Source organism: Hylobates moloch, unplaced genomic scaffold, assembly GCF_009828535.3.
Source record: "Hylobates moloch isolate HMO894 unplaced genomic scaffold, HMol_V3 SCAFFOLD_12, whole genome shotgun sequence".
Taxonomy (NCBI): Eukaryota; Metazoa; Chordata; class Mammalia; order Primates; family Hylobatidae; genus Hylobates; species Hylobates moloch.
The window spans coordinates 101,571,589-101,641,078 of record NW_026652287.1 but is presented as its reverse complement, the minus strand read 5'-3'; the positions used below and the strand labels follow the sequence as shown (position 1 = coordinate 101,641,078).

General features: G+C 51.0%; 5 protein-coding genes and 1 pseudogene across 5 annotated transcripts in view; 3 read left to right on the top strand and 3 right to left on the bottom strand.

Annotated features, from left to right (window-relative positions):
- Positions 1-2,187, bottom strand: part of LOC116479205 (killer cell immunoglobulin-like receptor 3DL1) — a 27,339-nt gene extending 25,152 nt beyond the window's left edge. Inside the window, exons 1-2 of the mRNA XM_058425785.1 lie at positions 2,154-2,187; positions 247-281 (exon numbers count right to left, since the gene is read on the bottom strand). Coding sequence (XP_058281768.1) covers positions 247-281; positions 2,154-2,187 — 69 coding nt within the window. The remainder of the gene's footprint in view (positions 1-246; positions 282-2,153) is intronic.
- A 3,546-nt stretch (positions 2,188-5,733) lies between these two features.
- Positions 5,734-13,638, bottom strand: LAIR2 (leukocyte associated immunoglobulin like receptor 2). The gene is made up of 6 exons (XM_058425784.1): positions 13,633-13,638; positions 13,413-13,464; positions 12,639-12,719; positions 8,173-8,466; positions 7,287-7,337; positions 5,734-5,887 (listed from the first exon to the last, which is right to left on the bottom strand). Exons 1-6 carry the CDS (start codon positions 13,636-13,638, stop codon positions 5,844-5,846), a joined length of 528 nt encoding a protein of 175 aa, XP_058281767.1. The 3' UTR covers positions 5,734-5,843.
- A 15,470-nt stretch (positions 13,639-29,108) lies between these two features.
- On the top strand, positions 29,109-29,610 carry LOC116479204 (large ribosomal subunit protein uL11-like; annotated as a pseudogene).
- A 13,249-nt stretch (positions 29,611-42,859) lies between these two features.
- On the top strand, positions 42,860-50,186 carry CDC42EP5 (CDC42 effector protein 5). Its single transcript, XM_032171173.2, has 3 exons — positions 42,860-43,093; positions 43,537-43,680; positions 49,665-50,186. Exon 3 carries the CDS (start codon positions 49,665-49,667, stop codon positions 50,109-50,111), a length of 447 nt encoding a protein of 148 aa, XP_032027064.1. The 5' UTR covers positions 42,860-43,093; positions 43,537-43,680; the 3' UTR covers positions 50,112-50,186.
- Positions 50,187-51,323: 1,137 nt separating this feature from the next.
- On the top strand, positions 51,324-53,060 carry LENG9 (leukocyte receptor cluster member 9). Its single transcript, XM_032171145.2, has one exon. It carries the CDS (start codon positions 51,571-51,573, stop codon positions 53,008-53,010), a length of 1,440 nt encoding a protein of 479 aa, XP_032027036.1. The 5' UTR covers positions 51,324-51,570; the 3' UTR covers positions 53,011-53,060.
- A 17-nt stretch (positions 53,061-53,077) lies between these two features.
- LENG8 (leukocyte receptor cluster member 8) lies at positions 53,078-66,162 on the bottom strand. Its single transcript, XM_032171120.2, has 16 exons — positions 66,021-66,162; positions 63,931-64,023; positions 63,050-63,224; positions 62,563-62,664; positions 61,651-61,761; positions 60,646-60,898; positions 60,236-60,377; positions 59,761-59,964; positions 59,083-59,361; positions 58,864-59,004; positions 58,408-58,693; positions 57,484-57,585; positions 57,330-57,398; positions 57,100-57,229; positions 56,812-57,019; positions 53,078-54,332 (listed from the first exon to the last, which is right to left on the bottom strand). The coding sequence occupies exons 2-16, from the start codon at positions 63,966-63,968 to the stop codon at positions 54,170-54,172; spliced, it is 2,403 nt and encodes an 800-aa protein (XP_032027011.1). The 5' UTR covers positions 63,969-64,023; positions 66,021-66,162; the 3' UTR covers positions 53,078-54,169.
- Positions 66,163-69,490: the final 3,328 nt, after the last annotated feature.

Here is a 69,490-nt window from a genome sequence, read left to right as displayed (position 1 = left end):
TTTTTCCAAAAACATCGCCTTAACATTGGCATCCTCTTTTTCCAATTTACCCTAATGCCTGTATATTGTCCCGAAAAAAATATTATTTATTAGATTTTTCCAGGAAGACTCTATTTCAGAGTCCCAAGATGGGGACTCAGCATATGCAAATTATCAACTAAGAGACAATGGAGAAAGCTGTGTGGCCTCCGGGACGCTGGCCGTGGTGCTGAAACTACAGAAAGGCGCCAGCATCCCAGTCAGTACCGTAAACAGTAACCGCAAGAACCACTCTCCTTGGACTGCATCCAGACAGGGGAAATAGGAAGGGTGTCTAGATATAGGGCCAGATATATTGGGAACATTCAGAATAGGAGTCAGAATTTAGCAAGAGGTGGAGAAGCTCAAGGTGTAGATCATGTTCATATGAACTATGGAATCTTGACATCTGGATAAGGCCATTTTTTTTTTCTACTGTACACCACAGTGGGCAGAGAGGAAGCAAAAAGGGAATCACTCTGGCCTTGCCTTAGTAATAGCAAATAGTGTCCTTATTTTTTTTTTTTTTGAGATGGAGTCTCGCTCTGTCACCCAGGCTGGAGTGCAATGGCATGATCTCGGCTCACTGCAACCTCCGCCTCCCTGGTTCAAGTGATTTTCCTGCCTCAGCCTCCTGAGTAGATGGGATTGCAGGCTCATGCCACCATGCCTGGCTAATTTTTGTATTTTTAGTAAAGACAGGGTTTCACCATGTTAGTCAAGCTGGTCTCAAACTCCTGACCTTGTGATCCTCCCGCCTCAGCCTCCCAAAGTGCTGGGATTACAGGCATGAGCCACCGCTCCTGTCTGAAAATAGTGTCTTATTTCAATGCACTGTGTGTATGATAAGATTGTACTCATATTGGGACTTTGCTACTTGCTCTACAAATACTATATCATTACTTTTTATTGTAATAAAGTACACAAACATAGAACTAACCATTGACTATGTAAAAGTGTACCAATCAGTGGAATTTAATGCATTCATGATCTTCTTCAACCATCACCTCTATTTAGTTCCAAATTATCTACAACACCTTAAAAAAAAAAAGCCACACACTTTGGAGAAAACAGAGCCAATACAGTGTGTGTGTGTGTGTGTGTGTGTATCCCTCTCTCACTGGAACAAGATGCTCTCAGCTAGATTGGAGAAGATCAACTCTTTCTGAAACCCTGGATTACTCTAGTGGTTGTTTTGCTGAGAGTGGTTTGTGCAGAGGTTGGGCAGCAGAACTTCTTGGACTTCAGAGTCTACACACACCCAGTTAGGTCTTGAATGGTGGTGAATACTCATCTGAGACCCTGATTAGTCTCTCTTGTCAATACACAGCACAAAACATGTAACTAAGAAAGGGTGGTCTCCTAGCCCCCATCCGTAATGAGTCTTCCCATCATCTCCTTCTGTATAGTCAGGAAGTCTGCACCTCCCTCCCAAGCCACTGAGGAACTGGGGGCTTTCTGCATTTCCTTGTCTTTTTAGAGCTTCTCTTGTAGCCCTAAAGACCTCTACATTTCAGGGAATTCTCATGCTTCTCATATCTTCTGTCTCTTAGGGCACAGTCCTTCCAGGTAGTTAAAAGCATCTGTCAGATTCCGAAATCCCAAGTCACCTGCTCACAGGATGGAGGGAGCTGAGGACTCTGCTCTGTCCTGGGGTTCCTGAGGCCTGCAGTGATGTTCCATGCAAAGGGCCATCCCCAAAAGGATAGGATGGACCAAGAATTAGGAACATGCAGAGAAGGACTTGAGACTTTTTAGGGTCACAGGTGAGAGTGACTGGCAGAGGCCATGGGTAGAGGAGGTCTCCCAGCAGAGCTGGGGTCCTAGGGGAAGGCACTCCCTTCTGGTTCTTGGGGTCAGCAAGGTGTGGTCTGATAGAGATGGGGGGCAGGTTCACACTGTTGGCTGTGGTGTCCTCCTGGGATCAGGTGGGCTAAGCCTCTCCAAGGGCACAGACCTGTGGGCTTCCTCAGATCTCACTCTCAAGCCCAGGAGAGACCCAGCCCCAGTGGTCACATTTCTTCAAGAAGAAGAGAATGAAGCTCTCGGGTCTGTGATCCCTCCAGGAAGCAAGGCCCATGAGCTTTGTGATTCTTGATCTAAACTCTCCTCCCCAACACCTGCCCAGGCTCTACATTCTTCCTTCACATAGACACTCTCCTTGACCATGCTCGACTCAGGCTCCTCTGAGCTCTTTTCCAATGAGCCCTGACCTCTGGGCTTCCATGTTTATCTCTGCTTTGCCCAATTTTAGTAAGAATTGCAACTCTTTTCTAATTCTTACTTAAGAAAGAATCCTGCAGAGTCAGTTTAACTCTAGAAATCTGATCACCCTTAATCAGATGGTTCACAGGTAAGAACCCTCATTCTCCATCAGCCTCAGGTGATGTCTGGCCGCCTTGGCCTGCCTTCAGCAAGAATCCTGCTGGGTCGGTTTAGCCAGACTCTTCTTAACCCCTGAGACTTCTCTTAGCAATTTTCCACCTACTAAACCCGCTCGCCCTGCTCCAAAGCTACAAATTCCCACTTTTCCTGTTCTACTCAGAGTTGAGCCCAGTCTCTCTCCTACGCTGTGTGATTCCATCATCATGGTCCCTGTACCTACAGCAATAGTCCTGAATAACGTCCTCCTTACTGTGCCTCAACAAGTGGCACTGGATTTTTTTTTTCTTCAACACCCTGCCCAGCTGGTCCAACAGTCTGAGAAAGGGAAGTCCAGACACCTGGCCTCTGCTCTGGACAGAAGCCGAGAAGTGGTCTGCAGACCAGGGTGCCATGATTGCCACTCTGGGCATCTTTCACACGCTCAGGGTAGCTCAGTTCCATGGTGGGAACCACTGTCCTTAGGAAAAGCTGTTTTCTTTCTGTGTGAAAGTAACCACCCAAATCCCCAAGGAAACAGGAAGAAAAGGTCGGCAACGAAATGCCTACTAAAATTCTCCAGATTTTGGCTGGGCACAGTGGCTCTCGCCTGTAATCCCAGCACTTTGGGAGGCCAAGGCCGGCAGACCACGAGGTCAAGAGATTGAGACCATCCTGGCCAACATGGTGAAACCCCGCCTCTACTAAAAATATAAAAATTAGCCAGGCATGGTGGTGCATGCCTGTAATCCCAGCTACTAGGGAGGCTGAGGCAGGAGAATCACTTGAACCCAGGAGGTGGGGGAGGGAGAGAGCCAAGATCACACCACTACACTCCAGCCTGGGCGACAGAGTGAAAGTTTGTCTCAATAATAATAAATAATAATAATAACAATAATAATAATAATAATAGTCCTGCAGCACAGGGATCCTTATCCCCTTCTTCCACCACGGGGGTCCTGAGTGTTGGGATCCTCTGCACAGGGACACAGCCGGCCATTGGCAGAGCAGGAATCTGATCAACCCCAAAGCCTGACCTCTTTCTCCTTCCCCAAGAAGCACACACCAGGCTCATGCTCCACAGCCCCCATCACTCACGCTCATTGTGACTGTTGTCCGACGGCCTCTGCGTGGGTCCTGGGAGGGAGGAATGAGAAGGAGGAGGAGTTAGAGTCCTGAGCTGGACAGAGAAGGCTCTGAGTCCTCCCACGTCCACTGTGGGGATCTCCCTTCACTCCCCAGGACCCTGACCGCTCCCTCTAGACCAGCACCATCCAGCAGAGTCTTCTGTGGTGATGCAAACTTTCTACATCTACTGTCCAGTATAAGAGCCACACATAGCTATTGATATTTAAATTTATCCAAAGTTGAATGGCATGAGAAGCTGGCTGCACTGTCTGCACCTCCAGGGCTCAGTGACCCCACGTGCCTGATGCCATCCCTGCTGGACGGTGCAGATACAGTGCGTTTCCTGGGCATGAAGCTGTGGTAGACATCGCTGCTCTCTGCCCTCTGCGGATCTAGGCAGAGACCAACCACCCGCAAGAAGAGGAAGGGAGACCTTCCCTCCCTGACCTCCTTCTGGGTTCCCACCAGAGGGCAAGAATGCAAATCAAAACCACAGTGAGATACCATCTCACACCAGTTAGAATGGCCATCATTAAAAAGTCAGGAAACAACAGGTGCTGGAGAGGATGTGGAGAAATAGGAACACTTTTACACTGTTGGTGGGACTGTAAACTAGTTCAACCATTGTGGAAGTCAGTGTGGCGATTCCTCAGGGATCTCGAACTAGAAATACCATTTGACCCAGCCATCCCATTACTGGGTATATACCCAAAGGACTATAAATCATGCTGCTATAAAGACACATGCACACATATGTTTATTGCGGCACTATTCACAATAGCAAAGAGTTGGAACCAACCCAAATGTCCAACAACGACAGACTGGATTAAGAAAATGTGGCACATATACACCATGGAATACTATGCAGCCATAAAATATGATGTGTTCCTGTTCTTTGTAGGGACATGGATGAAACTGGAAAACATCATTCTCAGTAAACTATCACAAGGACAAAAAACCAAACACTGCATGTTCTCACTCATAGGTGGGAATTGAACAATGAGAACTCATGGACACAGGAAGGGGAACATCACACTCCGGGGACTGTTGTGGGGTGGGGGGAGGGGGGAGGGACAGCATTAGGAGATATACCTAATGCTAAATGACGAGTTAATGGGTGCAGCAAAACAACATGGCACACGGATACATAAGTAACAAACCTGCACATTGTGCACATGTACCCTAAAACCTAAAGTATAATAATAAAAAAAAAAATTTTAAAAAAAGTTAAAATACAAAAAAAAAAAAAAAAGAATTTTATCTGCCCTCGCGGCAACCCTCTGACGGTGATGTAACCCGCCCTCCTGTGAGAAGAATCCAAGTCCCGATGTGTTCCTGTTTCCTGAAGCCCTGCAGCTAGCGGGCGAGTGTGTGCGGCACCGCCCAGGCTCCCTGCGCAGCGCAATGCACGTCCGCCCGTCATCTCCTCCAACATTCACCCTCCTCTGCACAGTGCACGCCACTACCCAATTCCCAGGTGGCTAAATGGGGTCCTGTGGGGCTCCCCCAAACCCAGGGTCCGAGCCAAGCGTCCCTTTTCCAGGAACAGCGTCCCTCCCCTCCCCCACTGCCGAGGCAGCATCTTCAATATCCTTCAAGAAAGGCAGACATTCTGTCTTGGAGTGTCCTTCCCTTGTGCCACGGTCCAAGGTCCAAGGTCCAGGACACTGCCCATTATTCTACACCATGACTTCCTGGGCTTGGTCTTCATAACATTTGCCACCATTTAAAATTACATATGTATTATATATGTGCAATATTACAATTTTTATATTATTTATAGTTATACGTATCATGTATTATGCAAACGTATAATATATAACAAATATATATTTTTAATTATGTAATCTTGATGCATAAATTATAATTTAATGTATAGAATGTTAATTGTATGAGTTATGCTTATATGTTGCATATATTCACTATAATATGTAATGTATATGTATATTACATATAAACATAATTAAATATAAAATTTTTCTATTATAATTGTAATCTATAAATAATAGATAATATATATTTGTTTGTACCTGTTTATTAATTATAACACCTGAAATTTATTGTACTATATATTGTAAATATATCTTTCATATAATATAATTATAGCGATATGTGGTGATACGTTAACATTTTTATTATATAATTATGTTCCTTATATATGTAATACATTATGTGAACATATTTAATATAATTGAAATGATAGATCTGAAATTCTCCATTGTGAATCGTATCTTTTTATTTGTAAATGCATGTATAGGCATCTGTGCATTTCTATTGCTCATTCTAATTATTTCTCCCCATTGAAGTTCACAAGACGGAAGGCCATTTCTCCTCATTCATGGTGCATCAAATCCGGAGGCTTCAGTGCCCGGCACAGTCCCTGTGAGGACAAAATACTTCCTCAGTATTAATAGGAGCATCCCTCCTTTCGGGTTGTCTAATCAGCACTGATGGCAGCGCCGTGTGTACCTGAACTCACATCTGCCCTAAACGATTCTACCAGGACAGCTCTTTTATTGCCTCTGTTTCACATGAGGAATTTGGGACACAGGAGGTTTGGGTGAGTCACCGTCAGGCATAGAGCCAGGAAGTGGCAGAACCACCGGGATTTGAACCATGAACCCAGCAATCTGGCTGCAGGAGGGTCTGTCCTCGCCACCTTTATATGTCACTGCATGAAGATGAGAGAGGAGAGAGGGAAGGAGAAGACGAGAGGGAGAGAAACAGAGGCAAGATATTCCCGCAGGCGGAAGGCTGGTAAAACCCAGACGCTGGACTTGAACCAGGTCTGCGGGACTCAGGGGCATGTCCCGCTGTGCCCCGGCAGCCCAGGAGCCTCTGAGGGGGTCCGGATGGAGCACGGCTTCGCTCCTCCCACCTCCCCATGTGGCTTCAGCCCCTGCTCCCACCTGCCTGAGCTCACAGCCCGAGCCTCACAGGCCGTCACTGGGTCTAGGTCCAAGGACGACTACTCTGGTGATGGAAACCCAGGTGGGGAAGGGTCCACGGACGGCTTATGACCCCGTGTCCTCCCCTGGGAGGTTCTGGTCACAGATCACGGGGGAGAGATGGACAACTTGAGACCCAGGGACTTGAGGCAGCTTCACTCCCATCACACAGAGTCCAGGGCAGAGCCAGATGGAGGGGAAGCCTCATGGCTTCATCCTGCTCACCGTTCACAGCTACGTCCCCTCCCTGTGGCGCCCTCCTCCTCTTAGGGGACCTCACTCCACTGTTCAGGCCTCCCCCGGAGACCACAGAGCCAATAGAGCATCCCCGTCCCTCTCCGCGTGTCCCAGGTTGGAAGGTGAGTTCTAAGTCCCTCCGTCAGGTGCAGAGCGGGGTGAAAGGTGAGGCCACGCCCACAAGGGGGCAGCCTGGAGCTCGGTCAAGCCCGGAAGTCTGGGGTGGGGCTGCCCGGGTGGGTGGCCCCTGCCCCTTCATAGCCTTGTGCCTTTAAGCAAGAAACTTTAATCTATGTTTTGCATATTGGAGAGGAGGAGGAGTTAGAGGATCAGACTAGTGCCTCCCCCATTAAGTGGCGCCTGCATTAAGTGCTGTCCACAGTTCCTGGCATGGAACGAGGCTGCAATCACGGTACCACCGTTGCTATGGTCTCTATGAGCATTAGCGACCTCCCAGAGCTGAGCGGGTGACAGTCCCTTCCCGTGGCCTCCCTAGACCTTGACTCCAAGCCCAGGACAGAGGGCTGGACCCGGAGCTGCATCCGCAGCACAGATCCCCCTGTAATCCCTCCCGCTGAGGACCCTGCTACCGACCAGCTGAGGAGCCGGGCTCTGTGTCGGGGGAGTCCGTATCTCCAGAGGTTTCTGTAAACAGCGGCAGGAGAAGGATTTAGAACCTGTCCCAGCCAACCTGCCCTCCTCCACCCTGAGCCCCCATCCAAAGGCCGCATGGCCATCACGCAATCCCAGACAACGTCCCGAGACTCCTGAGAAAACGGGGCAGGGGACAGGAGGCACTGCTTGCCCCGTTCTCCCTGGGGCTGGTCACTCCCTCTGCTCCTCCCACCACAAGCACTGCTTGACCTCAGGGGACCGTTGAGGTCCTGGGGGGACATGAAGGTGGGTTGGAGCCTCTCCAGTGGACTTGGACTCCAGGACATCTCGGGCTGAGCACACACAGGGGTGCGTGTGGTCACAAACCAAAGGCTTTCCCAAAGCACTGTCCCGCCCTGGTCAGGGACCAGGATGGACCCTGTGTTCTGCCCAGTGGGAGACGAACCACACCAGGAGAAGCACATTACCTGGGGCAGATTCTGGCTCAGAGGAAAGGAATAACAAGTGGGACCATCCATCCTGTGTGGAAAGACACTCAACCCCTTGTAGGGGGTTGCCCCCTAATCTCTGGGAACCCCCTCCCCACCCAGCCAAGCAGGGCCAGCTCTGAGCCCACCCAATGCTGGGGCTGAGTGTCCAGGCCATCCGTGGCGTCCAGAGGAGACCAGGGCTCCAGGGACCTAAGCAGGTGTGAGGCAGAGGGAACCTGTGTGCAGAGGGAGAAGGGGAGGGGAGGGCTTGGGGGTCAGGAGGAGGGCAAGGGTGGCCACAGAGAGAGGACAGCAGCCGGGACAGGGTCCAGGGACCTGGGGACAAGCTCGAGGGTCGAGCTGAGACTTGGGCAGGGCCCAGGTGACGTCCTCACCTTTCACCCGCAGCTCCAGGTAGTCACTGTGCTCAGACCATCCGGGGAGCTTATAATAGATGCAGCGATAACTCCCAGCACTGTCTTCACTTACTGAGTCAATGTGGAATCTGGCCTCTGACTCAGATGGACCAAGTTGAAACACATTATAACTATCTTTGTACTTGGTTCTATCCTCCCTCTCCAGGCGGAATACGTAAACCCCAACCGGGCCCCGGCACTGGAAGGTCACAGGCCTCCCCGGGGGGATCACAGTGCCTGGCTCAGCCGAGATGGAGGGTCTGGGCAGGGCCCCTAGAAGGGAAGCAGAGAAGGATCTCAGCATCCACGATAGGAAGTCACCATGCCACACATGTCATTTTAGCATCACACTTCAGGGTTTTTAGCAATTTTATAGAGTTATGCAGCCACGACCACAGCCCAACCTTAGAAGTTCCCACGCCTCCTGCACCTTCTACGTGCATGTGATCCTCATCGCTGCAGAGTTCTTTTCCCAGTTGACAGTAAGGACCCTGAGACTCGCTCACAATTTGGGTCTTGCTCAGCGTCACGTGGGAAGTGTCGGAGCAGCCTGGGGCCCTTCATGTCTGCTGCAGAGCCCAGGGCCACTTTCCAGAGGGACGGAGGGTGGGAGGGAGGCACAGGATGGGGATGACAGGGTCATTCGTGAAGGACAAGGGGCAGGGAAGCGAGGGCTCTGGAGATGGCTCGTGCTGGGGCCTGAAGGGCACTGGCCTGTCCCCGGGTGGGACTGAGTGTGGGACGAGGGTTCCCAGGCTCCTGTGACGGTCCGATGGGGTGAGGGTGAAGCCCCCAGCCCTGATCTGCTCACAGCGGATGCCCAGCCCGTGACAGATCCCCGCTGCTAATGCAGGTCTCTGTGGAGACACCACCTCTGGGTTTTCCTCATAGTTTCTACTTTCTTCTCAGCCTAATTTGCATTTCCTTGTTATTAAAGCTCTTGAAAAACCCCATTTATCTCAACTGGGCTTGGGGTGGAGGAGGAAGGGCGGGTTTGATGCCCTGAAACAGGAAGGTTGTGTCAAAATTAGCAAAATCCCTGAGCAGGGCAGAGAGCTGGCAGGGCTTCAATTCACTCACCGCGACTTCAATCATTCCTTATTATTGACAAATTAAAACTGCATATGTTTAAGGTGCACAACACGATGTTTTGATATGGTATACACTGTGGAATCGCTGAATCAAGCTAATTAATATAACCTCGCTTTGCGTAGTTAATGGTTGTGGTGAGAACATTTAAAATCTGCCCTCTTAGCCATTTTCAAACATACGATACATTGTGATTAACTCTAGTCATTATGTTGCACAATCCTGAACCTACTCTTCCTGTCTAGATGAAATTTTCTATCCTTTGACCAGCATCTCCCCAAACCCACCCATTTGTTCATTTTTCTTTCTTTTAACCGTATCTCAGTTACTTATCAATCCGTTTAAAGACGTTTTTCATGGGCTGCTAATTCCACGAATGTGAGAAACACACACAGGATGCCTGCCCTTTGGAGGCAGACGTCTAGAAGGGAGGACAGATATTGATCGAAGAATTGTCCAAATCTGCAGCTGCGAACTGCAGTAAGTTTCCGTGGGTAAGTGCAGGGATCTAGGGGACAGGTGGGCGGTGGAGCTGACCTCCTCTGCAAAGTCAGGGGAAGCGCTATCTGAGCTGAGAGCTGAGAGAGGAGTAGAAACTACCTGAGCTGAGCAGACAGGGGACACCAGGGCACTCAAAGTGGGAAAATCAGCCAGTGAATGCTGCTCAAAGGAAACAAGGTTTTGGTTAGAGAGGAGAAATCAATTCAAGAGTCATCATGTGCAACACGGTGACTACGGTTAATAACAATGTATTACATTATTGGACATTGCTCATGGAGGTGATTCTAAGCATTCTCACCACAAAAAAGGATGAGCGCAGGAGGAATGCCTACATTCCCTAGCCCGATGTAGCCATTCCATGCTGTGTGCCGAGTCCACAACATCATATTGGACATGACAAATACATGCAATTTTCATCGGTCAATTTTAAACTGAATTAATTAATTTTTAAAAATCAGACAAGGCGCAGTATCTCACACCTGTAATCCCAGTACTTTGGGAGGCCAAGGTGGGCCGATCACCTGAGGTCAGGAGTTCGAGACCAGCCTGATCAACATGGTGAATCCCCGTCTCTACTAAAAATACAAAAATATTAGCCTGGCGTGGTGGCAGGCGCCTGTAATGCCAGCTACCTGGGAGGTGGAGGCAGGGAGAATTGCTTCAACCAGGGAGGCAGAGGTTGCAGTGAGCAAAGACCGAGCCATTGCACTCCAGCCTGGGCAACAAGAATGAAACACCGTCTTAAAAAAAAAAAAAAAATCAGCATGTGAGACGGCCCAGTGTTGAACAGAATATGGAGTGTTTGAGAAAGCGAAAGAACCTGGAGGAATGTAGAGATGGGTGAGCCCAAGGTCGCGGGGACAGGATGTGGCTGGGAAAATGCGCATGTCCAGACCAAAGAGAGGTGCACAGGTCTGATTCCACTGAAGATAAACAGGGGAAGGGCTCTGAGAAAAAAAAATTTCATCTTACAATGAGATATTAAACGAAAATTTTTGAATACAGCTTAAAAACTGTGGAAGGTACAATGGTCATGGTTGTGCTTTTGCAAATCGCCAGTCCCTGGGGTCAGGAAGGGAGCAGGCAGCAGTGGCATGGACAGGCTGAGGCCGGCCTCGGGGAGCCACGGAGGGGACAGGGGCCGTCACCTGGGGGAGATGCAGGAAAAGTTGATGAAGAGAGAGGGAAAGGTGAGAAAAATTTAGAGTGAAATCACCAGGACTGGTGACATGATGCATCTAGGAGAGAAGAGGATGAGTGTTCAGAGTCTGCCCTTTGTGACTGTCATGTTCCCCACCAGGAAGCTGCCGAGTGAAGTGTGGGCTCGTCTGGGGAAAAGAGCCGGGCCCAGCCTTGGTCGTGTTGGGTTTGAATTCTCATTGTGGAAATCGGTGTGTGGAGGTGACACCTGCACTCCCAGGGTGACCGCAGCGCTACTCACAGCCGCCAAGACCTGGAAATAACCTGAGTTATATAACCACCACCAAATGAATGGATGAGGAGAATGTGATGTGTATATGCAATGGAATATTATTCAGCCCTAAAAAAGGAAGGACATTCTGTCATTCGCAACAACATGGATGAACCAGAGGAAGTTATGCTAAGTGAAATAAGCTGGGCACAGAAAGACAAATATCACATGTGGAATCTAAAAAAGTTCATCTCAGCCTGGTGCATTGGCTCATACCTGTAATCCCAGCACTTTGTGTGGCCGAGGTGGGTAGATCACCTGAGGTCAGGAGTTCGAGACCAGCCTGGCCAACATGGTGAAACCCCATCTCTACTAAAAACACAGAAATTAGCCAGGCATGATGGCAGGCGCCTATAATCCCAGCTACTTGGGAGGCTGATTCAGAGGCAGGAGAACTGCTTGAACTCGAGAGGTGGAGGTTGCAGTGAGCTGAGATTGTGCCACTATACCCCAGCCTGGGTGACAGAGTGAGACTCCGTCCCAAAACAAACAAACAAACAAACAAACAAATAAGGTCATCTCACAGAGTTAGAGATTAGAATGATGCTATTAAAGGCTGGAAATGGGGGGCTTGGGAGAGACACTGATCAAATGGTACAAAGTTTTGGTTAAACAGGAGGAGTAAGTTTTTGAGATCTATTGCATAGCAGTCTGACTATAGTGAATAATAACTTATTATATATTTCAAAATTGCTAAAAGTAGGTTTTAAATGTTCTCATCACAATAAGTAGGTGATGTGATTTATATGTTATTTAGCCTTATTTAATCTTTCCACAATGTTTACATACGTTGTAACATCACATTGTACCCCACAAACATATACAGTTATTTGTCGATTAAAAATCAGATTTTTGGCTGGGCGCAGTGGCTCATGCATGTAATCCCAGCACTGTGGGAGGCTGAGGCGGGCGGATCATAAGGTCAGGAGTTCGAGACCAGCCTGGCCAATATGGTGAAACCCCGTCTCTTTTAAAAATACAAAAAAAAAAAAAATTAGCCTGGGGTGGTGGCAGGCACCTGTAATCCCAGCTACTCAGGAGGCTGAGGCAGGAGAATAGCTTGAAACTGGGAGGCAGAGGTTGCTGTGAGCCGAGATTACGCCACTGCATTCTAGACTGGGTGATGGAGCGAGACTCCATCTCAAGAAATAAAAATAAAATAAAATATAAGACTTTTGAAAATAAGAAAAGCAAAATATGACAGGTGGTGAATGAAGGAGAGAAAGGGGTGAGGGTTATGCATTTTACATTTGGAAGAGTTTGCAATCTAGGGTATATTTAAAGGGATCCCTCCAGGCCCTCTAAGAATCGACATCACTCCCACCCAGAACTGCCCTTGGGGTGACAGAGGGGACTGGGAAGACAGGACGAAGATGTGACTCACCCTCCCACGTGTGGATCGTCTGGGCCAGGCAGAGCACTGGAAGAGAAGGTCCAGTGAGAACAATGCCCACCACCCAGTTCCCTTACAGGGCTGCTAACAAAAGGGGGCTCGATGCAGCTGGGGGGCATTCAGCATTTCATAACGACCAAGCCAACCCTCCTCAACAGCACTAGCTCAGTGTAATCCTTCTTGCTGCAAAATAGTTTCAAGATAAATCCCAAAGTCTCCTCTTCCAAAAAGGCTCCTGCCCCCGCTCCCCCCCCCCAGTCCTTTTTTTGGTGGTGTTGTTGGAGACGGAGTCTTGTTCTTGTTTCCCAGGCTAGAGTGCAGTGGAGCCATCTCGGCTCACTGCAACCTCCACCTCCCAGGTTCAAGCAATTCTCCTGCCTCAGCCTCCCAAGTAGCTGGGATTACAGGTGCCCGCCACCACGCCCGGCTAATTTTTGTATTAGTAGAGATGGAGTTTCACCACGTTGGCCAGGCTGGTCTCAAACTCCGGACCTCAGGTGATCCACCCGCCTCAGCCTCCCAAAGTGCTGGGATTACAGGTGTGAGCACCACGCCTGGCCCCCCAGCCCTTCTTGAAGCTGACCTTATCCCCACAGCCGGGCCCCTGTTTTTAGGACAAGGTCATCTCTGATCAGACTTAGGCCCCAGGAGAGCAGCAGGGCAGTCTTGGGGGGAGGAGGACACTTTCCTCCCCAGAATCTTCTGGACTAGAGTCAGGCTTGAGCAGGGAACTTTCCAGTCCTTCCCGCTCCCTCCAGGACTCACCTAGGCCCAGGAGAGCAGTGAGGTGTGGAGACATGGCCCCGGTCCCAGAACTCTGCAGCAGACACAAGCGGACAGGATGTGCTGGCCAGAGGCCTCTAGCCTATGGGGCTTCCACAGCAACTGCCTCACACGAGAGGGAGAGATTTCTGTTCTGTTCTTTCCACCCTTCCCGCTAGTGAGATGAGAGGGAGGGCCTTGGTTCCTGAAAAACATCACTCACCCGCATGATCAGATGACCCTAAACTAGTTACCTGATGTGTCAGCCTCTTTCTAAATCTATGGGACGAGGCAGAATAAAGGTCGTGCAACCAACTGACTTGGATGCCATCCCAACTCCACACGTTAACGACCACCGCTCTTGGGCAAGATGTTACAAAACTAGATGTCGACATGTCCTCTTATTTAAAATGAGAGTCATAGAAATCCTTCCCCAAGTTTTTAATATTGTGATCTCTGCTAGAATCCCAACAAGGCCAGTAACGCGTTAAAAATGATCCTAGAGTGCGCCGGGCGCGGTGGCTCACGCCTGTGATCCCAGCACTTTGGGAGGCCGAAAAATTGTGCACTCACTCTAGAGAACAGTGGGGAGGTTCCTCAAAAAACTAAACATAGAGCTACCATATGGTCCAGCGATCCCACTTCTGGGTCTATATTTAAAAGAAACAAATTCAGTATGCAAAGAGCCGTCTGAACTCCCCTGATCACTGCAGCACTATTCGCAATAGCTAAGACATGAAAATCATCTAAATGTCCATTGACAGAAGAATGGATATAGAAAATGTGGTACATACACACAGGGGAATACTATTCAGCCCTAAACAAGGAAGAAAATTCTGCCATGGGCGACAACACGGATGAACCCTGAGAGCATCACACCAAGCGATGCAGATGCAGAGACCAAGTACTGCATGATGTCACTTACAGGAGATCTACAAAGTCACCAGAGTCACAACATCACAGCAGGGAATGGTGGTCACGGGGGCTGGGAGGAGGGGGAAATTACCAAACAGGCCTAGAGATCTGCTGCACCACATACGACACATCGTCAGCAATAACGTCTTGTTCACTTGAAATTTGTTCAGAGGACAGAGCTCACATTAAGTGTTCTAACAACGATACATAATAACAAATATTATATATAAATAATTATAATTATTACATCTAATCATAATATAATTAATATAATATTGATTATTAGTTAAAACTGTTTATCTACTTTATACACAGTCATTACTTACACGTTTATATATAATAATACAGCAAATACTATACATATGCAAGTTTATATATAATTGTTAATATATATAAACTATTATAATTATACATATACATTTAACAATTTGTGTGTGTGTATGTGTGTGTGTGTGTGTGTATGTGTGTGTGGAGATGGAGTCTCGCTCTGTTGCCCAGGCTGGAGTGCAATGGTGTGATCTTGGCTCACTGCAACCTCCACCTCCCAGGCTCAAGCAATTCTCTTGCCTCAGCCTGCTGAGTAGAGGGGACTACAGGCGCACGCCACCACGGCCGGCTAATTTTTGTATTTTAGTAGAGACGAGGTTTCACCATGTTGACCAGGCTGGTCTTGAACTCCTGACCTCATGTGATCTGCCAGTCTCAGCCTCCCAAAGTGCTGGGATTACAGGCGTGAGCCACCGCGCCCAGCCCCATTAACAATTTTAATTGTTATTATATATATTAGGTATAATACACACACACATTCACACACACACACACACACACACACACACACACTCTCTCTCTCTCTACTAATGAGTTCTCTTCCCCTCCTCCCACAGTGTCATTTGGCTCCAGGAGGGGGCAACGTGGTCCAACAGCACATGCAAAATCCTGAAGGGGTTGAATGGCCGGGAGACGGTGCTTAGAACCTGGCATTGAGGTCTGGGGCCGGATGGGCACTCAGCTGGGTGTGGAATGAGAAGCAGGACCAGGACCAGCAGTGCATTTCGGCATCATGGAGCTGAGGGGGACAGCAGCCCACCCTATCATGGATTCTCATCTCCGCTGCTTCTGAGGACACTGGGGAGCTTGTCTCCAGGTGTAACTGTCACAGACATTGATGAGGGTCTACACCACAGCCGTTGCTCACTTCTTCCTTACTAACCAAAAACCAGTTCTGTTTGAGTGGCTATGCTCCAAGCCCAGGGAGCAAGTAGGAGGGAAATGGAGTTTAGATTAAGGCGATTTTAGCAATCCCATTTTCAGGGTTTGATTCAGAGCAGGGCGTATGACCAGATATGACCAATAATACCTAAAGCAGAACAGAGCAATGTTCCTGGGAATCATATTTATCTCTTAATAACAGAGGGTTTCAAAAAAAAAAAAAAAGCCACCCTAGGTGACAGAGTGAGACTCTGTCTCAAAAATAAAAAGAAAGTTTTTTGCATCAGAGTAGTCCAAACATTTCAAAAACATTGAAACATTCCATTATAATCACTGCGTTGCAGACTAGTCCTCCTCCCGAGACGTGGTGGCTGTAATGATCTCAAGCTGGGATCTTGTGGACAGACAGGGGAACTCAAGCTAAATCCTGGTCCTCAAAGAGTTCTGCACAATGCAGTCCCAGGTACGTTCTTCCAATCTAATCCAACTTTCTGTGAATATGTTAGACTAAGTCCATAAGACAGCAATCCATCGAAAAAATAACAATAAACCAACTAAAACTGCTTAATATAATATATTAAAGACTTTTTTAGGCCGGGCACGGTGGCTCATGCCTGTAATCCCAGCACTTTGGGAGGCCGAGGCGGGCGGATCACGAAGTCAGGAGATCGAGACCATCCTGGCTAACACAGTGAAACCCCGTCCCTACCAAAAATACAAAAAAAAAAATTAGCCGGGCGTGGTGGCGGGCGCCTGTAGTCCCAGCTACTCGGAGAGGCTGAGGCGAGAGAACGGCGGGAACCCGGGAGGCGGAGGTTGCAGTGAGCCGAGATCGCGCCACTGCACTCCAGCCTGAGAGACAGAGCCAGACTCTGTCTCAAAAAATAAATAAATAAATAAAGATTGTTTTAATGCCTCAGAGATATAAAAACTAAGTGAAGGCTGTGCAGTCAAAAGTTAAAGAAAGACGGAATCCCCAGACTCAAGCTGAATACTGAACCTGGTTCTCACCTTGATGATGATGAATTAACTGAGCTTTATTTTCATGATTTTGTAAATCACGGGGAGAAGGATAAAGTGCAGGGGTACAGATTCCAAAAGCTTCCACCTCATCTTAAGAATGATTTCAAATCACTCACCAACTTCTCGTAGTTGCAAGGAATACGACATTTGTTTTGAAACTTAGCCTTGAACACGAGGCCAAAACACAGTGGTTCCTGAGAATGACTTTCCTGCTTCTGACTCTTCTTTCACGTGCAGAATGGTTTCTATGTATTAGATTCTCCTCCCTGCCTCTTTTCACTGTAGGTCTTCATTAGCGATTTTTAATCAGCTTTATCAAGGAATCCTTGGCAGACAAACTGCCTTCATTGAATCTGTGCGATTCAGTGAATTCTGACAGTTGTGAAACCACCAACATATCCAAGATTTTCCTCACTACTCGGAAGATTCCTCCTGCGGACAGAATCGACGTCAAAGGTCACAGAACACGTGGGCAGTTATTCTGGGGTTTTCCGTAAAAGGGGTGATGCAGAGCTGTCATCGTTCCATATTCTCAGAGGGCCCCTCCACCTTTGCATTCCTCTAAGACTTTCATCCCAGCTGGAGAAGGTCTGTGTCCAAGACATGCTACACATTCAGAACATCACAGCTTACTCACTCAAAAATGTTACTTGGCCTGGGCACAGTGGCTCACGCCTGTAATCCCAGCACTTTGGGAGGCCAAGGCGGGTGGATCACGAGGTCAGGAGTTCGAGACCATCCTGGCCAACATGGTGAAACTCCCTGTCTACTAAAAATACAAAAATTAGCCAGGCGTGGTGGCGCACACCTATAATCTCAGCTACACAGGAGGCTGAGGCAGGAGAATCCCTTGAACCTGGGAGGCAGAGGTTGCAGTGAGCCAAGATCATGCCACTGTACTCCAGCCTGGGCAACAGAGCAAGACTCCATCTCAGAAAAAAAAAAAAAAAAAGTTACTTGGTGTCGGATGCACAGGCATGGAGTATTGATTCTCACACTGGACTCAGATACATACACAATATTTGCAACTTAAATCAAATTGAACACCAATTAAATGTCAAGTAGAAAGACAACATCTACAGAAATAAAATGACATAAGATGCAACGTGAAATGTCATTCAAAGAGGAGTTTGCATTAGAATAGTTCAAATATTTCAAAACTATTCCAGCACAACACTGCGCTGCTGACCTATCTTCCTCCTGAGATGTGGTCACCGTGATGATCTCAAGCTTGGACCTCGTGGACAGACTGGGGAACTCAAGCTAAACCCTGGTCCTCACAGTTCTGCACATTGCAATCCTGTGTGATTCCGTCCAATCTAATCCAATCTCAAGGACCCCAGTTCCTGAGCAACCCTGGCTTGGCTCGGCCAAAGGGAAGCGTCTACAGAATCTGAGTCTAGAATGCCTGGAGGTCTGTACTTCTTGCTGTTTTCAGGAGATTCAACTGCAAAGCCCTCCCCAAGTCATCCACGTTGGCTCACGTTTCTGCACCCCACCCTTCCTGCCTGGGAGGACCCTTCTTGTTCAGCCAAAAAAGCAACCTGAGGGTGGGGTGGTAGCAGGGACTCATCCATTTCTCTTTCCATCTTCTGGCCCCGATGGAACCCTGGAAGGAAGACCTCAAGACGATGATCATCTCCACAGGATTCCCGACCTGTCCCTGGCTTTGTCCTGAATATCAGCCTTGGCAGCCTGGCCTGGGCTCCGCTGGTGGATGAACTTGGCTTTCCACGGGTTGCCACCTCCAGCCTGCACTGTGGAGAGACCAGGTCCTCGGAACAGCATTTTAACCTTGTCCTCTCTTCTCTTCCAGGGTTTACCAAGACATAGCAGGTGTCATAGAAGTGAAAAAGCTTCTGCTGTACCAAGGTCAGGAATTGAGCAAAACTGAAAAACACACAGGATGTGGTCTGCCAGGTGCCAGCATCACAGCTCAAATCTTTAACAAGGTCCAACCACAGGCACGGAAATAAACAGCTTCTCCCTGCCCTGTATACGTCTCCGATTTTACCCAGGATGGGGCTGAGGAAGCAACACAAATTCCCAAATTTTACTTTATTTTTTGCATGAGAGCCAAGGCAATATTAGACAAGCCTTAGTCCCTAATTAGTGCCTGACAAGACCCATATCTGTCCCAATCCTTCTATTCAAAGTAGGCACTATTTGCTTTTACCAAATGTGAAACTCATGTCAAAGCCATGCTGTGAGTATTTACACCAGAGAAATCGGCAAATGCTACATGTCAGGGTTGTTTTTTGTTTTTCTTTTTGCTTGTTTTGAAGAGAGCTGATTGTCAAGCCTTTACCACAGGTAAATTTTCAAAGGCCAATTTAAAGAAAAAAAAATTTTTACAGAACATGTAAAAAAAATCAACGTGAAGTCAACATGCTCCAGGGAAATCAGAGGCTTGATGAAGCATGAAATTTCTGTAGTGTATACTCCATCCTGTTTCCCCCTCCTACCTCAGCTACCGTAACCAGCATCTGAAGTCTTACATTCAAATTTTCCTTGCACAGCCGGGTGCGGTGGCTCACGCCTGTAATCCCAGCACTTTAGGAGGCCGAGGCGGGTGGATCACAAGGTCAGGAGATCAAGACCACCCTGGCTAACACAGTGAAACCCCATCTCTACTAAAAATACAGAAAATTAGCCGGGCGTGGTGGCGGGTGCCTGTAGTCATAGCTACTCGGGAGGCTGAGGCAGGAGAATGGCGTGAACCCGAGAGGTGGAGGTTGCAGTGAGCCGAGATCGCCCCACTGCACTCCAGTCTGGGCAACGGAGCGAGACTCCGTCTCAAAAAAAAAAAAAAAAATTTTCCTTGCACTTTTGTATATATAGTGTTATCTCATCAATGTAGCTGTTTGGCATGTGTGTGTATATATATGTAGGCTGTCATCTTTAAAATTTATTTATTTATTTATTTATTCATTTATTTGAGACAGGGTCTCGCTCCGTCACCCAGGCTGGAGTGTATTAGCACAATCTCAGCTCACTGCAGCCTCCACTTCCTGGGGTCCAGAGATCCTCCCACCTCAGCCTCCTGAGTGGCTGGGACCACAAGCACGCACCACCACACTCCGCAAAATTTTGTTTTGTTTGATAGAGATGGGGTTTTGTCTTGTTGCCCAGGCTGGTCTCGAACTCCTGAGCTCAAGCTCACCCACCTCGTCCTCCCGAAGTGCTAGGATTACAGGCGTGAGCCAACACACTTGAGCCATGCTGTCATTTTGTTGTTGTTGTTGTTGTTGTTGTTGCTGTTGTTGAGACAGACTCTCACTCTGTCACCCAGGCTAGAGGGCAGTGGCACCATCTCGGCTCACTGCAACCTCTGCCTCCAGAGTTCAAGTGATTCTCCTGCTTCAGCCTCCTGAGTAGCTGGGATAACAGGAACGTGCCACCACGCCCAGATAATTTTTGTATTTCTAGCAGAGACGGGGTTTCGCCATGTTGGCCAGGCTGGTCTCGAACTCCTGACCTCAGGTGATTCATCTGCCTTGGCCTCCCAAAGTGCTGGGATTACAGGCGCTCAATTTTAATTTTAGTGCAAAGTATAGTTTTCAAAACAATGTTTGCAATGTCATCAAATATAGAATAAGCATGCATCAATGTCTCCTTAATTCATTAATAATGAAATCATCATTCAAAATTCCTATCTTTACCCAAATATTTAGCTTCTTCTGTTGCTCTTCATTTGTTCCTGCATTTCTCTATTTCCACTGGGATTATTTCCTCTTGTCCAAGCCTTTTATTCTGGCAACCAATGAGCTTTTCCCTCTTTCTATAGCTTCGCCTTTTCCAGACTGTCACATAGTTGGAATCAGACAGTGGATACCCCATTTGGGCGGGCTTATTTCGTGTAGTGATATACATTGGACTCTCCTCCACGTCTTTTCATGACTTGAGAGCTCGTCTCTTCTTAGCACGGGATAATATTCCATTGTCTCGACACATAGTTAATCCACTCACTTACTGAAGGGCATCTTGGTTGCTTCCAAGTTTGGGCAATTATGAATAAAGCTACCGTAAAGATCCATGTGCGTGTTTTATGTGACCATACGTTTTCAGCTCCCTTGAGTAAACACCAAGGAATGCAATTGCTGGATTACATGGTAAAGCTATATTTAGTTTCAGAAGACATTGCCGCACTGTCTCCCAAAGCGGCTGTACCATTTCGCCATCCCAGCAGCAATGAATGAGCGTTCCTGTTGCTCCACATCCTCGCCAGTAGGCCAGTATGTGGTGTTGTCTACGCTTTAGAATTTGGCCACTCTAATAGGTGTGTCGTGGTAGCTTGGTTCCTAAGATACTGAGAGAGTTGTGGAACACCAGCTGGGAAATCAGCCAGAATGAGCTTCTCCTGTGACGTCCTGTCCCACACACAGCCTCAGAGATCTCGGACAAGCCACTTCCCCTATAAACCTATCTTTCCTTTTTTTTTTGAGATGGAGTCTCGCTCTGTCACGCAGGCTGGAGTGCAATGGCATGATCTTGGCTCACTGCAACCTCCGCGTCCCAAGTTCAAGTGATTCTCATGCCTCAGCCTCCTGAGTAGCTGGGATTACAGGCATGTGCCACCACACCCAGCTAATTTTGTATTTTCAGTAGAGACGGGGTTTCCCCACATCAGCCAGTATAGTCTGGAATTCCTGACCTCAGGTGATCCGCCCGCCTCAACCTCCCAAAGTGCTAGGATTACAGGTGTGAGCCACCACACTTGGCTACTTCCCTTATAAACTTTTGTAAATATAAATGTGTGAATATTCTTTCTTCAGAAGCCGATCAACCAATATTTATCAATTGCTTATTATCTGCTTGGTGTTTGAGATTCAGGAGTGAGCAAAACAGATCCAGCCCCTGCCATCAACAGAGCTCTGAGTCTAATGATGATAGGGACAGGATCAAAGAGCAAATCACAAATTATTTAGCTACCATTGTGAGATAAGAGTTAGGGTGACACTAACCACCATAATAAGTAAGTCTTAAAATACCGGCCAGGCGCGGTGGCTCACGCCTGTAATCCCAGCACTTTGGGAGGCCGAGGCGGGCAGATCACAAGGTCAGGAGATCGAGACCGTCCTGGCTAACAAGGTGAAACCCCGTCTCTACTGAAAATGCAAAAAATTAGCTAGGCGTGGTTGCGCGGGCGCCTGTAGTCCCAGCTACTCAGGAGGCTGAGGCAGGAGAATGGCGTGAACCCGGGAGGCGGAGCTTGCAGTGAACCGAGTTCCCGCCACTGCACTCCAGCCTGGGCGACAGAGCGAGACTCCGTCTCAAAAAAAAAAAAAAAAAATATCGATGGCTTAACACAATGAGGTTTGGCATCTCACTCATGTCAATGACCAATGAGGGTTTCTCTGGGCAGAATTTGAGTTTTTTTCCCCAGGATGACTCAGGGACACCGGCTTCTTCCATTGTGCTCACATCATCCCCTTGGGCAATGGTGTCCCATACTTCAGACAGAAAGAGGAGACACAGAAAATATTTGTAAATTTGCAAAATTGACGGACGCACATCATTTCTGTCCAGATTTTTGGCTCTAACTAGTCATTATGCTCAGTCACACATGGGTGCAAAGGAGACTAGAAAAACAGTCCCTTGGCGAGGGTAGCCACCTCCCAGAGGTTCCAGTGCTTGCACTGTAAGGGAAGTACAGAATTCTTTTTTTCTGGTGAGCAGCCACACATCTCTGCCTCATGTGAAAAATAATCTCAAGAAGAAATGTACCTGAGAGTGTATAGCCAACGAGCATGATGTCGTGACACCCGATTGATGGACCGTGTTGGGTGATTGACTCTCCTGATCTTAGAAGGAAATCCAAACCAAAGTTTCAAGTAACATCAAAGAGAAACATCTCCATGTTCCTTCTGGAACCCATGCACGTCTTAGCTAACCTGCAGGGAGAAGTAGAAACCACTAGAACCGAGGGAGGCAGCTCCGTGCAAGGGTGATGGGCTTCTCCCCTCCCAGTTCCCTTAGTTCTGGAGTTCGATGAAGGACGGAGTGCACACGGCCCACTCCATTTCCTCTTTCTCTGAACCGGTAGTGCAGAACCTGAACCCAGACAACCTCTGGGTATGAGTCCAGCCCCACATCACAGCTGTGGTTTTGGCTGCCGCGGTGACCATGGCAAAGTCCTGAGACGTTTGCTGTTGTGGGTTTGATGGACAGCCTGGACGTTTTCCTGGACTCCCACTGAAATCTTTATCTTTAACTTCAAGATCGTCTTCTCCATCCCAACAGAACTCATCAGGCCCAGAAGGCTCCCAGCCCCAGAGGTCCCCAGAGCTCTTCAGGTGGAATGTTGAGTCTGGACCAGCCAGGATGGTGACTCTGGAGAAGTTCTCCAGAAAAGAACAGCACCTAGAGTCTCATGAGTTCCAGGCCCTTGGAAATTTAGACTCCAGAACCACTGCCAAAGTAACCCTCTCAGCGCAGCCCTTCAGTACCCAGCATCCACTGTCCTGGTGGGAGTCCGTTGTGTTGCTCCAAGAAGACAGACCGTCACCATTACCAGAGAGACTGACCCTCCTGTGTTCAGGTCCTGTGGCCCAGACTCAGCTCTGGAAGAGAAATCTGGATTTAAAATGCTCAGCACTTCGCTCAAAATCTGCACTCGCTGACGTCTGTAAGCTCTTGGTCCCAGCCTGGGCTGCGAAGCCTGAGGCTTGAGCAGATAATACCTTCCTGCCATCGTCTCTGCTCCCTCTTCAATCGCTAAGCTCCCACAGCATTGATCTAACCAGACACGGGCCCAGGGAGAGAGCTGTCTTCCCCGCCTCCCAGCCCCGATCCCTCCATCCCTCGCCTGCCATGCCAAGACTGGTCAAGTGAAAGTCCAGGAAGAAAGCGTGGGAAGGGGCACCGTGCTGCCTGCGCCGGCCCCGCTGTGCAGACGGCAGATGCTCGGGATGTGGTGCTCAGAGACTCAGTCCCGACCGTCTTGTGGCTTCTTACCAAGTGCCTCCCAGGAAGGCACCATGAGGCTTAGTTCTTCCTTCCCGTGACTGAGGTAAAGGGGAGAACTGTGTCCTTGGACATCATCATCCATATGCCCAGCCCGAACGTGATCTCTCACCCAAACACCAAATCCAGACAGGCAACCATGGCTATGGGGTGTGGAGGGGGAATCTGAACACCAACCTGGAGGTCAGACTTGAAGGAGACGGCGACGCTGCCTTCGCCCCATCCAGAATATACAACCTTCGATGGGCCACCTCCCCAGTGAGGCTTCATCAAGGGGGCTTGGTCAACTTCCTTTTTGTGTGAACGAAAACATACATTTCCAGGCACCTATTAAGGGCTTGAGTCTGTGTCAGAGACAAGCCACACAAGTCAACGGACCTCACAGTCTAATGTGGAGGGCACACCTCTGACTATTCAAACGTCATATAGGCCGGGCATGGTGGCTCACACCTGTAATCCCAGCACTTTGGGAGGCCGAGGCAGGTGGATCACTTGAGGTCAGGAGTTCAAGACCAGCCTCACCAACATGGTGAAACCCCATCTCTACTAAAAATACAAAAAAATTAGCCAGGCATGGTGGCGCATGCCTACAATCCCAGCTACTCAAAAGGCTGAGGCAGGAGAATTGCTTGCACCTGGAGGCGGAGGTTGTGGTGAGCCGAGATTGCACCATTGCACTCCAGCCTGGGCAACAAAAGCAAAACTCCATCTTAAAAAAAAAAAAAAAAAGTCACATAAAACATATTAATGGTAGATTTTAACAAATTAGCCTCGAAATACCTGCAGTTTGTCACAATGGAATGGTCACTTCTCACTGGGTGACACTTCCATATGGGGTCCCAGGTTGGCAGTTGGAGCTCCTCCACTGGGTGACTCAGGTGCCCAGATTCTTCCAACTTTGGGGTCCAACCTCCCCTAGAACCTTGGAGTGTTCTGTTACCAGCGAGGGGAAAGAGGAAAGGGCTCATCCGTGCCTTTTAAATAAAAACTCTGAATGTCGCTTATCACTGCTGCTCACATTCCAAGGGTGGGAATTAGTCAGGAGTCCACAGCTAAGTCCAAGAAGGACAGAGACAGCGTCCCTCATGGGACTGCTGCCTCCAGGGACAACTCTACACCACGTAAGAGAGCCATGAGTTTTTGTTGCACTGAGAGCTGTATCTGCTGATGTCGTAAGTGCTCTAAAGAAAAAAAAAAAAAAATCCTATGACCTTGTGTGAAAAGGGGACTTGGCCGGGCACGGTGGCTCACTCCTGTAATCCCAGCACTTCTGGAGGCCAACGCGGGTGGATCTCCTGAGGTCAGAAGTTTGAGACCAGCCTGGCCAACATGGGGAAACCCCGTCTCTACTAAAAATACAAAAATTAGCCAGGCGTGGTGGCGTGTGCCTGTAACCCCAGCTACTCAGGAGGCTGAGGCAGGAGAATCATTTGAACCCAGGAGAGAGAGGTTGCAGTGAGCCAAGATGGCACCACTGCACTCCATCCTGGGCAACAGGGCGAGACTCTGTCAAGAAAGAAAGAAAGAAAAAGAAAAGAAGAAGGAAGGACAGAAGGAAGGAAGGAAGGAAGGAAGGAAGGAAGGAAGGAAGGAAGGAAGGAAGGAAGGAAGGAAGGAAGGAAACAGAAAAGAAAAGAAAGAGACTTGACCCTGAGAGCTGACCCCAGGGAAGCCACCTGCAGCGTAGAGTGGAATCGGGGCTGAGGACTGACGAGCTGGCGACAGGAAGAGCAGCTGGAGGGGAGACGTGGACGGAGGAGACAGCTTCTGTGAAAGCCCCCATCAGGATATAATTTGCCTGTTGTGAGTGGACTCCAGATGGAAAAATAATGAAGAGGAGTATGTGTATGGATTGAGCAGGAGTCTCAAAAACGCCAAGTAGAGTTTTGGTATCTTACCCTCACGAGAGTGGGACAGGTTTTGAGCCTAAGCGTGGCGTCGTCACATTTTTGTCTAAAATGTATCGGTAAGACCTTCCTGAAGTCAGAATTGCACGAGGCAATCAAAGGAAGAGGTAACTTTCCTGAGCTGTTGCTCTGTGCCAGACCCTGCTCTGAGTATCCCTCATGGGTAGTTTCTTTAATTCTCACAACTTGGGGAAGATGTTTTCATCGTTAGGCCAGTTTTACAGATGAGAACAGTGACGCTCAGGGAGTTAATTAATTTGATTAGCATCTTGCATCAAGATGTCCCGGAGATAAGGCTGACGGCAGCTTACCTGGAATGCTGGCGTCATCGTCACAAGCATACCACATGCCTTCACGAAAATCAGACTCTCCCTCCAAAATGCAGGTCTAATTTCATAAAATAAGGTATGCTAATAATAAAATGCAATTGGGTAGTAAAATAACAACACAACACAATAAAAACATCCGCCTCTCTGTGCCACTCTTCTGCTCAGAAACTTTCCAGGACTTCCCGCCTCAGTCACACTGACACGACTGCATCTTCTCTCCCCCAGCTTGGGTTAGTGCTTTGATAGCGTCTCCTCCGACTCTACTTTTCACTGACTGTGATACAGTCCCAGTGACCTCCTTGCTATAACTAAAAAACATCAAGCATGCATCTGCCTCAGGGTTTATCCACATGCCATTCTCGACCTGGAATGGCTTCACCCAGACAGGCACAAGACTCACCCCTCCCTCTCCTTCACTGTCAACCTCAGTATCTCCTTATCCTTCAGACCTTCTTGGACCATCCTGTCTGAAGTTGCAACACTCCCTCCCGATTTCATATCACCTCTCGCTGCCTTTTTTCTTTCTTCAGCATGTATCATTAATCTTCAGCATATGTGCACGTATTTTACTTATTAATATTGTAGACTATCTGCCTTCCCACTACAATGTATCCCCATGAAACCATACATTTTTTTTTCTGCAGTGTTTCCTACAGCGTCCCTGCACCTGGAACACTCCCTAGAACATAGTACATAATAAATATTTCTGAATGAATGATGACTGAATAGACCTAGTACATAGGGAGTATGGGGAAAGTTATGGGTGCATAACTTTATTTATCTAGTGCAATTCCAGAGGCTGGATCTCTAGATTTTAATTTTGGTAGTGTCAGTTATAAGCTCTTTCACTTTAAACTAAGTTTATTAACCTCTCTGTTTCTCTGCCTCTTCCTCTGTAAAATAAAAAAGCAATGCTGCCTAACTCATAGAACTGTTGTGATTATCCAGTGAATGATTATGTTAATGGTACTCAGACTGAAATTACTTAATAACTAGCCATTAATTCAGTAATAAGAGATTTGTAGGAAAATATTAATCAAGATGTTTGTAGCAATTAATATTAGGTCAAGGGAGTTTAAATGGCTCTTCATTTTTCGAGGTGTTTTTATTTGCATTTTTAAATTGAGTATGTGTTAGCCTTATAACTGAAAAAAATTAAATTATTTATACCTGAGGGAAAAAAATAAAATGAAATAAAAGTGCCCCCTTTAAGGAGCTGAGAGTATTGGCTTAGAAAGAACGGGCAAGGTACCAAGATCTCTTTCCTATGACTGATACCTCCTCATTTTTCCCTCCTGAGTTTCAATCACGCAAGATGAGGAAGGCCTAGAGTCTCCTGTGTGGCTTAGTGTGTGCAGGGAACGAGACTGCCTTGTACCCTTACAAATTTGCTGAGAAGATAAATCTTATGTTAAGTGCACTTGTCATCATAAATTGATAGGTGATAATATAAATATTATCAAATAATAACAAATAGGCCGGGCGCAGTGGCTCATGCCTGTAATGCCAGCATTTTGGGAGGCCAAGGTGGGCATATCACTTGAGGTCAGGAGTTCGAGACCAGCCTGGCCAACATGGTGAAACCCCATCTCTACTAAAAATACAAAAATTAGCCAGGCATGATGGTATGCACCTGTAATACCAGCTACTCAGGAGGCTGAAGCAGGAGAATCAGTTGAACCCGGGAGGCAGAGGTTGCAGTAAGCCAAGATCGCACCACTGCACTCCAGCCTGGGTGACAGAGCCAGTCTCCATCTCAAAAAAAAAAAAAAAAAAAAAAAAAATTCCATCCCAATAACGCTTCAAAAACACTTTTGCCTTCTGACTTTATTTCTTCTTATTTTCAATGGAATTCAGTCTACTGTTTTCACATTTACCATTCAGGGATATTTGGACAGAATTACACGGCCACAGGTCAACCATTATGACCATGATTCCCTTTCTAAGAATGAGGAAGGGGGGCCGGGCGTGGTGGCTCACGCCTGTAATTCCAGCATTTTGGGAGGCCAAGGCGGGCAGATTACCTGAGGTCAGGAGTTCGAGACCAGCCTGGCCAACATGGAGAAACCCTGTCTCTACTAAAAATACAAAAAATTAGCCGGGTGTGGTGGTGTACACCTGTAATCCCAGCTACTCAGGAGGCTGAGGCAGGAGAATCGCTTGAACACGGGAGACGGAGGCTGCAGTGAGCCAAGATTGCACCACTGTACTTCACCCTGGGAGACAGAGCAAGACTGTGTCTCAAAAAAAAAAAAAAAAAAGAAAAGAAAAGAAAATTACTTAATGGGTACAATGCACATTATTTGGGCGATGGATACCCTGGAAGTCCTGATTTCATCACTATGCAACAACATTTCCTGATTTCATCACATGCAACAAAATTACACTTGTACCCCATAAATGTTTACAAAGTTTTTTAAAAATATAGAAAAATGAAAGGCAAAAGTAAGCATGCTTTCTTAAAAATAAAAAGTAGTCAGACTGAGCCTAACATTACTAAGAGTTCTAATATTGATTATTATTATTTACTTATTTATTTTTTGAGATGGAGTTTCACTCTTGTCACCCAGGCTGGAGTGCAGTGGCACAGTCTTGGCTCACTGCAACCTCTGCTTCCCAGGTTCAAGTGATTCTCCTGCCTCAGCCTCCTGAGTAGCTGGGATTACAGGCCTCTGCCACCACGCCCAGCTATTTTTGTATTTTTAGTAGGGACGGGGTTTCACCATATTGGCCAGGCTGATCTCAAACTCCTGACCACAGGTGATCCGCCTGCCTCGGCCTCCCAAAGTGCTGGGATTACAGGCATGAGCCACCACGCCCGGCCTAATATTAATTATTAATGATTGTTATCATAATTGTTATTTTCATTATTGGTGTGTTGTTGTATTTATATGTACAAAACAGCACCAGTGGAGAACCCACATTCTTTTCGAGAACATATGAAAAATCTACAAAAATTGACCACTTCTTAATCCACCGAGGTCTCAAAATATTCCAAAGATTTAATATAATGAAACTATATTTTGTGACTACAAAAATTACATAAGAGACCAAAAATTAACATTTAAAAACACACATTTTTAAAACAACAACAAAAATCTGCATAACTTCCGAGTGACTGTTAAAAAAACAGAAGTTGTGACATATTTAGAAATGAACAGACAATGTTATTCATATCGAAACTTAGATGCAATAAAAATTACACTTAAAGTGAAATTTGTATTTTTTAAGCACAGTTTTGTTTTTTTTTTTTTTTAGAAATTATGAAGTTTGCTCTCGGCTTTCGGCTCGGAGGAGGCCGGCCAAGGTGCAACTTTCTTTGGTCATCCTGAATCTGGGTTCATCCGACACCAGCCGCCTTTACCATGCCGCCAAAGTTCGACCCCAGCGAGATCAAAGTCGTATACCTGAGGTGAAGTCGGTGCCACTTCTGCCCTGGCCCCCAAGATCGGCCCCCTGGGTCTGTCTCCAAAAAAGGTTGGTGATGACATTGCCAAGGCAACGGGTGACTGGAAGGGCCTGAGGATGACAGTGAAACTGACCATTCAGAACAGACAGGCCCAGAGTGAGGTGGTGCCTTCTGCCTCTGCCCTGATCATCAAAGCCCTCAAGGAACCACCAAGAGACAGAAAGAAACAGAAAAACATTCAACACAGTGGGAATATCACTTTTAATGAGATCGTCAACATTGCTGGACAGATGCGGCACCGATCCTTAGCCAGAGAACTCTCTGGAACCATTAAAGAGATCTTGGGGACTGCCCAGTCTGTGGGCTGTAACGTTGATGGCCACCACCCTCATGACCTCATAGATGACATCAACAGTGGTGCAGTGGAATGCCCAGCCAGTTAAGCACAAAGGAAAATATTTCAATAAAGGATCATTTGCCAAAAAAAAAAAAAAAATTATGAAGTTCGGGGCTGGGCGAGGTGGCTCACACCGGTAATCCCAGCACTTTGGGAGGACGAAGTGGGCGGATCACGAGGTCAGAGATCGAGACCACCCTGGCTAACACGGTGAAACCCCAAACCCTGTCTCTACTAAAAAAAATTAGCCAGGCGTGGTGGCGGGCGCCTGTAGTCCCAGCTACTCGGGAGACTGAGGCAGGAGAATCACTTGAACCCGGGAGGCAGAGGTTGCACTGAACTGAGATCGCGCCACCGTACTTCAGCCTGGGTGACAGAGACTCCATCTCAAGAAAAAAAAAGAAAAAAGAAAAGAAATTATGAAGTTTAGAGAATTAATCACTGAACATGCAACTTGAGGAGCTGGAATGAAAAAAAAAGAAGTAAAGGGCAGAGAGGAGGAAGCCAGCCAGCAGTGATGCAAGGGAGAGAAAAAAAATGCCTCCCTAAGGGCTCACCGCACTCACCAAGCTGCATTATCTCAAAGGAAAAAGAAAATAAAGAAGACTTCAAAGGTGGGAGAAAAAACACCATGGTGTACCAAGTTTCTATTATCATAATTACATCAGACTTCTCATCAGTCGGTCTGGAATTTAGAAGGCCAGGGAGAAATATATGTGAAAATACCCCATGGGCCGGGCTCCTGACTGTAATCCCAGCACTTTGGAAGGTGGATGCGGGTGGATCACCTGAGGCCAGGAGTTCGAGACCAGCCTGGCCAACATGGTAAAACCCTGTTTCTACTAAAAATACAAAAAAATTAGCTGGGCCTGGTGGTGGGCCCCCATCATTTCATCTCGGGAGGCTGAGTAGGAGAATTGCTTCAACCTGGGAGGTGGAGCTTGCAGTGAGCCGAGATCGCGCCGCCACACTCCAGCATGGGCAACAGAGTGAGACTTGTCTCAAAAAAAAAAAAAAGAAAAAGAAAAAGAAAATAGCCTATGTACTTCTATGGAGAGATCCCAGGGTGTATTCTTAGGGATTAAACGACATCAGGATGGTGGCTGTATTGTGCCAAGAATTGGAATCAGAATATACATTCATATTGACTCATATTCACCCAGAAACCAACACTGGAAGGATTAATATGAGAAAGTTAAAATTGTGGCTCTCCCACGTTTTTCTCCCCGTCGACCCACCTGGACAAGCTGCAGACCTAGAAATCGCCTCGACTGCTCCTCTTTCTCACCCTCTCCCCTTGTTCCACCTTCAGAATCTGTCCTCATGCAGACACGGCTTACCAGCACCACGGCGCCAGGTTCACCCTCTCTCCCCTTGTCCAGGGAACATCCCCTAGCTGGTCTCTCCACGCTCATTTCTTGCTACTCAGCTGCCCCTCTCCATATTGTAGCAGAATGATCTTTTTTTTTTTTTTGAGATGGAGTCTCGCTCTGTCGCCCAGGCTGCAGTGCAGTGGTGCAATCTTGGCTCACTGCAACTTCCGCCTCCCGGGTTCAAGCAATTCTTCTGCATCAGCTTCCCCAGTAGCTGGGATTACAGGCACCCACCACCACGCCTGGCTAATTTATTTGTATTTTTAGTGGAGACGGGGTTTCACCACGTTGGCCAGGAATGGTCTCGCTCTCTTGACCTCGTGATCCGCCCTCCTCGGTCTCCCAAAGTGCTGGGATTACAGGCGTGAGCCACCGCGCCTGGCCCCAGAGTGATCCTTTAAAAGCATAAATCGGATTATGTTTTGTTACCATTGAAATCTCCAGTGACTTCATAGTGCACATGGCCCAAAACCCAAAGTCTGTGACCTACGGGACACTTACTTTTCTTTCCAATTTCACGTTGGTCCCTGTGCCCCTCACTCCCTGCCCTCAGGCCACATGACATTCCTGCTGTTCCTTGAAGACACCAGGTCCCTACCTGCCTCGGGGCTCTGCGTCTCTGTCTGGATGCACCGACCTCCTGCTTTGCACCACAGTCTCCAGGTCTCTGCTCAGCATCATCTCAGCAAGAAGGGCCTTCCCAGACCACTGTGTTGAAAGAAGTCCACTCTCCTGACACCCATCCCTTCGCTAAGAAGATTCGTCTTCATTTCCTCTTGACGTTCATCCTCCTTTCTAATTATCTATTCATTGACTTGTACGCTGTCCCTCTCCCGCCGTTAGAATGGAGACTTCACTTGGCCAGGGACCTTGTCTGTCTTGATTATCACTCTATCGCCAGTACTTAGGGCCTGGCACATAATAGATGCTCAGCAAACACTTGTAGAATGAAGAGCAGTGAATTAGAAACATATTGCCCACCACTTAGTGGACACTTAAATAAACAATGCCCTGCCCCCCACCCGCCCAGTGCAATGGAATACTGTGTGGTCATTAAAAATGATGGTGCTGTTTAACTTTCATTGACATGGAAAATGCCAAGGATTTTGTTGAGTGAACAAAACAGGAAAAAAAAAGTGTATAGACGCCACATGTAAGTTAAATTATGTATGCATATTTACACACTCGTTTATGGAAGGAGAGATTTGTAGGAAAATATTAATCAAGATGTTTGTAGCAATTAATATTAGGTCAAGGGAGTTTAAATGGCTCTTCATTTCTCGAGGTGTTTTTATTTGGATTTTTAAATTGAGTATGTGTTAGCCTTATAACTGAAAAAAATTAAATTATTTATACCTGAGGGAAAAAAATAAAATGAAATAAAAGTGCCCCCTTTAAGGAGCTGAGAGTATTGGCTTAGAAAGAACAGGCAAGGTACCAAGATCTCTTTCCTATGACTGATACCTCCTCATTTTTCCCTCCTGAGTTTCAACTTTTCATGCAAGATGAGGAAGGCCTAGAGTCTCCTGTGTGGCTTAGTGTGTGCAGGGAACTAGACTGCCTTGTACCCTTACAAATTTGCCGAGAAGATAGATCTTATGTTAAGTGAACTTGTCATCATAAATTGATAGGTGATAATATAAATATTATCAAATAATAACAAATAGGCCGGGCGCAGTGGCTCATGCCTGTAATGCCAGTATTTTGGGAAGCCGAGGTGGGCGGATCACCTGAGGTCAGGAGTTCGAGACCAGCCTGGCCAACATGGTGAAACCCCATCTCTACTAAAAATACAAAAATTAGCCAGGCATGATGGTGCACGCCTATAATACCAGCTACTCAGGAGGCTGAGGCAGGAGAATCACTTGAACCCTGGAGGCGGAGGTTGCAGTGAGCTGAGATCGCACCATGCACTCCAGCTTCAGCGACAGAGCGAGTCTCTGTCTTATAAAAAAAAAAAAAATCCATCCCAATAACACTTCAAAAACTCTTTTGAGTTCTGACTGTATTTCTTCTTGTTTTCTTATTTTCAATGGAATTCATTCTGCTGTTTTCACATTTCCATTCAGGAATATTTGGACAGAATTACACGGCCACAGGTCCAGCCACTATGACCATGATTCCCTTTCTAAGAATGAGGGAGGATGTGGTCAGTGAGGTTTTTTCATATTATTTTACTGCTTTGTAAGATGACACTTTTTGTTCATTTTATTTCTTACATTTATTATTTCAGATGCTATTATGAATGTATAAACTGTTTCTCTATTTATGTATGCATGTATGTATGTATTTATCTATTAATTTTGAGATGGAGTCTGGCTCTAAGCTGGAGCTAAGTTTTTTTTGCTTGTTTGTTTGTTTTTGTTTTTGTTTTTTTTTAGTATAGATCAGGTTTCCCCATGTTTGCCAGGCTAGTCTCGAACTCCTGACCTCAGGTAATCCACCTGCCTTGGCCTCCCAAATTGCTGAGATTACAGGCATGAGCCACCGCACTCGGCCTCTCCATTTATTTATATCTTTAACTTCTCCTCAGCATCTTTTGTAATTTTTAGTATCCACGTCATTCACTTCTTTTATTACATTTCTTCCCATTCATTTTATTATTTTGGAGGCTTTGTGAATGAAATTGCTCTCCTCATTTCATTTTTAAATTATTGTTCGTTAGTATACAGACACGTGATTGATTTTGGTGAATATATCTCCTACCCTGCTAGGAATGTTTGTACTTTTCAACTCCAGAGCTTCCATTTAGTTTTATGGGGTTTTTTTGTTGGGTTTTTTTTTTTTGTTTTTTTTTTTGAGACGGAATCTTGCTCTGTCTCCCAGGCTGGAGTGCAGTGGCGCAATCTCGGCTCACTACAAGCTCTCCCTCCCGGGTTCACGCCATTCTCCTGCCTCAGCCTCCCGAGTAGCTGGGACCGCAGGCACCCGCCGCCACACCTGGCTAATTTTTTTGTATTTTTAGTAGAAACGGGGTTTCACTGTGTTAGCCAGGATGGTCTCGATCTCCTGACCTCTTCTTGATCCGCCCACCTCAGCCTCCCAAAGTGCTGGGATTACAGGCATGAGCCACCACGCCTGGCCTTAGTTTTATGTTTTAATAATTTCACAGGATAGCACTGTGCTCACTGGTCGCTTCGTGTAATTAATATTTCTATTAGCCGGGAGTGATGGCACATGCCTGTAATCCCAGCTACTCAGAAAGCTGAGGTAGGAGAAATGCTTGAACCCGGGAGGCGGCAGTTGCGGTGAGCCGAGATTGCACCATTGTAAGAGAGCCTGGGCAACAAGAGCGAAATTCCGTCACAAAAAAAAAAAAAAAAAAAAAAAAATTCTAACTTCGTGGATTTATTGGGGTCTGGATTGCCATCCTTCAGATTTCTTGCTCTAGACTAATGACTCTGTTGTTGTTCATTGCAAGTTTTATTTTTTATTTTATTTACTTTTTAGCAGCTTTATTTAGCTATAATTGTTCTATTAAAAAACCCTCTCACTTAATAGCACAATTAGATGAATTTGGATCTATGCAATAACCCCTTAGAAGACATTCACGTGCATGCGTTGTTGGCTTTTTGCTTCTCACAGGAACATATTTCAGGCATTTCCATCTCCACGCTACACATGGGGAAACAGAGGCTCACAGAGGAGAAAGGACGTGGTCCAGGTCACACCTGTCCCTGGTCCTCCAGGCTGAAGAGCAGAGAGACCACCCACCTCGGGGCTTCAAGGGTCTGACGCGTATCTCGGGCGCCCTCTTGTGGTCTCAGTGGAGAAACTCCCTGTTTAGTTCATTTCTTTTCCCTCTGTCATTCATTTTTCTCATTCAGTATTTGTTGGTCCTGTCCTGTGTGCCAGACACCGTTCGAGGCTCTAGCGGTCCATCAATATACAAAACAAACATCCTTGCCATCGAGGAGCTTTTTTTTTTTTTTTTTTGAGACGGAGTCTCCCTCTGTCGCCCAGGCTGGAATGCAGTGGCGCGATCTCGGCTCACTGCAAGCTCCGCCTCCCCAGTTCACGCCATTCTCCTGCCTCAGCCTCCCGAGTAAGCTCCATCTTGGCGCGCGCCACCACGCCCAGTTAATTATTGTATTTTTAGTAGAGATGGGGTTTCACCATGTTGGCTAGGGTGGTCTTGAACTCCTGACCTCGTGATCCGCCCGCCTCGGCCTCCCAAAGTGCTGAGATTACAGGCTTGAGCCACCGCGTCCGGCCGTTTAAAAAAAAAAAAAAAATCATACTTGGCCTGCTTTTGAGACCACAAGAAAGGGACGATGCATCTCCCACTCCAGGCTTCTGGGACACACCCCTCTCTTCTTCCCTCTTCACTTTCCCAGGCTGCTGCCAGGATATCATCCAGAGTTCCTTTCCCTTTTATCTCTCCATCGTTGCTGTTCTTGGCCGCTTTCTCCCAGGCCTCTGCCCTTCCCGCTGTTCCATCCAGAACCAGCCACATAATTGGTGGGGTCTATTGCCAATGAGAACTCGGGATCCCTTCTTCAAAACGTAAGGAATTTCAAATTGGTGACAGCTGAGCATTAAAAGAGGTGTGGTGGCTGGGCACGGTGGCTCATTCCTGTGATCCCAGCACTTTGGGAGGCCAAGGTGGGCCGATCACCTGAGGTTAGGAGTTCGAGACCAGCCTGGCCAATAGGGTGAAACCCCGAAAAATTAGCCAGGCATGGTGGCACACGCCTATAATCTCAGCTACTCAGGAGGCTGAGGCAGGAGAATGGCTTCAACCCGGGAGGCTGAGAATGCAGTGAGCTGAGATCGCACCATTGCACTCTAGCCTGGATGACAGAGCAAGTCTGCATCTCAAACAAACAAAATTCCGTCCCAATAACACTTCAAAAACACTTCTGCGTTCTGACTTTATTTCTTCTTATTTTCTTATTTTCAATGGAATTCATTCTACTGTTTTCATATTTACCATTCAGGGATATTTGGACAGAATTACACGGCCACAGGTCAACCACTATGACCATGATTCCCTTTCTAAGAATGAGGAAGGATGTGGTCAGTGAGGTTTTTTTCATATTATGTTACTGCTTTGCAAGATGACCCTTTTTGTTAATTTTTATTTCTTATATTTATTATTTTGGATGCTATTGTGAATGTATGAACTGTTTCTCCATTTTTGTATGTATGTATGTATTTATTTCTTTTGAGATGGAGTCTGGCTCTGCCATCCAGGCTGGAGTGCAGCGGCGCTATCTCGGCTCACTGCAACCTGTGCCTCCCAGGTTCAAGTGATCCTCCTGCATCAGCCTCCTGAGTAGCTGGGATTACAGGTGCACACCACTACGCTTGGCTAATTTTTGTTTTTGTTTGTTTTTTAGGGGAGACCAGTTTCCCCATGTAGGCCAGGCTGGCCTCCAACTCCTGACCTCAAGTAACCTGCCTGCCTTGGCCTCCCAAAATGCTGAGATTACAGGCGTGAGTCACTATGCTCGGCCTCTCCATTTATTTAGATCTTTAACTTCTCTGCATCTTTTGTAATTTTTAGTATACAGGTCCTTTATTTCTTTTATTAAATCTCTTCCCACTCCTTTTATTACTTTGGAGGCTTCGTAAATAAAATTCCTCTCCTCATTTCATTTTTAAATTATTTTTTTGTTAGTATACAGACACATGATTGATTTTGGTGAATGTGTCTGCCATCCTGCTAGGAATGTATTGCACTTTTCAACCAGAGCTTCCATTTAGTTTTATGTTTTAATGATTTCACAGGATAGCATTGTGCTCACTGGTCGCTTCATGTAATTAATATTTCTATTAGCTGGGCGTGATGGCGCATGCCTGTAATCACAGCTACTCAGAAGCCTGGGGTAGGAGAATTGCTTGAACCCAGGAGGCAGAGGTTGAGGTTAGCCAAGATCGCACCATCGCACTCCAGCCTGGGTAACAAGACTGAAACTCCGTCTCAAAAAATACACACACACACACACACACACACACACACACACACAACTGTGGATTTACTGGGGTCTGGATTGCTCTCCTTCAGATTGCTTGTTCTAGCCCAATGGCTCTGTTGTTGTTCAATGCAAGTTTTATTCTTTATTTTATTTACATTTTAGCAGCTTTATTTAGCTATAATTGTTCTATTAACAAACCCTCTCACTTAATATACACAATTAGATGAATTTGGACCTATGCAATAACCCCTTGGAAGACATTCACGTGCATGGGTTGTTGGCTTTTTGCTTCTCACAGGAACATATTTCAGGCATTTCCATCTCCACGCTACACATGGGGAAACAGAGGCTCACAGAGGAGAAAGGACGTGGTCCAGGTCACACCTGTTCCTGGTCCTCCAGGCTGAAGAGCAGAGAGACCACCCACCTTGGGGCTTCAAGGGTTTGACGCGTATCTTGAGCGCCCTCTTGTGGTCTCAGTGGAGAAACTCCCTGTTTAGTTCATTTCTTTTCCCTCTGTCATTCATTTTTCTCATTCAGTATTTATTGGTCTTCTCCTGTTTGCCAGACACTGTTTGAGGCTCTAGCGGTCCATCAATATACAAAACATCCTTGCCATCGAGGAGCTTATATTCTTTTTTTTTTTGAGATGGAGTCTCGCTCGTCTCCCAGGCTGGAGTGCAGTGGCGCGATCTCCGCTCACTGCAACCTCCGCCTCCCGGGTTCAAGCGATTCTCCTGCCTCAGCCTCCTGAGTAGCTGGGATTACAGGCATGCACCACGACGCCAGGCTAATTTTTTGTATTTTTAGTAGAGATGGGGTTTCATCGCATTAGCCAGGATGGTCTCCATCTCCTGACCTCGCGATCTGCCCGTCCCGGCCTCCCAAAGTGCTGGGGATGACAGGCCTGATCCACAACGCCCAGCCGAGGGGCCTATATTCTCGCAGAAGGAGACAGACAGTAACCCTTGGGCATAATAAGCACATTCACAGCCTACTAGAAGGTGAAAATGATTTGGATAAATGACGAAGTGCAGCAGGGGTCCAGCGGTCTGGAGTGTGCAAAGGTCAGCAGTGTGGTGGATACAGATTGAGAGCCAGGGAAAGGGAAGTGGCCATGACTACCCTGAGTGAGCTGGAAGGAAACACGAACCACTCCAAGTACAATACCCCTTCACTGAGGATTCTTCTTCCCAAACTCCCTCTAGAAAGCTGAGCTGCCTCTCACCACAGCAAAAGCTCAGCCCATTAGACTTCAAACATCCTCAGCAATTCCCTGCCCATCTCTTTCTAGGAGTCAGAATTCCTCCATCCTGATCTAGACCAGCATCTGGTGACCCCTAAAAACCTGTCCTGGAAGGCTCACAAGGCTCCTCACACTCACAGTTTGTGATATGATGACCCCAGAGTTGTGCAGTGCACAACCTACACAGCTGGACATGATGGGCCTGGCACTCTTCCTCTGTGCTCCCACTGTGCTCTGTGCTAACTAGGTCATTCCACTGGGTGGTGCCATGTCAACTTCTCACGTCTCTTCTCAATATCCTGTAAGGTCTTTAAGGATAAGATAGGATCAAAGTTCCATCCATGTCCCTGCTACTCAGAAGAGGGGCTGAAACATTTAAAAGGCAAACGTTAGAACCCCCTCAGTAGCACTAGACTTAAGAAAACAAATTGCCAGGTAGTGATGATTAGATTGCTATAAAAGTCTGAATAATTACAAAAAGATTCTAGGAACTGTTGTATAATTACGTAGGGGCGCTGGCAGTATGTGGTCACTGAAATCAACTAAGGAATCATGGTGCAGTCTGAGGAACCAGCTGGGCACAGTGGCTCAGGTCTGTAATCCCAGGACTTTGGGAAGCTGAGACGGGTGGATTGCTTGAGTCCAGGAGTTCAAGACCAGCCTGGGCAACATGGTGAAACCCCATCTCTACAAAAAGTTAGCTGGGCATGCTGGCATACACCTGTAGTCCCACCTACTCAGGAGGCTGAGGCGGGAGAATTGCTTGAACCCGGGAGGCAGAGGTTGCAGTGAGCTGAGATTGTGCCACTGCACTCCAGCCTGGGTGATACAGCGAGACTCTGTCTCAAAAAAAAAAAAAAAAAAAGTTGGGAATGTATCCAGATGAACCAAAAAACCTAAAACCTTTCTTTGACCTTCCATGTTCTTCCAGATACCTTATCTCTCTCTCTTTCCCTTCACAGAGGACACCCTGGGTTATCTGCTGACCCCTCCGCCCTTCCTAGCCTTCAACCTCTCTCTCTCTGGCTTTCTTCACTGCAATGTGACCTCTCTCTGCCCACCCCACTTGGATCTGCTTTCACCCAGGCCCCCAGTGAACTCTGGATTCTTACTGAGTCCAGTGGACCTCTCTCCCTCTTTTTTTTTTTTTTAATCATACTTGTCCTGCTTTCAAGTCCACAGGGAAGGGACGGTGCATCTCCCACTCCAGGCTTCTGGGACACACCCCTCTCTTCTTCCCTCTTCACTTTCCCAGGCTGCTGCCAGGATATCATCCAGAGTTCCTTTCCCTTTTATCTCTCCATCGTTGCTGTTCTTGGCCGCTTTCTCCCAGGCCTCTGCCCTTCCCGCTGTTCCATCCAGAACCAGCCACATAATTGGTGGGGTCTATTGCCAATGAGAACACGGGGTCCCTTCTTCAAAACATAAGGAATTTCAAATTGGTGACAGCTGAGCATTAAAAGAAGTGTGGTGGCCGGGAGTGGTGGCTCATTCCTGTGATCCCAGAACTTTGGGAGGCCAAGGCGGGCCGATCACCTGAGGTTAGGAGTTCGAGACCAGCCTGGCCAAATGGTGAAACCCCATCTCTACTAAAAACACAAAAATTAGCCAGGCATGGTGGTACTTGCCTGTAATCCCAGTGACTCAGGAGGCTGAGGCAGGAGAATCGCTTGAACCCGGGAGGTGGAGGTTTCAGTGAGCTGAGATCTCGCCATTGGCACTCCAGCCTAAGCAACAGATAGAGACTCTGTCTAAAAAAACAAACAAAAAGGCCAGGCGCGGGGGCTCACGCCTGTAATTCCAGCACTTTGGGAGACCGAGGTGTGTGGATCACCTGAGGTCAGGAGTTCAAGACCAGCCTGGCCAACATGGTGAAACCCCGTCTCTACTAAAAATACAAAAAGTAGCTGGGCGTGGTGGCGGGCACCTGTAGTCCCAGCTACTGGAGAGGCTGAGGCAGGAGAATTGCTGGAACCTGGGAGGTGGAGGTTGCAGTGAGCCGAGATCTCGCCATTGGCACTGCAGCCTGGGCAACAGAGTAAGGCTTTGTCTCAAAAACAAACAAAAAAAGAAAAGTGCAGGGCCCTCCGAGCATGGGTCACTGGGCAACCCATGAAGCTGGCCCTGCTTTGGCCCCGCCCCCTCCCAGGACCTGACCTCTGAGAGGCACTATGGTAGCAGAATAGCCCCACCCACCCCCGCACATGCAAGATGTCCACGCGCAAATCCCTGGGACCCGTGAATAGGTCTGCAGATGCACTTAAAATTGTGGATCTTACGTCAGGAAGATGATCCTGGCGTGATGGTTAGTTGTTGTTTTTGTTTGTTTGTTTGTTTGTTTGTTTTGAGTCTCGCTCTGTCGCTGGAGTGCAGTGGCGCGATCTCGGCTCACTGCAAGCTCCGCCTCCCGGGTTCACCCCATTCTCCTGTCTCAGCCTCCCGAGTAGCTGGGACTACAGGCGCCCGCCACCACGCCCGGCTAATTGGTTTGTATTTTTAGTAGAGATGGGGTTTCACCATGTTAGCCAGGATGGTCTCAATCTCCTGACCTCCTGATCCACCCACCTCGGCCTCCCTGGGATTACACACGTGACAAATCTCTTACATACATATCCCTTTTTCTTTCTTCCTTCCTTTTTTTTTTTTTAGAGTGAGTCTTGCTCTGTTGTCCAGGCTGGAGTACAGTGGCTCGATCTGGGCTCACTGCAACCTCCGCCTCCTGCGTTCAAGCGAGTGTCCTGCCTCAGCCTCCCGAGTACCTGAGACTACAGGCACACACCACTGCGCCCAGCTGACTTTTGTATTTTTTTAATAGAGTCAGCGTTTCACCATGTTGGCCAGGCCGGTCTCGATCTCCTGACCTCAAGTGATCCACCCGCCTTGGCCTTCCAAAGTGCTGGGATTACAGGCGTGAGCCACTGTGCCTGGCCTTTATATATATCTTAACGTATGTACATAATAAGTGTGATGAACCACTGGCACATGCTACACACGGATGAACCTGCTTATGTGAAGGAAGTCAGATAGGTAAGGCTGTGCAATGTGTGATTCCATTTATGCGAATGTGCAGAAGAGGTAATCCATAGAATCAGAAAACAGGGGAGTGGTTTCCACGGGCTGCAGACAGCGGGGCATGGGACTGACCACTTAATAGGGTTTTCTCTTGGGGTGATGAAAATGTTTGGGAACTTGATAGAAAGGATGGCTACACAATTACCAGTGTACCAGTTAGGTACCTTCCACTGGGAATGTACTAAATGTCACTGAACCGTACACCTTAAGATGGTTAATTCTGGCCAGGTGCAGCGGCTCACACCTATAATCCCAGCACTTTGGAAGCCAAGGCAGGCGGATAACCTGAGGTCGGGAGTTCAAGACCAGCCTGACCAACATGGAGAAACCCCGTCTCTACTAAAAATACAAAATTAGCTGGGTGTGGTGGCAAGCACCCGTAATCCCGGCTACTCCAGAAGCTGAGGCAGGAGAATCGCTTGAACCTGGGAGGTGGAGGTTGCGGTGAGCCAAGATCACGCCATTGCACTCCAGCCTGGACAACAAGAACAAAACTCCATCTCAATTAAAAAAAAAAAAAAGGTTAATTTTATGTTATATGAATTTTACATCAATAAAAAATACTTAATAAAAGTCTGTGACATATATATAAATATATATATATATATATATATACATACATATATATAGTTTTTCTGATTACTGAGTTTCTGGTGACCACTGCCCCTTACCCCCTTAAATTTTGCTGTGGGTGCTGAGTCCTGACCTGCTTCACTCCATCCCCTGCAGGGACGCCAGAGGGAACTTTCTAACACCTGGATCTTTCCCTGCCATTCCTCTGCGGTTCCCCCGCCTGCAGGGCAAACTGAAGCTCCCAGTGGCTTTCAAGCTGGCTTCTCCAGGCAAATCAAACTCCACTTGGCGTCTGAGAACCCTTGGCCGCACCCAGCTTCCCCACCCTGCTCCAATATCCATCTTCCTCTCCTGGGCTCCATCAACTCTCACTCATTCTTAAGACCCAGCTCAAGGCTGCTTCTTCGTTATCGCAAATTGACTATCTTCTCTCCAGCACTACAACCCCAGCCCCAGCTAGGGGTAAAACCACTAACCTAGCCTCCCACCTGGGCCTCCCCTTTCTCTCAATGAGCTGCCTCCTACCTGGGCTTCCCTCTCCCTCTCCCTCTGACCCTGACCCAGCCTCCCACCTGGACCTCCACCTGCCTCCCAATGACCCAGCCTCCCACCTGGGCCTCCACCTCCCTCCCACAGACCTAGACTCCCACCTGGGCTTCCACCTTCTTCCCACTGAGCTGCATCCTGCCTTGGGACTCTGCTCTCCCCCTCCGCTCTCTCTCCCTGCCCACACCGCCCTGAAGGAATTGCCCTAACACTCAAACCTCACTCTCTTGTCATCAATAGACACGGGTGCTTAGAATGAGATATGACCTTTCTATGACGGAGTGGCTCCAGGCAGGGAGGTTCATCTAGGGGACGCCGCAGCAAAGCCAGAGCTGCCCCTCAGACACCCTCCATGCTCTTCATCCTCCTGCTGCTTTCACTGTCTGACCTCCCTCTCTTCTCTCTCTCCCTCTCTCTCTCTCTCCATACAGCTGCAATCTGGAAGAAATTACTCTTCTAAACAGCCAGACTTCCCCAGTTTCAGGAAATTCCAAGCTGTGCAGGGGAGGGGCCAGGCTGGGGGCGCGCCCTGTCCAGCCCCACCCCCTCTGCCAGTTCCCCCTGCACACTCAGTCCTGGCCTCCTCCCGCCCCCACACTCCGCCCAGAGGGGCCTCAGCTTTTCCACCACTGCTTTCTAGTCCTTTAAATCCTAGAGGCAAACTTTTGGGGGATAAGAAAGGCTGGGAGGGGCCTGTGCCAAAACCCTCTCTGCCTGGGGACTGGGCGGTGATTCCGCTTCTGCCTGGGCTCCTGCCATGGCCCCCGAGAGGGGCTGACACTTTAGCTCCCGGTGCAGGTAAAGGGGCCTTATGCCAGGGCTTGCCAGGGGTGGGGCCTGGACTCCTAGGTTGAGGGAGGAGGGGCTGGGGGTCTGGACTCCAGGGTCCGAGGGAAGATGGGCTGGGCCTGGACTCCTGGGTCTTAGGGAGGAGGGCCTGGGGGTCTGGACCCCTGGGTCTGAGGCAGGAGGGGCTGGGGGTCTGGACCCCTGGGTCTGAGGGAGGAGGGGCTGGGGGTCTGGACCCCTGGGTCTGAGGGAGGAAGGACTGGGGCCCTTGGCTTTTGGGTCTGAGCAAGAAGGGGCTGGGGGCCCCTGACTTTCGGGTCTGGGGTAGGATTAAGAAAGCTAAGAGCTAGGACGCCTGGGACCAGAGGGCGAAGGAGGAGGTGGCTGTACGGACCCGGATGCCTGGCTCCTGAATCTCCCTCCGGGTTCCTCATGACACTTTTCCTTACCAGGTGAGAACCCGCCCGGAGGAAGAAGGAAGAAGGCGCGGGCCGGGGATTAGGAGGCGGAGGCGGACTCGGAGCCAGGGAACCAGGGGTCCGGGCTAGAGCCGGAGTCGTGAGCGCGCGCCTGCCCCGCTCCGGGAGGACCGCGAGGTAAGGCGCGGTGGGGGACAGGGGTCCTGGGTCCTGGTCCGGAGGGAAGAGGGGCAGAAAGCCCACGAGACGGCGGCCGCTGAGTTCCCGGCCGCGGCCACGTGGCTGCAGGAAGCGCGCAGTGGAGCCCTCGCCGGGCCGGGGGTCTCCCCATCTGGGGTCTCCCAACCCCGCTTCACCGCAGCTCCCACGGGCCTGAGAACCAGTCGGGCCGGATCTGGAGCGGGTTGTTATTTCCGTCCTGGCGGGGCCGGGACTGAGAGAGGACAGAGGTGGCCGTGCCCGCCACCCTGCAGCTGGAGCCGTGGCCCCGCCCCAGCAGGAAAGAGAGGGGTGGGCGGAGGCGGGGGGAGAACGCGCGACCCGGGCCTCCCCGGGATCCAGGGTCGCGCCCCGCTTGCTGCCTGTTCCACGTTGGTCACAAACAACAGCCCCTCTGTCCCGAGCCCTGGCAGCGTGAGGGACTTTTTCCAAGCATGACCTCATTGCTTTAAACACAATTCAACCAGAGGGAGGTCAGAGGCTTCTGTTTAAGAGGACACCCAGGCTGGCAGAAGTGAAGTGACTTACCCAGGGTCTCAGAGCTAGGGCGCAGAGGTGGCATTCGAAAACTTCCAACTCGTTGTTCTGGTCTGGACCGGAGAGGAAAAAAGACAATCAAGGGTGTCAGAGGAAATCTCTCGCCTTCATACAAATCAGAACATTATTATTTTTTTCCCCACGGGGTGGCATGCCCATCGTCTCCTGTGGGGAGCTAGAGTTCATCTGGATTCCAGATCTGGCGCCCAGCATTTGCTACTCTGTGACCCAGGGCGAGTTACTTAACCTCTCTGTGTCTCAGCCATCACGCATCTGTAAAACGGGGTTGTCCTGAAGATTAAATGAATTAGTTCATTCATGGGGAGGCACTCAGGCTGGTGCCTGGCCCAGGATAAGCACTTGGGAAATAAAAGTTCGGCAGCTTCAGTGTAGTCTTTCTTTTTCTTTCTTCTTTCTTTTTCCTTTCTTCCTTCCTTCTTTCCTTCCTTCCCTTCTTTCTTTCTCCTTCCTTCCCTTTCTTTTCTTTCGTTCTTTCCTTCCTTTCTTTTTCTTTCTTTCCTTCCTTCCTTCCTTTTTTCCTTTTTTCCCTCCCTCCCCTCCCTCCTTTCCTTCCTTTCCTTCTCTCTCTCTCTCTCTCCTTTTCTTTTCTTCTTGAGACAGGGTCTCATTCTGTTGCCCAGGCTGAAGTGCGGTGCAACGATCATAGCTCACTGCAGCCTCAAACTCCTGGGCTCAAGGCATCTCCCCTTTTCATCCTCCCAAGTAGCTAGAACTGCAGGTGCATTTTAGTTTTGTAGAGAGGTCATCTCATTTTGTTGCCCATTCTGGTCTCAAACTCCTGGGCTCAAGTGATCCTGCTGTCTCGGCCTCCCAAAGAGCTGGGATTGTAGGTGTGAGCCACAGTGCCCAGCTACAAACAAGAATTCCAACCCCTGTTTCTCGAGGAGTAAACTGAGCTTTAGGTTGAGGAAGCCAGTATGGGATCGCACAAGAAGGAAATGGCAAAATTTGAGCCCAGATGCGTTTGATGTCAGAAACCAAGACTTTATGTGTGTTGCCAGGTGCTGGAAAGTGGTGGCAACTGATAGGGCAATGGAAGGGGGATGCGAGATGCATGCTGGGAGCTGGGTCTGACCAGAGGCAGGAGCTGAGAGCTGTCCAGGAGTCAAGAGGCAGCAGAGAGTGGAGGGAGCCAGCTCTAGACACTGGAGTTCCCCAGAGCTGGCTTTGTGATCTTGGTCAGTCACGTCTTGTCTCGGATCACCCATTTCCTTCTCTGAAACACTGGGAGAATGATCCAAGGTGTGACTCCATTGAGATATGTTAATTGAACATTCCCTGTGTGCTGGGCACTGTGCCGAGACCTGCAGGGACATATCATTCCCTTGCAAAAGGACTGGGAAGTATTATATTAATATCATGCCATTTTCAAGATAAGGAAATGAGGTCAGAAAGGTCAAGTAAGTTGCTCAAAGCCACACAGCGATCGGCACAGCCAGATTCAAACCTGTGCAATGGGCTTTCTGAATTCCACTTTTTCACTGCTGACTCACTGCAGAGCAAGTGCTGAGATCATAGGCTCTGTTAGCAGCTAGAGAGGATTTTTTTAAAACTGTGGATCCAGAAGATACATTAATGAGCTGAGTTCAACATTTAAAAATAAAATAGATTACAATAGAAAACATCAGAGTAGGGGCCGGGTGCGGTGGCTCATGCCTGTAATCCCAGCACTTTGGGAGGCCGAGGCTGGCAGATCACGAGGTCAGGAGTTCGAGACCATCCTGGCTAACACAGTGAAACCCTGTCTCTACTAAAAATGCAAAAATTAGCCAGGCGTGGTGGCGGGCGCCTGTAGTCCCAGCTACTCGGGAGGCTGAGGCAGGAGAATCACCTGAACCTGGGAGGCGGAGGTTGCAGTCAGCCGAGATCGTGCCATTGCACTCTTGCCTGGGTGACAGAGCAAGACTCCATCAAAAAAGAAAAGAAAAGAAGGAAGGAAGGAAAAGAGGAAGGAAGGAAGGAAGGAAGGAAGGAAGGAAGGAAGGAAGGAAGGAAGGAAGGAAGGAAGGAAAGAAGGAAGGAATGAATCAGAATATCTACCACGTTGTAAGACAAGTATTGGCCGGGCTTACTGGCACACACCTGTAATCTCAGCACTTTGGGAGGCCAAGGCAGGCAGATTGCTTGAGCTCAGGAGTTTGAGACCAGCCTGGGCAACATGGCGAAACCCCATCTCTACAAAAAGAAAATACAAAAATAACACTACATGGTAGCATGAGCCTGTAGTCCCAGCTATTCAGGAGTCTGAGGTGGGAGGATTGCTTGAGTCCGGGAGGCGGAGGTTGCAGTGAGCCAAGATCTCACCACCGCAGTCCAGCTGGTTGACAGAGTGAGACCCTGTCTCAAAACAAGACAAATCTTGTTTCTTAAAATTTTTGTTTCCATTATGGGGAAGGAGAGAGTGGAGATTGTGTGCTAGGTAACGATAAAGATATATTTATTCATCTAGGTTGAGGTCAGAGAAATTCGATAAATGCTGCAGAGGTAGTAAATCAAAACTGGTTTCCCCATGGAAATCAATGTAAAGTTGTGTGTGTGTGTGTGTGTGTGTGTGTGTGTGTGTGTGTGTAGGCCAGTCTTCAGAATCTAGCCATCTACAATTATTTTAAATCCCTTTGGCTTTCATTTTCCTCCATATTATCACCAATACTTCCCAGGGTGCCTGTTACTATGAAAACAACGTCAGCGGCTTTGTCTTTCTCATAGTGTTCTATCCAACCTAATTTTTGTTCCACAGTTATTGTTAGGGAAATATTTTCCCCCCAACGCTAGCACTACCAATTGGTTAGCACTATTACAAATACAGTTTTCTTTGATCAGACTTTTCTATGTATCCTGAAAGGAAGGTAGTGTTATTTTATTTATCTTACAGATAGAAAAGTAGGCAGGGAAATAAAGTAATTTATTCCAATTCATACAGCTGGCAAAGGGTAGGGCTTCAACTGAAATAGGTTTTTATTATTGCGATAACAGTGGTGACTGTTAAAACAAAAGTACAAGGTCATCGAAGTCCCTCCCAGAAGTTCCACACAAAACACGCAATGACCAGGATATGGGCAGAGGCTGTGGCTGCGTTTCTATTTCACATTGAATTTAGGCCGGGCGTGATGGCTCATGCCTGTATTCCTAACACTTTGGGAGGCCAAGGCAGGCGGATCACCTGAAGTCATGAGTTTGAGACCAGCCTGGCCAACATAGTGAAACCTCATCTCTACTAAAAATACAAAAATTTGCCGGGCACGGCAGCGTACGCCTGTAATTCCAGCTACTCAGGAGGCTGAGGCAGGAGAATCACTTGAACCCCAGCCTGGGCAACAGAACAAGACTCCGTCTCAAAAAAAAAAAAAAAAAAAAGAATTTGGTGCAGCTGCAGGCAATAAAGGACCTAGTTTACAATGCAGATGCTGCCAGCTTCAAATTTATGCAATTCTTCCCATTTTTTAACACAGGGCTTTTTTTTTTTTTTTTGAGACAGAGTCATACTCTGTCACCCAGGCTGGAATGCAATGGCGCGACCTCAGCTCACCACAACCTCCGCCTCCCAAGTTCAAGCGATTCTCCTGCCTCAGCCTCTCAAGTAGCTGGGATTACAGGCATGCACCACCACAACCAGCTAATTTTGTATTTTTTTTTTTTTTAGCAGAGATGGGGTTTCACCATGTTGGTCAGGCTGGTCTCGAAGTCCTGACCTCAGGTGATCCACCTGCTTCGGCCTCCCAAAGTGCTGGGATTACAGGTGTGAGCCACTGCGTCTGGCTAGGGAATTTATATCATTATTATTTTAGAAAACATAAGACATCATATTGTTAGGTTGTAGTCTTTCAAGATCAGGTACAGTTGGCCAGGCACGGTGGCTCATGCCTGTAATCCTAGCACTTTGGGAGGCTGACGCGGGCAGATGACGAGGTCAGGAGTTCGAGACCAGCCTGACCAACACGGTGAAACCCCGTCTCTACTAAAATACAAAAATTAGCGTCTCAAAAAAAAAAAAAAAAGATCAGGTACAGTTGCCCCTTGGTAGCAGTGATGGGATTGGTTCTGGGACCCCTATGGATACCCAAATCTGCAGATGTTTAAGTCTCTTATATAAATGCCCTAGTATTTGCATATAACCTATGTACATCCTCTCCTACACTTTAAATCATCTCTAGATTACTTATAATGCATAATACAATGTAAATGCTTTGCAAATAATTGTTACATTGTTTGAAACTTGTACTCGTTTTTTATTACTGTATTTTTTCCCCAATATTTTTTATCAGCAGTTGATTGAATCTGCTGATGCGGAACCCACAGATACCAAGGACTGTAATTCAAATCATAAAATGCACCCTAGGCAAAGCCCGCCTGGGCCTCTTCCTCGTGTGCTCTAGGCAGGATCTGCTTTGCTTAATGGACAGAGTCAGCCCTGTCTTCAGAACAGGAGCCTGGGAATTTCCATCTTTGACAAGCTGGAGTTTTCTTTTTCTTTTTATTGAGACAGGGTTTCACTCCTGTTGCCCAGGCTGGAGTGCAGTGACCAATACAGTGACATGATCTCGGCGCCCTGCAACCTCCGCCTCCAGGGTTCAAGCGATTCTCCTACTTTAGCTGGGATTACAGGCGTGCGCCACCATGCCCCGCTAATTTTTGCATTTTTTATAGAGATGGGGTTTCGCCATGTTGCTCAGGCTGGTCTCGAACTCCTGGCCTCAAGTGGTCCGCCCGCCTCAGCCTCCCAAGGTGCTGGGATTACAGGAGTGAGCCACCGCACCCGGGCCAACAAGCTGGAGTTTTCTATCAGTCAAGTCTGAGAAGCACTCTGAAGGGTTTGTGAAATATTTGTTACTTGGCCTCTAGGAAGGCTCAAGTATTCGCTCTTAGGAGGATCGGCATAGCGTGGTGGTCATGGGCATTCTGGAGTCAGGTTAGGCAAACCTTGATCCAAATGTGAGCTCAGCAGCTGTACCCATGGGACCTCCTGGAGTCCCATCTTACCCCATCTGTGAAACGGGAGGCCAGGCGCGCTGGCTCACGCCTGTAATCCCAGCACTTTGGGAGGATGAGGCGGGCTGATCACCTGAGGTCAGGAGTTCAAGACCAGCCTGGCCAACATTGTGAAACCCCGTCTCTACAAAAATACAAAAATTGGCCAGGTGTGGTGGCGGGTGCCTGTAATCCCAGCTACTCGGGAGGCTGAGGAGGAAGAATCGCCTGAACCCGGGAGGCAGAGGTTGCGGTGAGCCGGGATGGCGCCATTGAACTCCAGCTTGGGCGACAGAGCGAGACTCCGTCTCAAAAACAAAAAACAAAAACACGGGAACCGTCCCCCATCGTCCTTTGAGCAGTCGCGTGGCTGCGAGCCCCAGGCTGGGGCCGCGCTGACCCTCCCGTGCCCCTCGCAGATGCCCGTGCTGAAGCAGCTGGGCCCCGCGCAGCCCAAGAAGCGGCCTGATCGCGGCGCCCTGTCCATCTCCGCGCCGCTCGGCGACTTCCGGCACACGCTGCACGTGGGGCGCGGCGGCGACGCCTTCGGGGACACCTCGTTCCTGAGCCGCCACGGCGGTGGGCCTCCCCCCGAGCCCCGGGCGCCCCTCGCGGGGGCCCCGCGCTCCCCGCCGCCGCCCGCAGTCCCGCAGTCCGCAGCGCCCTCGCCTGCCGACCCGCTGCTGTCCTTCCACCTGGATCTGGGGCCCTCCATGCTGGACGCGGTGCTGGGCGTCATGGACGCGGCGCGCCCGGAGGCGGCTGCCGCCAAGCCCGACGCGGAACCCCGCCCCGGGACGCAGCCCCCCCAGGCCCGCTGCCGCCCCAACGCGGACCTCGAGCTGGACGACGTCATCGGCCTCTAGGTTCCCTCATTCCCCGCGCCCTTCCCGCCCGACACCCCACTTCTGTATACATAAACGGCCAAGGTGTGTGCCCGGGCTCTGACTTTTCACTTTGCACGTGGAAAGGGATGAACGATAGGGTCCTGGGGCCTCTGAGAGCCGGAGGTGTCACCCGGAGGCCTGGTCCGGGTCGCATGATTGCCCTGGGGTGGAGGTGCGGCTCCTTTAAGAGAGCCCGGGGGCGTGGCCAGGCGGTGCCCCTTGCAGGGGCGGCCGCTCCCGCAGTCCCGTTCATCAAATACTGAGCGCCACCGCCGGCCGGACGTGGTCCTGGGGCCCGGCCAGACTCAGCCACCGCGGGGCCAGCCGAGGCGGGGCGGGGCGGGGCGGGGCTGCAGCACTCAGCCCCGGGAGTCCTTCTGGCCCTGAACGCCTCAAGTGGACTCCGACCGGGCGGAGCCGCCGTTTACTCTGGGAGCGGCTGCAGAGGGAAGTGTAGGGGGCCTGGTCTCCGTGGGGGAAGGGTCCGCAGGCATCTTGGTTCTTTAAGGTCCCAGAGGGATGGGGCCGAACATGCAAATGATTTGGACTGAGGGACCAGGTTCTCTTAAGTTTCCCAGAGGGGCGGGGCCGCAAATGTAAATCACTGGGACTGAGGGCGGGTCCAGGTTCTTTAAAGACGTCCCCCTCAGGGGCGGGGCACACAGGTATCACCGGGGAAAGGGGCGGGGCACCACATGTAAATCACCGGGAAAGGGACGGGACACAGGTAAATCACCCGGAAAGGGGCGGGACGCCACATGTAAATCACCTAAAAGGGGCCAGGCACACGTAAATCACCCGGAAAGAGGCGGGACACATGTAAATCACCTAAAAGGGGTGGGGCACTTTAATCACCCGGAAAGGGGTGGGGCATTACATGTAAATTACCATGAAAGGAGCGGGAAACACATGTAAATCACTTGGGAAGGGGAGAGGCACACATGACAATCACCTAAAACGGGGGGGCACTCGTAAATCACCAGGAACGGGGCGGGACCTCACATGTAAATCACCGGGAACGGGGCGGGGCACTACATGTAAATCACCTAAAGGGCGAGGCACCCGTAATCATCCGGAAAGGGGCAGGGAATTATATGTAAATCACCCGGAAAGAGGCAGCACACATGAATCACCGGGAAAGGGGCGGGGCCAGGCTCCCAAGAGCTCCGGGAGCCCGAGACGGCCGTAAGCCTTTACGCAGCTTGCTTTCCTGGCGCTGGGGGAGGGCGCAGCCGGGAAGTCCCAGAGCAGCGGTGTCAGGTTCTCCACGGAGGGACTGGGCCAGAGTCCTCGCGAGGGCCCGAGGCGTGGTCCCCTAAGCTGGGCCGGAGCGCGGGCCGCTGACGCCACTGGGGTGAGGCTCGGTGCATCCAAGGGGAGCTGCCCTCCGTGCGGGGAGACCTGGTCTGCGCGGCGGGCGTGCCAGTTCCTCGCACCCATGGCAGCGGCGGGAGAGCCGGAGTTGCCGCAGGAAGCCGCCGCCACGGAACCCGCGCCCCCGCCGGCCTGCCGCTTCTTCCTGGAAGGCCGCTGCCGCTTCGGCGCCCGCTGCCGCCAGCCCCACCCTGGGGCGCCGGCGCCGCCTGGCCGCGAGGCGCAGCGGGAGGCCGGGGCCAAGAAGCCGCCGCTGCGCACAGCCGCGGACGTCATCCAGCGCATCCGCTGGGACCCGCGCCTCGACCCCGCCGACTTCTCGGTGGGCTACGTCGACCGCTTTCTGGGCGTGCGCGAGGAGCCCTTCAGCGCCTTTTGCTGGGACCAGCCGCTGGCGGCGCTCGGGCCGGGCGTGCTGGCAGTGCCCCAGCACCGCGTGCGCTTCTTCCGCTTCCGCGGCCGCCTTGTGTGGGACCGCGCCTCGCGCACCGACCTCGTCTTTGGCTCTGGCTCGGCGGCGGGACGCGGGCCCACCATCCTGGACGCACCGAACACCGAGGGCGCCCACGGGGCGGAGGGTGCCAAGTGGACACCGGCGGGGACAGGTCCGGAGGCCCAGCCTGCCCCCAAGCGAGGGAGCACAAGGCCGCTCTGCACAGGGCACCAGGAACCAGGCGAGGAGGAACCCGGAGAGCTAGAGGCGGCCCAGGAGAGGGCGCTGGGCACAGCTGCTGATTTGGGAACACTGGCCCCAAGAGGACTCCTCGCAGGAGTGACTGAGGGGGCACCGAAGCCAACAGCAGCCGCCAGGACCACATTGCTGGGGGGCAAGGAAGCACAGGCCCTGGCAGTCCCGGGGGGCTCCGCTGAGGAGACAGAAGCCGAGTGGGGTCATGGGGCCTGGCCCGAGGACAAAGGGGCCAGCCTTAGTGTTGCAGCCCCTTGCCAACCGCGCCCCACACATTTTGTGGCCCTCATGGTGACCGAGCCTGGGCTACAAGCAGAAGTGACCAAGGCCCAGGAATACCTGGTCCACGTGGCCCCACACTGCGCCAACTTCCTAGTGCCTACCCAGAACCTACACCTGACCCTGGCCCTGCTGCGACTGGCAGGCGCTGGGGAGGAGGCGGCTGCCATCGGAGCTCTGAGACGGGCCCTCTTGGCCCCAGGGCTAAATGCACCCCCTCAGGTGAGCTTTAGGAAGCTGGTCCTCCTGGGCCCGCATGTGCTCTGTGCCCCACCCTCTCCCACATTGGAAGGCATGGCACAGGTGTTGAGCCAGAGGCTGGAAGCTGAGGGGCTGAGTACGCTACAGTCTCCAGGGCAGCTGCACCCCCACCTCACCGTGGCCAAGGTGCCCCATGGTTCCCAGGTCCACCTCCCCAATCTGGAGTTCACTCTCAGCCAGGAAGTGGGGTGCCAGCCCCTGCAGACACTCTGGCTGTGCCGTATGGGGAGGACAGGGGGGCCTTTCCAGCCCCTGGCTGAGATCCCCCTGGAGTGACACCCCCAGACCTCTGGAGGAGACAATGGATGCAAACAGCCCACACAGGAAAGACAAAGCAGGAGCGTGCGCTCTCTCTCTCTCTCTTTAATTTTGGTTTCTCTCAAGCTTCCAAATGGTGCTCAGTGCTCCAAGGAAAGGAAGGAAGGAAGGAAAGGGAGGGGAGAGGAGGGGAAGGGGAGGCAGAGGAGGAACATCTGGAAAAAAAGCAGCCTGACAGTCCAGCTGTTTGCAAACTCATAGCACATCCTCCAGTTACATGGCAGAAGAGGGAGGGAGGGAGGGCCAAAAAGAAAAGGGAGAGGAGGAAGAAAAATAACTTAAATAAACACACACACAAAGAAAAGAGAAGGCAACATGACGTGAGCTGGTGATCCATGAAGGCAGGGAGGGAGGGGAACCATTTTACCTGTGCTGAACCAAGGGAGGAATGCGGAGAGGAGGGAGGGAAAGGGGAAAAAAAAATCAGAAGAAACATTGGGGGCAGAGGGAGGAGGGGACACGGAGACAACTTTATACAACTTGAGACGAGGCGGCCCGGCCGGCGTGTCCTCAGTGCGATGTGGCGGCGGAGAATCTGGTGCTGGTGGTGCTGGCACTTCAGGGTGGGGGGCCGAGGACGGGCACAGTCTCTAAGCAGCTCCCCTCACCCCAAACACGGAGGCCCCAAGGGGCTGGGAACAAGAGTCTGTGGCGAAGCAGGTGAGGCAGCGGGCGGTGGGCGGGCTTGCTGGGTGCCCCCGCCGCAGGCGGGCACGGGCTGGACGGCCTGTCTTCTTTCCACTGGCCCCCCGGCATGGGATGGGCCAGGGCGCCGGGTCGGGTACCGGAGTGCAAGCTCGAAAGAGAGAGAGAGAAAACACTGAGACAGCATTAGTGGAGTGAAAGGCGGACACAGATGAGCCTGCAGACCATGCCCCCAACCCTCCGCTGCCCATCCCCTCCTACCCAATCCCATCCCTCTGAGGCAAAAAATAAAAACATAGAAAAATCTCTGTACAGACTCCCCGGTGGGAAAACGGGGGCAGGGACGGTGGCTCTTCCTGGAGCCCACTCCCCACAAATAAATTTACAACCCAAGTCCACGGCTCAAAAACAGAATCCGCAAAGGCAGCGCTGGGGGCTGCAGCCCCTGCCCCCGCCCCTCCTCGCTGGGTGCTCAGAAGGCTGACAGCTGCGCCAGGCTGAGGCGGCAGTCGATGCTGGAGTTGTCCGGGCCCGTGTAGGCCAGGCCCAGGGGCTCTAGGAAGGCCCGGCAGGCGGCCTCGCCCTCGAAGGCCAGCTCGGCCTGCAGGTAGGAGACTGGCAGCGCAGGGCGGAAGCTATGGAGACAAGAGGAGAAGGTGATGAGGCGGGCGGGCAGGAGGGCAGGGGAGGGCCCCACGAGCGGGGAGGCCCCCCCATTCGGGTACCCACAGGATTTCCTCAGCACAGTACCTGCTGGCTTCCCCACCCGCCTCCCAGCCTCCCCACCTCAGGGGCTCGGGGGGGCCCGGGGTGGGGTTAGTGGCCCCAGTCCCCAGCTGTGCCCCCCCTCACCCTCACTTACCTGTGCAGGGGGCCAGGGAGGAGAGGGGACAGGAAGGGAAGGGCCCAGCGGGCTCCTCCGCTGGCTGAGGGGCAGGGGCCAGATGGAGGGAGCAGCACACGGCAGGGGATGGGGATGGCAGGGCTGCCAGGGCCACCGTGGGGACCCAGCCCTCGCTGCTTCCCCTGCCCTGCATTACAGTGTCTTTGGGAAGCCAGGCACAGGGGTGCCAGCTAGCACTCACCACTACACACTGAAAGCAGTCACTTCCGGCTGCTGCTAAGAGACACTACTGACTGAGCATCTAGCACAAGCCAGATCCTCAGAGCTCCCTGAACCCTCTTCCACAGAGTGTAGCCCTACCCTTTCCACACCCACAGGAATCAAGGCACCGAGTGAGGGGCCCTAAGTCCTAGAACCCGCTTCTGCTCCAAAGCCAGAGCGTTCATGGAGGCCCTGGGATCAGAACCCACTCTGTCTCCCAGTCTCAGCTGGCAGGGCAAGGTCAGCCTCCTTGGAAGGAAGGTGCTGACACAATGAGGTCAATGACAGACTACGGCCCCACCCACGAGGGGCGCTCATGGCTGTGTTCCCAAGCAAGGCCAATTAGGTACCAATTAACAAGGACACTCGCCCAACCACACGCCCCTGTGTAGCACAGAAGCTTGACAGCCACCATTCATGGGGCCCTTCGTGGCAGCAGACTAAGCAGCCTCCTGCCTCCCCTTCCTTCTAACTTCCCAAGCTGGTCATGGAGCTCTGTGCACAGCACCCCACATCCTCGTCTGCTCGTGTGACTCCTACCCTGGCTCAGCCTCTCCCTGAAGTTGGCTTGACCCACACTAGATTCCAGAATGAATCTCCTAACCTCCAGGCTGACGGTCCCTCCCTAGCTCCAAACTATGCTGTGACTATGACCTCACACGGAGAGCCACCTGGCCAGGCACTCCATGCCTCCGTGCTGTGACTATGACCTCACACGGAGAGCCACCTGGCCAGGCACTCCATGCCTCCATGCTGTGACTATGACCTCACACGGAGAGCCACCTGGCCAGGCACTCCATGCCTCCATGCTGTGACTATGACCTCACACGGAGAGCCACCTGGCCAGGCACTCCAGGCCTCCGTGCTGTGACTATGACCTCACACGGAGAGCCACCTGGCCAGGCACTCCATGCCTCCATGCTGTGACTATGACTTACCTCACACGGAGAGCCACCTGGCCAGAGGCGCCCAGGCCTCCCGTGCTGTGACTATGACTCCCTCACACGGAGAGCCACCTGGCCAGGCACTCCAGGCCTCCGTGCTGTGACTATGACCTCACACGGAGAGCCACCTGGCCAGGCACTCCAGGCCTCCGTGCTGTGACTATGACCTCACACGGAGAGCCACCTGGCCAGGCACTCCAGGCCTCCATGCTGTGACTATGACCTCATATGGAGGGCCACCTGGCCAAGCACTCCAGGCCTCTCCAGTCTACCGGTCGACCTCTTCAACCAGAATTTCTCCACCTTGGCAAGACTGAGCTCTGGGGCCCAATGGCAGTGGCAGGGCAGCATCCTTGGCCTCCATTCACTAGATGCCAAGAGCATCCCCTTGCTGTGACAACCAAAAACCTCTCTTGACATTGCCCAACGTCGCCTGGGTACCTCAATCACCAGACAGAATCATGCGTCTAAACAAGAGTCAAGCAACTCATCCCTACCCACAGCAAGCCAGGCGCAATGTCTAGTGAACGAAGGACACTGCAGGGACATGGCCTGACCAGGGGCCTCTGGCACCACGCCCAGTGTGGCCTCAACACAGGTGTCTCCCTAAGCGTTTCTGGTGCTCTCAAAGGAGCTAAGTGGGACTGGGCCTTGTCCTGTTAGACCAGAGGCTGTCTAGATGGCCTCTAGGGTGGGAGCACAACAACAAGCTGAGAAAGCAGAGACCTCAGGGTTCTGAGGAAGCCCAGGACAAGGAGTGAACTAGGGGGTCCAGGCAGGAGATAACAGGAGGAAGAGACGCACAGATGGGGTGGAGAAGAGGCCCCAGAGGCAGTGGGCTGGAACAGTGGGGAGAGGGGGAGGAGTGACCCGGAATACAGAGGTGACCAACAAGGAGAGCAAGAGGAACTGGAGAGGGCTGAATGGAGACAGATGATGGGGAAGCAAGGACCAGGACAAGGGTTGGGGGCTGGGGGAGGCCTGCGGCCAGGAGCTGGTCTGAGGGGCGGTGCGAGGCGGAAGGATGGGAAGAGCAAGGGCAGAAGGGAGCTTGGCACCACATACGTTTTGATCATGGCCTTGAGGGCGACCTTGCGTTCCCGATCTGCAAACTTGTCCACGAGGTAGCCAGACATGCAGGGCGCATGGCAGTAGAGCCGGAAAAAGCGGTGGTAGTTGCCCAGGGCCCAGGCTGTCCTTAATGCCAAGGCGTGGGCCACGCAAGGATCTGCCTTCAGTTCTCGTGTGAGGTACGCCAGCTCCGTGGTGATGTCTAGCACCAAGGTAAAGGGGGTCAAGTCAGCAGGGCTCACCCTGGGTGCCATGGCCTGTGTCCTGGGGACTGGGCCTTACCTCCCGAGTTCTTGGTGAAGATGTAGTAGAGGATTCGGTAGGCAGTAAACTCGCCCACATTGCCCGGCAAGTTCTCGGCGTACAGCGACTTGAGCTGCGTCTGGCACTGGTTAAACTCTTCATGGTCACCCTGGAAGGCAGAGGCACGGAGGGAGGAGAGGAGAGTGAGGGTGCTGAGGGCAGAACGGCAGCAGGAAAGGGGCTGGGGAGGCCGGCAGAGGCCAGCTCACCTTCTCCAAGGCGATCCGGGCATGGGTCTCATACACCTCCACCGTGAACTCGGTGCGGATGCCCTGCACCTGGGGCAGCGGGGCGAGAACAAGAGTCACAAGGAGCGGGAGGCAGGACTGGCTGAGGCCAGGCCCCTCCCAGCGCAAGCCTCACCGTCAGATCCTGCCGGATCGACTTCATCTGCTCGCAGGCAAACGCATAGTCCTGCTTCTCTTTCCAGTGGGACTTGACCATGCACAGCGACTTTTTCAAAACCTGGAAAAGGGAACTGAATTAACAATCGGAGTACAACTCAGGTAGGGTGGCCAAGGGCTTCCACTTATTTGGTGGGAGAGTTGCAACATTAAAAAAAAAAAAAAGGCCTGGTGCAGTGGCTCACACCTGTAATCCCAGCACTTTGGGAGGCCGAGGTGTGTGGATCATCTGAGGCCAGGAGTTTGAGACCAACCTGGCCAATATGGTGAAACCCCGTCTCTACTAAAAATACAAAAATCGGCCAAGCGTAGTGGCGGACGCCTGTAATCCCAGCCACTAGGGAGGCTGAGGCAGGAGAATCGCTTGAAGCCAGGGAGCGGAGGCTGCAGTGAGCCAAGATCGCGCCATTGCACTCCAGCTTGGGCGACAGAGCAAGACTCTCTCCCCGCAAAAAAGAAAAAAAAACCATAAGACATGGGTTAAGAGTGGCCACCTCCACACCCATTTCCCTATAAGCACACGGCTGTTCACATGTTCTGCAGCAGAACAGTGACTACGCCAAATCCTGGAAGCACAGCCCCCCATGCCCCACAGCCCATGGGCCTGGGAGAAGGCTTTATGCTCCGTGTCATCTAAGCCAGGGACCACAGCCCAGAGGTCAAGCGATTCGCCGGCCAAGATGCACACCCGCCACGCAGGGCTCCAGGGCAGCAGTGCGCCTTCGCGCTCCTCTCAGAACGCCGACCAGCCGAGGCGTCTCTGGCCGAGCTTCCCCTGCCATACCAGAGCCCCCCTGTGGCCTCTGCCACCCGCCCTGGGTCGGCTCTCAAGTCCTGAGCCAGCACGGCCTCACAGAGCAGAACTGCCCTGCCGGGCACTTACTGCCACAGGGCGCACGGTGGACGGGTCGGGGGCACAGGTGAGGCGCAGGTAGTGCTTGGTGATGTCAGGGCAGGTGCCCACGATCTGCAGCTCCTGCCAGTCAGGGTCAGCCCCGCTGCTCTCCAGGCTGCTCATCTGCAGCACCAGGGGCTCGAGGCGCAGGCGGCGGGAGTGTCCATGCTGGAAGCGGGCTGCCCGCTTCTGCTTCTTCAGCTCTCGCTCTGGGTCCTCACACTCCAGCGCCGCCATCTTCTTTCGACTGCGCTTGGTGGGAGCCAGATCGTGCCTGGGAAGGGATGAGGGGCAGTGAGCGGGACAGGCGTCTCCAGCCACCCTTCAGCCTCGCTGCTTTGGCAGCTGGCTGTCCACCTGTCCGGCCCTCTTCCTCCTTCTCCCATGGGTCCCCAGTACCCTCCTCCACCCTGGCCTGTGTCTCAAGCCCTCACGCAGTCTCACCTCTTCCCACGCTGTGCCCTGCCTCGGCCCCGATCCATGTGGGCCCCTCGACCGCCCCGGCCCTTAGTGGGGGGGTTCCTGCGGCCCACAGGGTGACACTCATTCCCTGAGTAGGAACTGTCGGAGTCTGAGTGGGAGTCACTGCAGGAAGAAGCAGGAGGGTCAGGCCTGAAACGCCTCCCCGCTCCCTCACACCCCCCCAGCCGGGAGCCTCAGTACCTTCTGCGGAAGTGGCGCGTCGGGGACCTGGAGGAGGAGCGGGAGCGAGAGTCTGTGCTGGAAGAAGAGCTGTTGTCTTTCATGAAGACGTTGCGGTTGCCAAACTTGGTGAAGCTGTTGCCCCGGGCTCGACCAGCACCCCCAGCCCCGGGCGTCCCTCGCTGGGACGGGGCAGCCCCGCCCCTTGTCGCCGAGCCTGCCCCTCTAGGCGGATGAAGGCTGTTAGCGGCCTCCCACCGCTTCTTCTTAGGGCTCTCAGCCACAGGCTCCCGGGTCAGCCTGAGAATACAGCAGGGCGGGGCGTCACCAACCCCACCAGACACCGGCAGGACGGCCAACACCACCTCCCTCAATCTACCCACCCACCTCCGAAAGGAAGGGCACTTACCCCAGGCGGCTCAGCTATTACAGTGCAGAAATGAGACGCAAACCCAGGTTTTCCGTGTCCAGAGGGTGTGCTTAACCACTGAGCAATGCACACCTCTCCAGCAGCCATGGTCCCCACCCCACCCCACCGGCCTCCCTCCAACCAGGACTTCATTCCCCCAGGATCCAACTTTCTGGTTCCTTTCTCTTTGGAGCTCCTGGTACCCGGGACCCCCAACTCTCCTACCTCCATACCCAGCCCATGCCTCTCACAGCACCACGCTCCCACCTATGTCCCCCACCCAGACTAACCCCGGCAAGGGCTCCCGGCTCCAGTCAATGGTGTAGGCCGAGCCGTCCTGCAGCCGCGCCTGCAGCACCTCCTTGAGCAGCTTTTCCGTGCGGTCCTTGTCCTCCTCCGACTCACAGGCGGTGAAGCAGCGCTCCACGTACTCTTTCATGTCCTGGGGCCAGTCATCGGGTTTCCCAGACAGGTTCCCCCGGGCAGAGGACCCGCTGCGGGAGGACAGATGAGGCTCAGTTGGAGAGGATCCCAAACTCAAAAGACCATCCCCACCACCACTCGGAGCTGACACACACCGGGACACAGTCCCCATGTTTTCCTTCTGTCTCCTTCAGTGCTCACAGCAACCCCCAAGGGAGGGCCCTTCTGCCCTTTTCAGAGGCGCACACTGAGGCTCAGGGTGGGCAGCTGGCCAGTGGGACTGGATCACAGACGCTGAGTGCAGAGTGTGGGGCTGCGACGGGGCAAGGGGGCAGACGTCACCTGTGGTTCTGAGCTTTCTCAGGGTTGGGCTGGGGGCCAAAGCCGCTGTGCTGGCCCTCTGCGTTGGAGCCAAAGCTCTGGGTGGTGACAGCAAAGGGTCGCTTCTGGATGTTGAACTTGAGACCTCCAGTCCCAGGGGCCGCTGTAAGAGCAGCGAAAGCTATGGTTAGGCCCTTCCCCAGCACATCCAGGGGTCCCCAGGGGACGGGAGGAAGTGGAAATGCAGGGAGGAGCGGTCAGGTTCTAGAGGAGGGCTCCAGCACACATGTGCCTAGTCCAGAGCAGCCCCACCCCCAGCCTGGCGATCACAACACTCAGAAACAAGGAGCAGCACACGCCATGGGCCTCACAGCCAGGAGCTTTGTGAGGGCCCAACCGCTCGGACCTCCACGTAGCCCTGCCAAACTTACGCTTCATGCGGTTCCACAGCTGTTGGCCCTTCTTGGGCTTGGCAGGTTCAGTGTAGGTGTGTGGCCCATAGGCCTGGCCCGTGGCAGGCCCCGCCTGGCTGTGCTGTGTAGCTGGAGCTGTCCCAGGCTGAGGGCCACTGTTCAGCGTGTGAGCCCCATGCGGGGGATTTGAGGGCTGAGGGGGCTGAGCCGACGGCAGCTGCTGAGGGGGAGCCTGGTAGGACATGCTCTCATCCATGCCGGGGACTGGGGGCTGCAGAAGGAAGCAGGTGTTGAGCACAGGAGGCAGATTCTGGGGCCGGCGAGTGGCACTCAGCCCTCACAGTGAGGACGTGGTGGTCACAGCACTCAGCACTCGACTCTCCTGTGGCCTTTCCAAATGTGCTCATTCGAGTCCTCAGTAACTCTCTGAGGTTAACATTTGTTAACAACCCTTTTCACAGCTGACAAGGCTCCAGCTCAGAGACTAAGCAACTTCCGAGAGCCCCAAGCTATGAAGCAGCAGCTGGCAGTGTTTCAATGCTGGAGTTAACAGCCACCAACAACACACCCACTCCAGCGCTACCATCTGAGCACAAGACACACGTAAGCACACACACTCCTGGAGCCCGCTTTCGAGAGCTGACTGAGATGCGTAAGTAATTACGCCAGGGGTGGGACAGCTGGAATTCAAACCCAGGTCTACCTGCCTCCTATGCACTAGCCCCGCCATTCCTCCAAGCTGCACCTTATATGCAAAACCCAACCCGTGTGTGCACGCCTGTGGGTGACCACGCTAGGGAAAAAGATGAGATGTCTTTCAACATCTCAGCCCTGGCCTTGGCTCAGCCTTAAACCCACCCTAGGTTCAAACACTATGCTTTGTCCTCCTCATTTTCAGGTCAGGAGTTGCTTGGAAGGAAAAAAGCAGCTGAAGGAGCACAAGCCATTCCTCACTGGCAGCTCATTCAAACATCCACATTTCCTCTGCTTGAGGAGGGTATGGGAGCTGGGCTAGGATGTTACCTGGTTCAGAGTCCCTTGGTGTTGGGGTGCGGATGGCTGCTGGGGTGTGGCTGAGCCATAGGAGCCGGCCATCCCATACTGGGAAGGGGAGCCGTAGCTCTGGTACATGCTCTGCAAAGGCGCAGGGAGGGAGGGTTTAGTGGGAGGCCTGCCTTTCCGCTTCCCTAGCCTGCTCAGGAACTACACCAGCCATGGCCCTCTACCAATCCCTCACCCCTTTCTCTCCACTATATTAATGCACCACATCCTCTCGTATATTAAGAAAAGAAAAACCTCTATCAATCCCACATCTCACTTAGCTAGTTCTCAGAAGAATATAATCAACAATACTGAGTGCCAACTCTTCTAAGCACTACGACAGAACAATCAAAAGGAAAACCCATGCTGTAATGAAGCTTGCGCTGGAAGTACATGCCCGGCTGGAGACATCGACATGTAATATATCCAGCAATAAGGATCATGAAACAGTAAGATGGCAGAGAAAGGGAGAGCGACAGGCTGCGAGGCAGGAATGCCCCTTCCCATCAGTGTGTCAGGCAGAGGCTCTCTGAAGGCAGCACCTGAGCAGAGACCTCCAAGAGGCGGCAACAGAAAGCACTGCAGCGAGGGCAAAGCCAGAGCGGGCCTGGTGGTGCGAGCTTCAAGGAGGTCTCTGCTTTGATGGCCATGGCAGAATGAGCATGAGGAGAGAAGGGACCAGAACCGGGTATGTAGGACTTTGTGGCTTATGGTGGGGACCTAGGAATTTACCTCCTGGGCAACTTAGAGGGTTTCTGAGCAGTTATCACTGTGATCTCCAGTCCATCCACCACCCGGCCCCATCCCGGCAGACTCCACTTCACCTCGCCCCGCCCCAGCCTGCCCCATCGCAGCAGACTCCACCTCGCCCCGCCCCGCCGGCTGGGCACTCACCATGGGATAGTAGTAGCTGTAGGGGTAGGCATAGTTGTACTGCTGGTACCACTGGTAGTACTGCTGCTGCTGCAAAGCTGAGGCCTCTGCCTGGGACACGTACTGTGGAAACACAGAGGCACATGTGCCGTCAGCAGTCCAAATCCACAGGTACATGGCCCCCAAACGGCAAGCCTGTTTACTGGTGGCCAATTGCCAAGGGATAAAACTGGGTCCATGTATCTGCAAAGTGAGCGGCTGTCTCCACCACGAGACTCACACACGTTAGAGACCAGAGGCACAGGCATGGCCTCCCTCTTCAGAACCACATCACACCCTAGATTCCTCAAGGAAACAGAACCTTTCCCCGTTCAGATTTAGATACCCTGGAACGTCTTTTTATGTTTCCCCTCAGAGCACCCCATCTGAATGATACAAGAGGACGCCAGACTGTGTCCCTCCCACAACCTCTGGATCAGGGTACCCCAGCCCCATGTGGCCTTCTCACCTGTGCGCTGGCCACAGGCCCATTGCTGCTTGACTTGGCAGAGCTGCCGGCAGCTCCTGACTTGCTGATGCTGGCCAGGGCCTGGCGGGCCTTCTCCCACTCCGGGTTCTCATGCATCGGCGTCTCCATGCCATTCTCTCGGCCTGCCCCAGCCACCATGCTGTACTGAGAAGACCTGCAAAGAGAGAGGACATCAAGTCACACCCGTTCTCCCCACTGTACACAGGTGGGCAAGTTGGGAGGCAAATTCCAGCCCCTGGATCCCATATCTGACTGTTACTACCAATCTAAGCCTAAGTTTTCTAATCTGTACTATGCTGATAAAGGGTTTCTGCTTCAGAGTCTGCTGGGAGGGATAAATGAGATCACCTACTTAAGGTACTTATCCCACAGCCTGGCACACAGCAGTTGTTAAAACCAAACAAACGAAACAATTGACGGAACCCACAGAATTGAACACAGGCCCTGGCACCTCCTAGGGCTATGTCTTTCATGAATCAATGAATTCTGTCTGACATCACCCCAGTCGGCAGGTTATCACACTATTTTGAGAAAAAATAAGGAATTAGCAGAAAAACAAATAAATGACTGTGTATTGAGTGTTGGGAACCTGCCTCCTAATTATACTTGCTTGAATGAATCATCACAATTCTGCAAAGCAAGCGCTGTACTGTGAAAAATGAAAGCTCAGAGAGGTGAAGGCTTGCCCCTCTCCACACCACAACCAAATGCTTCCGTGTTTGCCTCACCACCACCCCCACCCACAGGGATTGTGGCATCACTTCCCCTAAGGCCACGTGAGGTCCCACCCCAGAGGACAGCACTGGGTCTTGCTTCCTCTTTCCCTCCCGACTGGCCTCCGTCCCTCTCGCCTCACTAACCAATCTGTGCTACGTTGATCACCCACGTTGGCCGCCATCTGGACCTTGGGGTATAAGGGGTGGACCTCGGGAGCCAGACTGCTTTTTCACTGTCTGTGAGAAAAAGAATGAGTTAGGGAGACTTAAAGGGGAGCTAAAAACATGTCATAAAGTGGGGAAGAAAAGTAGATGGACTCACGAGAAGCCACGCAGAAAAGGGGAGGCTGACAGAGAAGCCACTGGGGTCAAGGATCTGAACAGTTCTGGGTGTGGACTAAAAAGGCTGGAGTATGAGGGAAAGCCCCTGGCCCCTTTGTAGAGCTCCAGGTGGAAAACGAAGGATTTGGAAACAGGGAAGCCAGAACAGACTTCCCAAAGGGAAGGAGAAGGGTCTGAAATCCATGTGAAAAAAGAGAGGGTGTGATGAAAGGTCCACAGTGTAGGGGTGCCTCCATCAAGGGGAAAAGGTCTAAAAAAAATTCTAGGGACCAGGCGCGGTGGCTCATGCCTGTAATCCCAGCACTTTGGGAGGCCGAGACGGGCGGGTCATCTGAGGTCGGGAGTTCGAGACCAGCCTAACCAACATGGAGTAACCCCGTCTCTACTAAAAATACAAAATTAGACGGGCATAGTGGCATATGCCTGTAATCCCAGCTACTAGGGAGGCCGAGCCAGGAGAATCGCTTGAACACGGGAGGCGGAGGCGGAGGGCGGTGAGCTGAGACTGCGCCATTGCTCTCCAGCCTGGGCAACAAGAGAGAAACTCTGTCTCAAAAAAAAAAAAAAAAAAAAAAGAATTCTGGGGAATATGGGTTGTGAAAGGAACCTGAACCAAGAGGAGGGATGCTATAATGAGAAGAGTCTGAGAGAACCCTTAAGGCTGAGAGGGTGGAAAGGTTTCCGAGAACTCTGTGAAAAGGGAGGTCTTTCAGGGAGCATCGAGGAAGCTGGAAGAATACTGGAGAAGAGAAGAAAAGTTTGAGAGGAAAAGAGGATTTTCCGGAAGTTACCCCTGGAAGCAAGTGGTTGTTGAGCGTTCCTGAGAATGCCAACGTGAACCCCAACGTGAAGAAATGGGTTCTCAGCACTGACAGACTGATTTCAAAATGGTCTCCGAAGGGCAGTAAAGAGACCTACGTGGGAGTCCTCAGTGGGACTACCCCTGCCTGCTTCCACGGGAGGTTCCCGGAAGCAGGGGTAGGGCTGGGAGAGAAAAGGGATCACCTTGGTTGGGTGTCTGGACATAAAGCCTTGGGAATGCCAAAGAAGACCCAACACATGTTCAACGAATTAAGAGTGGGGTAGAGAGAAGTGGAAGAAAAGTGGAGTGTCTCCGCAGCAAGGATTTAGGAGTCTAAACTCCCCAGAGGGAGTAACTGATAAGTAGGATAATTAATCCCGCAGGAGAACTGGAATTCTCACAAGTTGACAGGATAAACAGGAGTCTGGAGATGGGGAAAAGCCCTAGAAACGCTAGAAACGCAAAGGCTTAACTTAAACAGGACACAGGGCGTGGGTGGAGACGAGGGATCGTGGCGGGGACACAGGAAGAGGAGCCCCCGGGCAGAAGGGAGATTACAGGTAAGGTCAGGAGTTGGGGGCTGGACAGAGGACTCCCGGACGGGTCTCAAGAACGGGGACAGGCACCAGACGCGAGGCCCGAGGTCCCGGGAGCACCTGGCCGTCCCGCAGGCTGGGCGAAGGCAAAGGAGGACGCCGGGTGGAGAAGGCCGCCCGGATCCCCACGACTAGCCACGAAGCCACTGCCCAGGCCGCGCCTGCGCACCACGCCCCAGAAAGACTCGCTGGAGCCGCCCGTCACCCGGGGCAACACCCGGTCAACGGCAAGTGAGGGGCGCCCCGGGGCCCCGAGAACCCCGAGGGACAGGTGCAGACAGTAGAAGACGACGGCGCACGCGCGCTAGTGCCCGAACGCGCGCCCCCAGGCCCGGTGCGCAGGCGCAGTGGCTGCCCCTGCCCCGCCACACCCTGTCGACGCTCGCGCGCGGCGTCTGCTGCTGCGACGGCCGAGAAGGCCTCAGGGCTCGCGGGGCGCAAGACCAAAAGGAGATGCTATCCCCGCCCGCCTGCTCGCCCGCCGCTCCCCTTACCAACCAGGACCCTTCGCTGCAGGGACACGCCAACAACCACCCAGGCGATTAGCAACACGGCCACGACACCGCTCGGCCACCCGGCTGGCTCTGGTCTTCTTTGGCTTCGACGTCCTGACCGCGGCGTCCTGACGTCACGCGGCGGCCTTGCACCCCCCCTCCCTCGGCCCTGCACAGCCAATGAACGCCACGAGCTACGCTTGAGCCCGCCCTCCTGCTCACGCACTTACGCATGAGCGTTTTAAGGCAGGCCGGAAGTCTGGGCGGGGACGGTGGCCCCGAGGGGACAAGCGTGGCCGCATTAGCTCTTTCTGCCTCCCACGCAGACTTGTTTTTTGTTGTTGTTTTCTTGTTGTTGTTGTTGTTGTTGTTGTTCTCGGAGACGGAGTCTTGCTCTTGCTCTGTTGTCGCCCACGATAGAGTACAGTGGCGTGATCTCTGCTCATTGCAACCTCCGCCTCCCGGGTTCAGACAATCCTCCTGCCTCAGCCTCCGGAGTAGCTGGGATTACAGGCGCGCGCCACTGTGCCCCGCTAATTTTTGTGTTTTTAGTAAAGACGGGGTTTCACCATGTTGGCCAGGCTGGTCTCGAACTCCTGACCTTGTGATCCCTCCGTCTCGGCTTCCCAAAGTGCTAGGATTACGGGCGTGAGCCACCGTGCCCGGCCGCAGCCTTGTTTTGACTGAGTCAGTGGCAGCCATTACTGTTCTTAAATGTAAACTGGCGTGACAGGAGTTCCGGGATTGTCCACAGCACGGTGATGTGGAAGCCCTGGGGAGAGAATGATAAAGTTAAAGAAAGGGGGTGAGGAACAGCTCCACCCGGAGGAGCGGGCTTCCCTAGTAAATGAATCTGGAAGGGCACAGTGGAGGGGGCACGGCGAGTTCAAATGGACCGAGGCTGGAAGCTGACGCGGTTGGAGGGGGATGGGTGTAGCAGTTGGCAGTGGCGCTGGGGTGGAAGTGTGTGGGGTCACAGATGTGTAAGGGTGGGCGCGGAGCAGACCCCCAAAGGTCGCTGAGGTCAGGCTGAGGCATTGGACCAAATTCGTACATGGGCATTTCTCTGAACTCCGCGCCACCTTTTGAGTGCCATCTGTTTCCGTCCAGGACTCGATACAACTATCCAGTCCGCTGCAGGGACTGGTCACTGTGTCACAGTAAGTGGTAGGATTTAAGAGGCAGTTTTCCTCCTCATGTTCTACCATTATGAACTTTTAGCTTGAAAAGTACATACCATTTTCATAACTACGTATTATTTTGTTAGTGCTAGCATAGTAGATCTTTTTCCGTTATTTTACTGTGTGTGGGGGGGTTTTGTTTTGTTTTGTGTTTTTGTTTCTTTTTGGTACTAAACTTTTTGTTCTGGAATAATTTTGGATTTATTCAAAATGTTGCAAAGGCTGGGTGCGCTGGCTCACGCCTGTAATCCCAACACTTTGGGAGGCCGAGATGGGTGGATCACCTGAGGTCAGGAGTTCAAAATCAGCCTGGCCAACATGGTGAAGTCGCGTCTCTACTAAAAATACAAAAATTAGCTGGGCGTGGTGGCGCGTGCACCCGTAATCCCGGCTATTCGGGAGGCTGAGGCAGGAGAATCGCTTGAACCCAGGAGGCCGAGGTTGCAGTGAGCCGAGGTTACGCCATTGCACTCCAGCCTGGGCAACAAGAGTGAAACTCTTGTCTCAAAAAAAAAAAAAAGAAAAAAGTTGCAAAGATCATACGCAGTCCAGCATGTTTTATGCCCAGTTTCTTCGGATGCTGTCATCAGAAGCATCAACAAAAGTGGTTTGTTGTAGACACTCATGTGATGCATTACTGTAACTGAAACCCAGACTTTACTGGGATTTCACCACCTTTTCCTCCAATGTTTTCTTTACATGCCAGAGTACAAGCCAGGACCCACGTTCCGTTTAGCTTCCTTTTACCTGTTGTATTTAGGGCTGGTTTCTTGTAGATAGCATGCAGTTGGATCTTGCTTTTTTTTGCCCAAGCGAACAGTCTCTGCCTTTTAAAAGAGGTGTTTATAACTCTACTTTTATTTTTTATGTCTTATTCTTTTAACATTCTGTACACAGACACAGCGATAAAATGAAATGACTGGAATTTAAATGTGAAAACTCTTTACAATTAAGCCCACAATTAGATACATTTATCTTACATGTCAGGAAAAAAAATATTATGAAAACAGGACAAATAGGCCGGGCGCGGTGGCTCATGCTTGTAATCCCAGCACTTTGGGAGGCTGAGGCGGGCAGATCACGAGGTCAGGAGATCGAGACCACGGTGAAACCCCGTCTCTACTAAAAATACAAAAAATTAGCCGGGCGTGGTGGCGGGCGCCTGTAGTCCCAGCTACTCGGAGAGGCTGAGGCAGGAGAATGGCGTGAACCCGGGAGGCGGAGCTTGCAGTGAGCCGAGATTGCGCCACTGCACTCCAGCCTGGGCGACAGAGCGAGACTCCGTCTCAAAAAAAAAAAAAAAAGAAAACAGGACAAACTATATCACAAAAGAACCCCAAAATAGAAAAAATACCTAAGAAATGTGTCTAACCATGAAAAGTACTGTTCTCTTGGTGTCTTCACATCGTGTCTTCTGTGTACTTAAGTACAAAACATTGTTGCCTCTGATTAATGCACCCTGTACTTATTTTTCTGTTGTCCAGTTACATATTTGGTTGGTTCCAGGGCTATGCTCATGTAGCCATCCAGGCAAACCAGCACCCCTCCCTTAATCCACTTCAGAATTTTACCCCAGCTGTCTGATGATTTGCTCTAAGAAGTCACTAGGGGGATTGCTTTTTTTAAAAAAATCTATTATTATTATTATTTTTTGAGACGGCTCTGTCGCCCATGCTGGAGTGCAGTAGCACGAGCTCAGCTCACTGCAACCTTTGCCTCCCAGGTTCAAGCAATTCTCGTGTCTCAGCCTCCCAGTAGCTGGGATTACAGGCGTGCACCACCACGCCCAGCTAATTTTTGTATTTTTAGTGGAGGCAGGGTTTCACAGTATCTCAAATTCCCGACCTCAGGTGACCCGCCCGCCTCCGCATCCCAAAGTGCTGGGATTACAGGTATGAGCCACTGCGCCTGGCCGGTAGGGGGTTGCTTCTGAAAACTTATTTTAATAATCTTGGGTGGCCCAGGCACAGTGGCTCATGCATGTAATCCTAGCACTTTGGGAGGCTGAGGCGTGTGGATCACCTGAGGTCAGGAGTTCAAGACCAGCCTGGCCAACATGGCAAAACCCCGTCTCTACTAAAAATACAAAAAAATTAGCCGGGTGTGGTGGCACATGCCTGTAATCCCAGCTACTCAGGAGGCTGAGGCAAGGGAATTGCTAGAACCCTGGGGGTGGAGGTTGCAGTGAGCCGAGATCGATCGTGTCATTGCACTCCAGCCTGGGAGACAGAGCGAAACTCTGTTTCAAAAAATAATAATCTTGGGTGGCAGGAAACCTATCCCAGCTCT

What these genes read in the sequence shown, in the direction of transcription:
- LENG8 (XM_032171120.2), bottom strand. Translation starts at nt 63,968, where the DNA reads ATGGCGGCCAACGTGGGTGATCAACGTAGCACAGATTG. An exon ending in ACCAAGGGACTCTGAACCAG is followed by an intron (nt 60,899 to 61,650) that starts GTAACATCCTAG and finishes TTCCTTCTGCAG; the next exon opens with CCCCCAGTCCCCGGCATGGA. An exon ending in CTCAAGGCCATGATCAAAAC is followed by an intron (nt 54,333 to 56,811) that starts GTATGTGGTGCC and finishes TTGTCTCCATAG; the next exon opens with CTTCCGCCCTGCGCTGCCAG.
- LAIR2 (XM_058425784.1), bottom strand. An exon ending in GACGATCCACACGTGGGAGG is followed by an intron (nt 8,467 to 12,638) that starts GTGAGTCACATC and finishes CTTCCCTTCTAG; the next exon opens with GGGCCCTGCCCAGACCCTCC. An exon ending in CCTGGAGCTGCGGGTGAAAG is followed by an intron (nt 7,338 to 8,172) that starts GTGAGGACGTCA and finishes CGCTGTTTACAG; the next exon opens with AAACCTCTGGAGATACGGAC.
- LENG9 (XM_032171145.2), top strand. Translation starts at nt 51,571, where the DNA reads ATGGCAGCGGCGGGAGAGCCGGAGTTGCCGCAGGAAGCCGCCGCCACG.
- CDC42EP5 (XM_032171173.2), top strand. Translation starts at nt 49,665, where the DNA reads ATGCCCGTGCTGAAGCAGCTGGGCCCCGCGCAGCCCAAGAAGCGGCCT.